At 46.6% G+C, this 71764-nt stretch overlaps 2 protein-coding genes across 2 annotated transcripts; one reads left to right on the top strand and one right to left on the bottom strand.

The window, feature by feature from the left end:
- The first annotated feature begins 29776 nt into the window (after nucleotides 1-29776).
- On the top strand, nucleotides 29777-37731 carry LOC144144561 (P2X purinoceptor 7-like). The gene is made up of 4 exons (XM_077676071.1): nucleotides 29777-30325; nucleotides 31028-31243; nucleotides 32524-32683; nucleotides 37413-37731. The coding sequence occupies exons 1-4, from the start codon at nucleotides 30096-30098 to the stop codon at nucleotides 37449-37451; spliced, it is 645 nt and encodes a 214-aa protein (XP_077532197.1). The 5' UTR covers nucleotides 29777-30095; the 3' UTR covers nucleotides 37452-37731.
- LOC144144560 (uncharacterized) lies at nucleotides 34150-47283 on the bottom strand. The gene is made up of 6 exons (XM_077676070.1): nucleotides 47092-47283; nucleotides 46727-46913; nucleotides 44876-45115; nucleotides 42805-42976; nucleotides 39869-40017; nucleotides 34150-34451 (listed from the first exon to the last, which is right to left on the bottom strand). Exons 2-6 carry the CDS (start codon nucleotides 46884-46886, stop codon nucleotides 34258-34260), a joined length of 915 nt encoding a protein of 304 aa, XP_077532196.1. The 5' UTR covers nucleotides 46887-46913; nucleotides 47092-47283; the 3' UTR covers nucleotides 34150-34257.
- Nucleotides 47284-71764: the final 24481 nt, after the last annotated feature.

Consider the following 71764-nt stretch of genomic DNA (forward strand, 5'->3'; position numbering starts at 1 on the left):
CCCTTACCCAACCCTCAATCACCCTTCCCACACCCTTTAACGAGCGATGGGAGACCTTGCTAACCAGCCCCGCCTTGGAAGACCAGCTCGTCCTGATCTCCAGGGGCCAGGCAGCCGCGGTAGCATATGGGTCCCGTGAAGAGGGAACCACCCCATCCGGCACGTAGTCGCCGCAATTTTGTGTGGCTAAATAAAGTTGTTCTCTCTCTCTCTCTCCACTCACTCAGACTCATTTGGACTCAAACTCACACGTGAGTTTGAGTTTGTGTGAGCGCGAGGCTAGTGTAGCATGGTGAGTTTGAGCTTGAGCGAGTTTGAGCCCGATTGAGTTTCAGTACGCCTGGCACCGAGTAAGTTCTGAGTCCCTTTAGAGTTTTGAGTACATTTAAGTTTGAGTACATTTTGAGTACTGAGTACATTTTGAGTACTGAATACATTTTGAGTACTGAGTACATTTTGAGTTTTGAGTACATTTTGAGTTTGAGTACATTTTGAGTTTTGAGTACATTTAGAGTTTGAGTACTTTTTGAGTACTGAGTACATTTTGAGTATTGAATACATTTTGAGTACTGAGTACATTTTGAGTTTTGAGTACATTTTGAGTTTTGAGTACATTTCGAGTTTGAGTACATTTTGAGTACTGATTACTAGCGGCTGGGCGTGTGAATAATAATCGACTGGGAAGGTCATAAAAAAGGGTTATCACACCTTTTCCTCTTGATGGATCCTCTGAAAAGGTGGGAGAGGGTGTTGGGAAAGCACACGGCGGCGCTTTCTTGGTGTTTGTTCGCATGCTTCTGTTAAGGGTTTGATTTGATAAGGTCAAAAAGGAAGAGGTGCGCACCTGGCGGAAGGGGCGGCGGCTGTCCCCTCCGCTGTTCCAAATGAGTTGTCAACTGAATTGACTGGACGACGTCCGTTTAGATAGAATAATTACCGCATTATAAAATAGATTGTGTAAAAATTCAAACAGATGTCGCTAAGGCGTGTAAGATATTAAGTTAAAGATCCCGATTAACGGAATCACGCTAGGTGAATTTAAAAAATGATTCCTGTGTATAGTGGTGGAATGGGTCAAAATTCAAAATGATGCCATGAGGGCGTGTGCGGAATCATATTCATGGTCTAGATAAGGGGAATCACGTGGGACAAAAATGCGTTATGGTTATATTATGACCTAGTCATGGCTAGTCATAGATTGGGTTGAAATTCAAATTCATAGCGGTAGGGCATGTGGCGTATGAAAATAAAGGTCTCGATGAGGGGAATTACGTCGCGCAAATTCAGAAAGGCTTCCTGATTATTATCATGTGACATAGTCATAATAGGTCATAAATTGGGTTACAATTCAGAATGGCCACAAGGGTGTGCGGGGCATCAAATTGTAGGTTGCGATGAGGGAAATTGCAGGAGACAAAAATGCGGTATGGCGATATCTTGAGATAACCATGGTTAGTTACTGTTTAGGTTAACATTCAAATTAATGCCACTGGGATGTGTTGGGTATCAAATTATTGGTCTCGATGAGGGTAATCACGTACGACAAATACAAAAATGATTCCTGGTTATAGTCATGAGATAGTCATGGCGAGTCTTATATTGGGTTGACATTCGAAGTGACCCCGCTCGGGCATGTAGGGTATCAAATTTGCGATCTTGATGAGAGGAATCACGTGGGACATATAAAAAAAAAAGGCTTCTTGTTTCTAACCATGAGATGGCCATGGTGGGTCATAGATTGCGTTCAAATTCAAGGGGAGGCCGCTAAAGCAAATGAGGTATCAAATTCAAGGTTTCACTTAGGGCAATCACGTTCGTTTTCCCCACTCTCTAAGCCGTATACATAGTTTTCGCTGCATTAGGGCAATGCTTTATTGGGAACAGGAGGTTTTTCTTGCCGGTTAGCGTTGAGAGAGTTTTTTTTTAAGACGATTGTCTTTCTTGGGCTACTTAAACCCAGAAATTTTGGCCTGTCTGTCTGTCTGTCCGCCTGTGACTCGATTCAGCCACCCAGCCAAAGTAAAACAAGGCCTACGCAATAGTCTTATATAGTCATAGCTAAATCTACCCGTCTAAGTCCAGTGTATTGTTCATACTTGTCAAAATTCTTGAAGAAGAACAAGACATTACGTAAATATAAGACAACAATTTAATACAGAAGTGATATTTGCAGTGTTTCTTTATAAAATTCATACACGCTTGATTTTTGCGAAATGAATACTTCATCAACTGCAGAAAATAATTCACTCCGCGGTCGTCTGCTTTCGCCCGCTCCACTATAGCTTCTGGCGCCCTTTTCAGAAATCAACCGGCAACAGTAACGAAAGGTTCCACTACATAGGTTCCACGTTCTGCTTGGAACGCACGTGGAGTAGGGCAACATGGTTCTATCAGCGTTGAAGTTGGGCGCCTCGATTCACGCGCGTTTCCGCCGTACGGAAGCGTTGGCATCGAGACACCCGGCCGGGAGCAGTGGAATGCGGAAAATTTAAAATGATTTAAGCAAACCTCTGGTGTATTTCCTTTGGGAGGAGCGCGACGCAAGAGGAACAACATGAGAGGTGAGCGGGAAAGCGAAGGGAGGAATTTACCTGGCAAACGTCGATAAAGACTATCGTCTTTTGTCGACATTTGCAACGAAAGGAGCAGATACGCGGCCAATTTCTTTAAATACGATCTTCGGGAAGTGATCAAGAGTTGTTTCGGGCGGCCGCTGGTGTGTAAAATTATTCTGTTTCCTGCTCAAGAGATCCTTGAGGTCGTTCTTCGAACAAGACGCCGCTAAACACAATTTTTGCAGCGTGCTTTGTGGTAATGCACCGGTTCGCCTAGTTTTTGTGCTTGCATCAATGAAGAAGCACAATCCAGGGAACTCAAAAGGCTCGCTATAATGACGACGATGTAAACGTTGTGAAAAAGCCAAGCGTACTGAAGAAGCATGGTGCACAAGACTTGCCGCATGAAGAGAGGCTTTCTGAAAAGGGGAAGCAAACGGGGTTAAACCATGCGGACACTTTTAACAATCGCTGGAAAATAAACGTTGCAGAGAATATTATTTAGCACAAATAAACGAAGAACTTTGGCAACGCCCCTCGACGTACCTCATTACGCTCGCTTGCGTCCACTGGGGATAGGAAGTGAGGATAGGAGGATAGGCGAGGATAGGAAGTTGGAAAAAACGCTGGCGCGTAAGAAAGTTGCAAAAGCCTTTTTTTACGCTCAAAGGGGGCCATGAAGACGAAACACAAGTTTGTTTTGTTCCAAAGATTTCTTCTTCTACTGGGCCCCCAGCGCTTTTCCGGAAGCAAACGATGCTTTTCTCACTGCGAAATTAATCAATTTAAGCTAAAATCTTGATTCTTGCGCCGAAACGTGTGTTTCAACGACGTTTGGAATGACATCATGAGAATAGGTCTTTCAGCTGAACTTGGTGGGAAGCGGTACGGCCGGGCTAGAGCGATGGGAGCAGAGACTTGCTTACTGTTATTCAACCCAGATAGCGCCACCACATTGCCACAAGCTGTTTTCTGCCGCTGGTTTGTTTGTGACCGTATTTAAACCTAGCTTGTTTTTGTTCAGGGAGAAAATAATCGTTTCGTGAAACAGGGTGCTCGCTCGAGAAATATGGTCACGTAAAACACCGGCGCTTGCACCAATCGGCCAGTGTCGTCTTAGACAACCCCAAAGCCCCGCAGTACTGTGCAATATAAATGAAGCATAGTGCGCACTGTACCAACCGCAGTACGCATCGGTAATTCTATGTTGACGTGTGCTTCCGTAAATTCCACTGTTTGTCCCACCATTATTCTTGATATAAAAAGAGTGTGCCCTAAATTTAAAGGGGCCCTGAAAGGCGTTTTGAGCACACTAAATTGACTAGCGCAATCGTTAGATTGGGTCTTCAACATCATCTGTGCCAAGTATTACTCTTTTACGCGCAGCGGAAAGCTCACACTTTTGTTGCAAAGTTTGTCGCTTTTTTCTCACCCTTTCCTTCGTGTTTTTGGACGCCGCCATCTTCACATGTCTACATCATCGATTCCCAGATGTTCGTCATGAGCTAGACATCCTGCTATTGGGCGGCTTTTTCACGCACTTCCGGCAAAGAGATGAGTCGTCTGCTCAGCGTCGACTCGCCGGCTGATCTGCCAGCGTAGTGCCGGAGTGCTTGGACATTTTATGACAAACGAAACAAGTGTAAACAAACGCTTAACCGTTCGTATTGAATGCAACACGGCCATAACACGACATGGATATTCTCTTACCGGAGTACGTTCCATAAAGAAAGCGTTGAAGCACCGTGGCACTTCTTTCGTGCAATCGCAGAGAACGCCCTGAGCCGAATGCCCGGGTTTGACGGATACATTTTTTTCCACTTCAAAACAATCCAGAGATGCGTTTCGAATGAAAACAACGTCACAACATGCGTTGCAAGTCTGAACCGCGATTGACAGACGATGGGTTGCCTCCTCCTGCCCGTCGTAAATTCGGCACTCACCTCGCGCGCGGTTTGCGGGGACGAACAGCAAGTCACTTAACTCTGGCGCGCAAGCCGAGATGGCTTTTAGCCACGCACACTGCACATACCCCATGCGAGGTTGAGTCGTACGTCGCTCGAGAAAGATAATCCAGACCATGGGAAGCACTATCCTCCCGCAGAAGCACAACGTCGCATTTCATCGCTAAACAAAGGCGTCCACAACACACACACCATCGCCTCCTGTAATGCCAAACGCATCTCGCACTTCCAAATGGGAGTGAGTAGTATGCCTGCAGTGCCCATATGCCGCCGAGGTGGGGCCCCAAGCTGAACCGAGATTACGCAACCGTAACTGACTTCTAGAGCGGTTTGTGCCTTGTTTCCAGGGCAACCGATGTTTGATATTGTCAAAGAAATGGTGCTCGCACCAGCGCTAGAAAGCTCAGAGCCGCGGAGGAGCATGTTTTGCCAACGTTGCCGCTCTCCACCACGCGTCCCCCCAAGCTGAACTGGCGTTTTGTGCACGGGTTCTGTATCGGTTTAAAATGTCTTTTTTGCATGCCGCCGCCAGGAATTACCACCGCCACAAAACAAGACCCGGCACCAGCGGGGCCACATCTGATACGGCGCTTTTTGGATAAACAGTGCGCTGTGCATCAAAGGGAGCGAGCGCAGGATCCTCCCCGTGCGGCTGTGAGTTCGCCGCCGATAAAGAGTCGCGTGCCGCCGATAGCAAAGTTCAGCAGCAACGTACACCGCGAAAGGGCAAGGCCAGGCCGCCGCACACATGCGGCCAGATTTTTCGTTCGCTTTTCCAGCCTTGAGCGGAGAGCGGGATTCATGGTGTCAACAAAGCTTGCCTGTAGCAGACGGCTGTGTGAGCAGCGCAATAGCGGAAGTACGTTACCGCCGAGGAGCGCAGCATCATGGGAGGGAAAGCTCGCTAGCCGTCAACAGCGGAGAGTAAGTTGAAAGGAGGAGGAAACGCGGCGCGACGATAATACGCGGTTTTTGATTTACGATTTCTCAGTTAATACTCATCGCTTCAACAAAATTCTTGCGGGAGGAGATTGCTAATACATTGCTTTATTTGGTTACATGTACATCCACGCATCGGCGGAAGGTATTTCAGGACCCCTTTAAGCGCAAATAGCTCGTTGGGTAAGCTTGTAAATTCTGCTTATTTTCGTTTTCTTTTTCAGGCCTTCAACAATCCCGGAGATGGTTGGTATGACATCATAGGTTATGTGGCGGGAAATTAGGTAGTGGGCGGCATGGCCATTCCCTTTTTTCCTAACTATACCGCTTATTTGAGCGAAGTTTAGGTTAAAAGTGGTCAGCATGATTTTAACGAGGCAATCTTTTGAATGAACCAAACTTGCATTTTGTCTTCATGGCCCCTTTAAGCAGGATGTCTACGTCGGCTAAACGATACAGCTTCTCTGTCCGTTTGAGGCGGCTTATGTGCCACACGGTCACTGCATGCGAAAAACCTGGTTAAAAAAGTGTTGACGGCATTCATACTTTGATATGACCCCCTTTTCTATCTAAAACATTTCCCTAGAAATACATGAGTTTATATATATCAAGTCGACTTTGAAAGAGATTGGTGTAGAGCATTTTATAAAGAGACATAGAAGTGATCCAATAAGGCCTTAGGGCCTTCATATCTATATAAAACTTTCTTACTGGCCCTAAGCAGTATTTCCGGTAATGCAATTATGTAATGTAGTGAAGTCTGGTTTAAATCAGCTCAATGCAGAGCTACTGACGCTTGTATCCGGCAGTTTCCGTTGTGAACACTGTGCTGCAAGCAATGTGACTCAAGAGAGAAATGAGTCCGTAAACAGAAGTCAAACAAATATTTCATGCATATTCCTGGAATGCTGACTTGCACAGAAGAGTGTAGTGGTGATCACAGCGCTTGAACCACTGACCTATGACCTATGAACGCTCCCACCCTGTTAATGCCATTTTTAGGTGATTGCACCAAGAAGATGCTTCCCATAGCTTGGCCAACCTTCGAGGAATGACTTCTATCTCGTCATTCATCTTCTTATTTGTCAGACGTTTTCTTTTCAGCAAGGTTTTTCTAAAATCTGCTTAGAGACTGCTGTAAAGCTGAGCCGAATCACCTTAAGTATATTGCGAGCATAACTACAGCATCGAAAGCATTCAGACACATTATTTGCGTGTGTCAATATCAAGAAGAGAGCAGGAACGCTGTGATTTTTTTTTTTTTCTGAATCGAACTACCAAAACCAACCTGAACCGCCCTTTCTCTTTTAATTGCGCATGTTATTCTCAGATATACACATTGTGTCAATATCAAGAAGAGAGCAGGAACGCTGTTACAGACGAATTTTTTTTCTGAATCGAACTACCAGAAACCAACCTGAGCGGCCCTTTAACTTTTAATTCCGCATACCATTCTCAAATATACACATTGGCATTCTATTTTTTTTTAATTAGTAGAATGGCTGGTGAACTACATATAGTAATGATTTTCGCGGCCTTGGTTATATTGCGGTTACTGTAAAGCAAATTGTTTGGCGCTAAAGTCCTCGATGCAGTTTTATAATTGCTCAACAGCTTCGAAATAAATAATTGAGAGAGGAAAAAAAGTGGAACAAAACACTTTTTTTTTTCAGAATTCCGCATCATGCCCAGGTTCTCCGCGTTAATTACTTCATCCGAAATTTCATTTCCGACGTACACGGTTACATCGAGTTCGCGTTGCGCGCGGTACAGCCAGATTTCAATCGTTAAGCCTCCTTCCTCCTAATTTTTAAAATATTCGCGTCTGCTTTAATATGCTGTCAGCTCGATGCTTATCATATTGCAATGCATTTACCAAATTTCGGGATAGTTCTGACATCCACCCCCCTCACCCCCGTCTCTCGAAAGAAATTTGCGAACTCGCTGTTTTTAGTGGGTATTAGCGAGATGCAATACCGTTTGAAATGTTCGTTTTCTCTCTCAACATATCTATAACTGGTTAATACTCGGGCATGGGGCATGGGTAGAAAAAAAAACCAACAATCCAGTGTGCTGTCCATGCCTCCATTCAATGTCGTGTTTTCTTCTTGCAGTTATTTATTTGCGGCGACAGCAACCGGTTAAAGTAACCGATGCATGAAGGCTGAATGCAGAGCATTTGTGTTTTGTCTGTTCTGTTCTGGATGTGTGTCGAGTAAGAAAACGGTGTTGAGGTTTCTTAATAAATCACTTTACATGGCCACAACGGAAACCAAACTGACTGCATACACCTAGTTTGTAAGACCACAAGTCGAATACGCGGCTATCATCTGGAACCCCCAACAAAACGTATCTTAGGAAATCCCTCGAAGCAGTCCAAAATCGCGCTATTCGCTACGTTTTCCGTAACTACACGCGCGGAACTATAAACCAACTCCGAACTAGCCTAAACTTAGAAACCTTGCAACAACGTCGCCATAACTTCCTTGTTCAGTATATATATATTTTTTTTTTTCAAAATTTACCATAGCGTATCCTCCTTCTGTAATTTCCGCATCCAGCCGGCATCGCACATCTCCCTCCATACCGATCACCTGTTAAAAGAATTCACCCCATTTGCACGCACTAATATGTACAAATATTCACCACTGTTATTAGCGATAAAACTACGGAACGACTTGCTTTGCCACATTGCCATCATCAGTAACTACGACGGATCCTGCAAAGCCCTGAAAAAGATGTAAACACTTTCCGCGACTGACACTGTTATGTTTGTCTGTTCCATTTAGTGTCAATCAGATTCGTTTTCTCTTCAATGTTGCATTCTTTTTGTTTATATAACGTTACTTTCGTTGATGTGCTTTCCCTGCGTATGTACAGTCACTGAGAATATTTTGTACCACTTTTACAGTGTGTTACAGTAGGTTTCTTACTTTTGTTTTGGTTTTTAAATTGTCCCCCCCCTCCCCCCCTCCTTATGTTATACCCTTTTCCGGGGCCCTTAAGGATACTTTTAATAATAATAAAATACAGTGTAGCTGTGATCGGCGAAGAATCGTCGCCCTCTCGGGCTTCGAATGGCCGGCAGCCGGTTGATTCCATTTACCTCAACACTTTGGACTTCCTTCTTCTATACTGCGGAACAAAAACAATATTCCCAGCGGAGAAGAATGGGCTGAACACAGTAAATGAGCACGGGCATTGTGCGCTTCTGGACGACCACGCACTTTGAAAAGAGCCAGTGATGGAACCCGCCTATTTGAAGCTGCTTTTGTAGAGCATCGGATCTATATCAACACTGGGCGTACTAAGCGATCAATTCCCCATGCGAGGTAATCCATCGAGCGCGTGGACCGGTTTGCAAGCAGAAGCTTATCTGTAGTCTCTTTGTCTTCTTTCGCGATTCCGTGTTGTGTATGTTTTTTTTTTCTCATTCTCCATGAACAAGTTTTCTTTCATTATCAAACAATGCTTAGTGGAAATCCAGAGATAAAATACTGCAGAATAAACAAAAAGTTGAACATGCAGGTAAGCTTTTCTTGCGTTTTTATTTATAACGGCCCACCTTCAGCGTCTTCTCATACTTTTTCCGTCCCGACTACAGAATTACTCTAGCGAAAAAGATCTGAGTTGGCTCGTTTTTTTTAACAGCGAAGCTGTTTATCAAATCGTAATTTTTTGTGTCCGCAGTTAAATATACCGAGAAATTGCCGAGAGCGCGCACGGGAGCGTGGGCATCGCGCCGACCACCCGGCAGTTAATAAAACCGAGAATATGCCTAGCACTAGTGTGTGCGTGCCTCGCGACGACGGCCAATCCTCCCCTGCGCACGTTTGTCAAGCCAAGTATACCCACTTAGGGAAATTTAAGAAGATTGGCAAAAAAACAAACAAACAAAAAAGCCCCAGCGTTCGCCGTAATCGCAGCAACACTTGCTCGGGACGACAAAGACTCCAGCGTTCACCGCAATCGTGGCAACATTTGCTCGGAACGAGAAAGACACGCCATGCCCCTCCGAGGTGATGTCCAATGATTATGCCTACTAAAAAAATTGAAGAAGCTCACAATTTAGCAACAATTATGGAGTAAAGGTTGTTGCGTCAGTGAAGAAGAAGAAAATCGGCTGCAATCAGGGAATTAAACCTCCGGTATGGTCGTGGAGGTTGCGTACAGCTTCGCTACCTTCAAGTCTTACGCGTTAGTGTGAGCGTCCTTCATTTTTTCCCGCTCACGACTGTTCAGCATTTATCTTGTTGAGAAAAAATTGTATAGTGCCCAATGAGTATCAATTAGTAGCGCTAGAGGTGAGGTTTGTGAGATTAGATGCCGTGCGGGAATGTCTCAGTGGCGAAGATGCGTATAGATGTGCCAACGCAGCGCTAAGAAGGCACAACGTCGGTCTAAAAGTCAGTCGTTGTGCGCATTCTTCAATGCACCGCATGAAAGTTTGGTCGCTTTCCGTTACGTGGAAAACACACTGATGTTCGCGAATTCAGATCATCACTGAAAGATAATACAAGTTATTCATGTAGCTCAAAATTCCATAAAATAAAACTAGATAATTTGAACAAAAGGTAGAAGTAATCAATGCAAAACACCGTTTACACGACATTTTGCACCCGCTATTCGAGAAAAACGTCTAGTAGGGCTTCCGTTGCGTTAGCCCTTAAGAAGCCTACAAGGCCAGCTGACCAACTCCATTACCATAGGGCAGGGCTCACATTTTGCCTTAACACAGAGAGAAGCTTCCCATCTGGGCTAACACCAGAAGTGTTTATTAGAACATTAGAAGTTCTTGTTTTTAGATGCGACGCATCTCTTGCTCTGAGGCATGTCCCTCCTGCGTCGGCGTCGGCGTCAGCGGCGTCCGCACGCCGCCTGCGCATGCGCGACTCTCCTCCGCTCTTCTTTCCGACAGCTGTGCGCAACACTCTCACTCCGTCTCATTATCATAAACAATAGCTGCGTGCGCGCGCTTCGCTCCGCTCCCGTCGCGCAAGTGCGCGCAAGTGCGCGCATGCGCGACTCTCCTCTGCTGTCTCCTCTCCTTCAGGCGCTGTGAATATAAAGTGGGTAGCTCGCTGCGGAGGTTCAGTCAGCGCTCGCTCTCGTTCGACTTCGCGTCACAACACGTTTCACCCGATTTAGACAATCAACCCGAAGAAAACACCAATTGAACCCCCCGATGCGTCGCATCACACCAGGGTTCCCTCGCGGGAAGATGGGCGTAATTTTGCTTTCCTAAATATTTTTTTCAGCAAGAACTGTTCCCTTTTCATTATGTTTCAATAATGAGAACCTGAAATTGAATATTAATACAAATCTCCGTTTTTTAAAAAAGGTTGTGTCCTTTAGGTATGACATTTTTGCATACTGATCCGAGTATCGCACAGTTAATCTCACATTATTTGCCGAAAAATATTGAAGGGGTAACCCCGTGTCCGTTCCATCCGCAATTTCGAATCTCCCGTGATAAACAGGAACCATGCACTGAAATAAAAATTAGAAAGTGCGGACAAGAATGCGGCTGAAAAAGCCAAAATTTAGGCGCCCCACACCCGCGGCCCAGCGCGGGGCAATGTATTCACCGTCGGCGACGGCTGTTCTCGCCAAGAACGCTGTTTCTGGGCGGTGCAGTGCCGCGAGGTCAGTCTGTCTATCCGGCACTCTCGCTCCGGGACGTCGGCGAGGTTGGCGGGAGGTGTCTGCCCCGCGGCGTGTGCTTGCACGTGGCCGTTTCTTTTGGCTGACGTGTACGAGTGGAGGAACAGCGGAGAAGGGATGCTTGTTCCTGCGGAGAAGAGCGATCCGACGCGCCTAGCCGACAGGGCCTCTAAGCAAACAGAAGGCCAGCGAGGCAGCCTCGCGGAGAGTGTTCTCTTCGCCGGTAGCTCTAGCGTGTAGCTTCTTCGGGGGAATGTGGGAAGTGGGAAGGACCAGGCAACGACAGCCACTCACTGGGAGCGAGTCGGTGTTGATTCGTAGCGCACACTCCCGTCGGCCGGAGTCCCAGAAGAAGCTGTTGGTTGCAGAGAGCGAAGTGTGCATCTCTCAATTTCAATCTTTTCCTACGGACGTATGTGGACCTTCGACAAAATTCAGGATCGGTTTCATGAAGTTTCGACGATTGCTCAGAAACTGCCGAGACCATTTGTCTTAGACACTGTTATTTTAAGCATTTGCGGATGGGAAGAAACTGAAGAGAAAACCTTTATTTCTTCGTCATATTTAGCCTTCGGAACACGCGAAATTTTGTCGTGCTGTCTTGCACGATGACCGAGGCAACCACCTGCGGTGGAAAGCATCGTAGGATTTTCTCTACAGAACCCCAGAGATTCTGTGCGGAATGCGTGCATAATCTCCCTTTGTGGCACGTTTCCCCCCTGGCATGCCTAACCCCTATGCGAGGCCTTCATTCACTGGCGTGTACTGCGAGCTCGCACTCCGAGACGCGACGGAGAGTCGCTGCAGGACAACCTAAGGGAGATCCGCGGGTGAAACCACAGCCATGGCTGCTTCACTACCTTCATGAAACCAGGCCCGCCGCCCGAAACCAGTGCGTTAAAGACTCCGGAGTACGTCCAACTTGCTGTTTACTGTCAGCTTACTGTAGTCGTCTACAAGGTACTTACCAAGGTAATCGCTAACCGAATCTCTGCAACCTTAGATTTCAGTCAACCTAAAGAACAAGCAGGGTTCCGTAAAGGTTATTCAACAATGGACCATATTCACACGATCAATCAGGTGATAGAAAAGTTCGCTGAATATACTGAACCCCTATATATAGCCTTCATAGATTATGAGAAAGCATTTGACTCGGTCGAAACCCTAGCAGTCATTCAGGCATTACGGAACCAGGGGGTAGATGAGCATTATGTAAGAATACTAGAGGATATCTACAATGGGTCCGCAGCTACCATCATCCTCCATAAGGAGAGCAGTAAAATACCTATAAGGAAGGGTGTCAGACAAGGAGACACAATCTCTCCAATGTTATTCACAGCATGTTTACAAGAACTATTCAGAACGTTGGATTGGGAACATGTGGGAGTAAGGGTTAAGAGAATACCTCAGCAACCTCAGATTTTCTGATGACATTGCCTTGCTAAGTAACTCGGGGGACGAATTGCAAAGCATGCTTTCCGCACTGGACGAACAGAGTAGAACCGTGGGCCTGAAAATTAATATGCAGAAAACTAAAGTAATGATCAATAACCTCGGGACAGCACAGTGGTTTGAGATAGGTGGCGAGGCAGTGGAAGTGGTAAGCGAATATATCTACTTAGGCCACGTTGTGACCCCAGATCCCAACCATGAGGCAGAGATAATTAGAAGGATCAGAATGGGGTGGGGTCCATATGGCAGGTATTCTCAGATAATGAATAGCAGCCTACCATTTTCGCTGAAGAAGAAAGTGTATGACAGCTGCATATTACCGGTACTCACGTACGGGGCAGAAACTTGGAGGCTCAAAAAGAGGGTTCAACTTAAATTGAGAACGACTCAGCGGGCAATTGAGCGTAAAATGATAGGTGTACCATTAAGGGACAAGAAGAGAGCGGAGTGGGTCAGAGAACAAACACGTGTTAAGGACATATTAGTAGAGATTAAGAAGAAGAAATGGACGTGGGCAGGGCATGTAATGCGAAGGCAAGATAACCGCTGGTCATTAAGGGTAACAGAGTGGATCCCTAGAGAAGGCAAGCGTTGCAGGGGGTGGCAGAAAGTTAGATGGGCAGATGAGATCAATAAGTTTGCGGGGATAAATTGGTCACAGTTGGCACAGGACCGAGGTAATTGGAGAATAATGGGAGACGCCTTTGCCCTGCAGTGGGCGTAGATAGGCTGATGATGATGATGATGATGATGATGATAGTGCAATTATCCGCAGTACGCGACGGTTGACAAGCTGCTCCTACACAATATATGGGCTTAAAAGACAAAGGTGTAAGATTTGTACCCTAACTGTCACATGTGTGCAAGAGAGAGGAATTTTATTGAAATGAAATAAACACAGAAAGGTCGGCCTGACGGTAGTATATCTGGCCAGCTATTCTGTGTGTGGGAAGGGAAAGTGGAGGAAAGGGTGTGGATAGAGGACGAGAGAGATGAAGATGGCGGAGAAATAAATGAAGGGCTATGTATAGAAGATGCCTATACCGATACGGTGTATGTGTTAAAGTTCAGCCGGACGGGCCTCAACTACAATATCTCTGAGAGGCCGCTGCTGCGCAGAAATGTCAGCACAGCTTTAAATGCACTGTAGGAACGCTTCGCGTCTGGCCAAGGTCCCAGCAGCACTTCCTCCGACACCACACGACAGTCCAAACGGGCCAATGTTCTCACTAATTGTTCTCGAGGTTGCGCATAGCGTGGACAGTGGCAGAGAACATGCGAAATAGTCTCTGGTACATGGCATGTCTCACAGTCGGGGTCACTCGTAAAACCAATGAGGTGCTTGTAGCGACGGGTAAAAGCTACGCCAAGCCGTAGTCGGTGAAACAGCGTGGCGTAGTTTCGCTGAATACCAGGAGGTAACCGAAACTTGCAGTCGGGGTCCAGGCGGTGTAATCTTCTATGACGATTGTCAGGGTGGGACCAGTGATTCTCCGAGGCGTGGCGGAGAATGGTAAACAGAAGGGCGGTCGTGTCCGTCCTTGCGAAGGGCAGACGTACAACATCTGCATTTGCAGAAACCTTCTTTGCCTCCTGGTCAGCCCAGTCGTTACCAGCTAGCCCGCAATGGCCTGGTACCCACTGAATGGTGAGGACATGTCCTTGTTGCAGTGTCAATGAGCATAATTCGAGTACTTCCGCAGCAAGGGCATAATAGGGTCCTTGCCTCATAACTCCGTTGAGGACCTGGAGTGCTGGCTTGGAATCACAAAACAGGGTCCAAGCTTGAGGTGATTCACGGGAGACTAAACGAATCGCCTCCCGTATGGCAACCAACTCAGTGGCAGTAGAAGTTGTCTTGTGGTCTAGTGTGAATCCTCGGGTAACGCATAAGCTTGGAATTACCACAGCCGCGGTGGACCGGGATGCAGTCACAGAGCCATCAGTATATACATGTACAGTTCCGGCGTACTTGTCTGTCAAGAACGCTAGAGTCAACTGTTTGAGGGCTATTGATGGCAAAGAGGACTTCTTCCCAATTCCCGGGATGGAAAGGTAAATTGATGGTTTTGATAGTACCCACAGAGGATTCTGGGAAACCACCATTGGGGCGAAACCTGATGGGATCTTATGTTGGTGTTGCAAAATGGCTGCCGCAAAACTACTTCTCGAACACGTAGTAGGAAGAGCCGATAATGGATGGTGTTCATGCCTTGTGAAGCATCTAAGGTAGACTCGAAGGGGTTCGCCCAAAAGAAGTGCATCCATTGGAAAAACACGTGCCTCGGCAATTGTGCCCACAGTAGAGGTACATCGTGGTAGCCCCAAGCATATTCTGAGGGCTTGTGCTTGCAAACCCTCCAATGTGCGCCGGGAAGAAGTTCGCAGGTTTGAAATGGCTGGCAGGCTGTAACGAAGATGCCCCAAAAACAGGCTCCGGTACAACTGGAGAAGAGCGCTCTCAGATGGACCCCATCTCATCCCCGCCACGAAGCGAAGAACATGTACTAGGCTTGCAAGTTTAGTCTTCAACGAGGCTATGTGTTTCGTCCACGACAGACCGCGGTCTACAGTCACTCCCAAAAATCTGTGGTGCGTGACGTAAGGTATCAGTGTCCCCTCAATAATGATAGGATACCGGAGCATCGACTTTCTGGTGAATGCAAGAACGGCGCATTTTTCTGGCGCTAAACTCAGGCCTTGACGGCACAAGTACCGAGACGTCGTTGTTGCGGCTCGCTGTAAACGGGCTCGCAGCTGCGGTCGAGTTACACCAGAAGTCCAGATGCAGATATCGTCAGCGTACATAGTGACTCTGACGACTTCAGGCATTTCGTCCACGAGACCGATTAGGGCAATATTAAAGAGGGTGGGGCTCAGTACTCCTCCTTGTGGAACACCACGATTAACCTGGTGGAGTCCTGTGTCACCAGCAGACGTGGACATGAAGATTGTCCGGCCAGTAAGGTAACTGGAAATCCACTCATAGAGTCGGCCGCCTACTCCCACAATCTCTAGAGCATCCATAATCGCACTGTGGAGCACGTTGTCATAGGCGCCTTTGATGTCGAAAAACAATGCGCCCGCGATTCGGCGACGGTATCTTTCTTGCTCCACTGAAGACACCAGATCGATGACACTGTCTATAGAGGATCGTCCTCTTCGGAATCCTGTCATGACATCCGGGTAAATGTTGTTTTTCTCAAGAAACCATTCGAGTCGGGCCAGCACCATTCTCTCCATAACCTTTCCGATGCAGCTTGCCAATGCGATGGGTCTGTATGAGGACAGATCCAAGGGGGATTTTCCTGGCTTCAGTAGAGCAACCACACGACTGCATTTCCAGTGGTTGGGGACAGAGCTGGAGATCCACGTTGCATTGAACCATGATAAAAGAGCTTTCCGACCTTCGCTGCCAAGGTTTCGCAGTACGCAGTACCGTACACCATCAGGTCCTGGAGCAGATGAACGGCAGGAGGCTGAAAGAGCAGCATCCAGTTCTTGCATCGAGAATGGAACGTTGAGGCGGTCGTCTGTGGTCTGCGGTGTACGCCTTTGTGTACGGGGAAGCGGGGCGTGGGATCCATCAACAAGCATTTTGCAATATGATTCAGCTACCTCTACTTCGCTTTTTCCTGTGCTTAGAGCCAAAGCACGAAAAGGGTACAGTTGCTTCGGGTGGTACTGGAGACTTCGCACCACTTGCCAAATTCTTGAAAGGGGCTTGCGCGGATCTAATGAAGAGCAAAATCGCCTCCACTGCTCTCTTCCAAGCTTTTCTAAATGGCGTCGTATTTTCCGTTGCACGCGGCGACATTCTGTTAGATCTGCTGCAGCCTGGGTTCTTCTATACCTCCTCTCTGCGCGGCGTCTTATGGCACGGAGTTCTTCGTACACGGCATCTATGGGTGTTCGATGTTTGGGAGTGCTAACGTACTTCGTGGTGCACTCCATAGCAGACAGTATGGCGCTTTCTACATCGGACTCCGACGTAATAGTTGCGCATGACTCCTCAACCATCAACGTAAACTTTCGCCAATCAGTACAACGGATCCTAGGGACGTCAGACGTGTGGAACCAGCGCAGTTGTACGTAGGTCGGAATGTGATCACTCCCATGTGACTCAACATCACAACACCAAGTTGCAGATGTTGACAGAGTCTTTGATACGATTGCAAGGTCCAAGCAACTACTGTACGAGAGCCCACGAAGAAAGGTAGGGGAACCGTCGTTAATAACCACAAAGCTTTCGTCGTGAATGAAGTCTGCAAGGTCATTTCCTTTCTTGTTAGTAGCCGCACTGCCCCACAGGGGGTGGTGGGCATTAAAATCACCGACGATGATGTGTGGACCGGAACAAGCGTGCACCACAGAGCTCAGGTACGTGAAGTCAAGGTCCGCGCGTGGAGGTATGTAAGCCCCGATGACCGAAATGACTCGATGCTTGTGCGTTAACGTCACGCAAATATATTCATTTGAAGCATGAGCAGAAAGCGCATGTCTGACGTAAGGTATGTCCTTGCGTACGCATAATAATACCTTGCTGGGTATTCCTTCCTTCTGTGACAACAGGAGAACGTAACCGGAGAGACGAAACGGGGCAGATATGTTTGGCTCACATATAACCACGACTGGGAACTTGTATTTAAACATGCGCTGCCGAAAATCTGACATCCGCCCTCGCAGTCCTCTTGCGTTCCATTGCATCACGAAAGAATTGTGAAGTCTCTCTTCCAGTAAAGTTATGCCGGTTTTTTGCGCCATAATAAATCACTGGAGTGCCTCAATGAGCGGCTCCAACGCATCTAGAACCTGCACCACAGTTTTCGCAGATTGACTTTTCAGACCTGCGATGAGTTTTCGCATAGTGTTTAGCAGCTGTGTAAGCATGCGTAACACCTTCTCATCGGCGATCCTCTCTTCATTGCTGTGCTTTTCATGTGGGCCTTTCACTACAATGGCAGACTTGTTAGCAGCAGAAACCGTTTGCGACAAGAGAGGCCAGTCGTCGGCGGATACAGTTCCAGACGCAATATTTGCTCGACGAGGAGGAACCGGAGGAGGTCGTGGTTCTTCCTATGTCAACACCTGTGGGAGTGGCGCCAACGGTGGCGCCGCTGTGGTTTGCAAATCCCTTGGGCGAGATATACTGCGTGACTGTCGACGTCTGCGACGGGAGCTTCGACGACGTCTCCGAACGGACGCTGCAGCCTCTCTGTGCGTAGAGTTATCTCTGACCATCGTGCGCAGAACTCGACGCTCATGCATCATTTTTGGGCATTCATTAGAGGTTGCCTCGTGAGGACCCGAACAATTTAAACATTTCATCGTGCCTTTGCAGTTAGCATGGTCATGAGCATCACCACACCGCTTGCATGCTACGGCATTCTTACAAGCAGCACTGACATGACCTAGCTTCTGACACTTATAGCATTGAAGGGGCCGTGGCACAAACGGACGCACACGATGTCGCACGTAGCCTACTTTCACAGACGCTGGAAGCGAATCGCACTGAAATACTACCTTCACGCACCGCGAGCGACCGATGCGATGAATGTCCAGGATGCGGACCGTTGACGAAAGGAGCTGCACTAGGTCACTGTCGTTGATCTCCGGGTCTACATCAGAGATGACACCAGTCGTTGTTTCCTTTCCGTGAGCCAAGAACGAACGCACCTGGATGTTTCCTAACCCTGTGATGGCCTTCAAAGTGTCTATGATGCCGTCGGTGGTCACATCAACCATTAGCACGTTCAATCGGGCATTGATCCGGATTTCCTTGACCTGGTTAACCGCAACCCGGCGAAAGTACTCTGTCAGTTTCTGACGGTTCAACGTATTTAGGTTATCGGTCTTCTTGACGGGCACATAACCAACCGTGAAGACCTTCGGACCAGTGGGCATTCCGGCCATCGTCTCACTTGTCGTTGAGGTGCGGCGGAGTTTCCTCTTCAAACGACGCCCTGTGACGACGGTGAATTCGCTGTCCGAGTCCATTTCCTCAGTCATGGAGCCTTCCGAGGATTCGTGGCAGCCAGGGGAATCCAAGTTGTCGGCTCCCGGCAGCGGAGACGACGCCGACCGCTGTGCAGGGTCGGGGGGAGGAGGGGGTTCATTATCCCCCATCCTTGAATATATCGTGTCGAGAAAGCAGTTTTTAGAGAGGAAAACTTGCGAAAAAACAAGAGAGCTCAAGGAACAGAACCTTCCTTCTGCTTCTTCTTCTTCTTCCAACCACATGTGTGCAAAACAAAAAGAGATTCTTGTATGACAAAGAGGCGATAAAATTAAAAGTCTACCCGCAAGTTGTTTGTTTCGTGCTTTTGGCGTTTATAATTTCCGTTCCGTTTCTTGTTAGTTTTAGTTTAATTAGCTCTTACTTCCATGTTTCTTGCTTCTATGTTTGTGAGGTAGATATGTTTATATTTGTTCTACATTTCCATATTTCTCTAAGTGCTATTAATTCTTATGTATACAAAACAGAAAATTGCAAGCGGTGATAGCAAGTCTGCCACAATTCTCGGAATATATGAGAAGAAAAGTTTTTACGAAATACTTTATTTTTCTTGTTCTTGACAGGTATTAGTTGACAGGTAATAAGTTGTGTATGTTCAATTAATAGTTAATATTATTAGTTATAGTTATGTATATTATCAGTTAATAGTTATGTATATATTATACATTTTTAATACCTTAAAAATTACATCTAGGAGCTTGAGGTGCAGTCTCAGCGGCCCTGGCTCGGAAAATGAAAAATAACAGACACGGTGAAAGTGGAGACAAACGCGGAGGTGAAAGCGGAACACAAACAAAACAATTGAGAAAGAAAGAAAGGGGGGCGTAAACACCGGCGATTGTATTATCACGCATCTCGCATCACGAATCTCGATGGGCTATTGGACCACGACGTCCTTACTGGTATTCTTCATATTTCTCCTATCAAGCGCAAAACTACCAAGAAACAAATATCATGTTACAATAGGGTTGTCTACACAAGCATTAACAATGAACTGCTGTCATTCGCAGATAATTTCTTTGAAGAACACGGATCGCGTTCAGTTTAAGATAATTGGGCCATTTTTAAAAACGCACTTATAAATTAATCGACAGGTTCATTCCAACCATCACCAGAAAAACAGAAAACACCACTCTTTGGTATAACCAGCGATTTCGACGCCTCATTAACGAAAAGAAACGTCTTTATCGCCGCGCCAATAAAAAAGACCACTTTTCCGATAACTGGCTGCGTTACAAAAGATTCGATAAAGAATATCAGTCGCTGCTTGCATCAACTCGCCGTCATTTTTTCAAACATGACTTATCATCTATGTTAAAAAATAATCCTCGGAAATTTTGGCGTGTGATCAATCCTCTTAGCCATCCCGAAATCGACCTCACTGACAGTAATAATGATGCCATTCCCATGTCTCAGTGTGCGCATGTTCTAAACGACGCATTCATATTAGTAATCACGTGTGAAAACACCACATCATGCCCTAAAGTTAACTCCATTCCAGACATCAGCATGCAAGAAATAATATTTAGTGAAGCGGGAATATTTTAATTGCTCAATCGACTCAAAATTTCTACTGCTTCGGATCAAGTAGGCTTCAATAAAAAATACTCAAACATTTATCAGCTAGCATTTGTCCCATGATGTGTGCTCTTTTTTCCCAATCCTTATCATCAGGTTGCATCCCCCATGACTGGCGAATTGCAAAACTAATTCCAATCTTCAAATCTGGTGAACGCTCTTCACCCCTAAACTATCGTCCTATCTCGTTAACAAGTAACATTTGTAAACTCCTCGAACATATAATACACATATAATAAATTAATAACATATAATATTATTGTGAGGAAGTAGCCGTAACTTCGCGTCTTTGAAGACCATTTCATCAGAGAAGATGGCCAATCCCTATGGTGGGGCTATGTGCCACGAAGAGGAAGAGGAGGTGCGAGAGGATCCCGACGAAGGGGACGGTGTGTTCCGGATTGCTCGGCGGTGATCGTGAGCGAGAGGGCAGCCTTCGGACCGGACGCCGCTGTTCCAGTACCGGGTGCGCGACCATGGTTCCCCTGCGACGGCCTAGAAGGCGACGGCCAGGGAACGACAGCACGGACCAGCGCCCCACGACCTGCCCACGTTCGAGGAAGTTCCGCCGGCGCGCCAAAGACGCTCCAGCCAATCTGCACACTCCCGAACAGCTCATCCAACACGTGAGACTGTTGCAGTTGGCCAACTTGACTTCCGTTCAAACGGACTCGTGCTTCTTTGTAGTTAGCAGCCCTAGTTAGTTTTTTTCCCGTCGCTTCTTACTCCGCGCGTTTCTGCTACTACCCAACCCCATAAAGCGTGCCATCTTCTGTTCTTCTCCATGTTCCGGTGCCCTGTCTCGTTATTATCCTGTCCGTAACGCTGGCGATCGTTAGAAGAGCCTGTATTCCATCACAATTATATAATGTTATTATATAATAATAACATATAATAGCATATAAATCGAACATATATTAAATTAATCATACGCCCTATCCGACTAGACTGTCTGAACGTTGGAAAGTTCCTCGCCCACGTACAAACTACACTTTGCAGATGATTGGGTATACCCTTCCGAAGTTGTTGAATGGACTTGCATTTATTGACTTTGATATTGACTCATGTACAAAATCTATGCTGTTTAACTTGTTTGTTCGGAAAGACTATGATGTTTGGGAATAGTTCCTTGCTGTGTTTGTGCGGTTTGTTGCGTATATTTTTTTATCACTATTGCCTTCACGTCCTTATATCCACTTATTGATGCGCTATCTATTGTAGTTTTGAACATATTGTATTTTCCGTGCTAGTTTTGTTTGTCACCCACAAGTGCTGTCTATGTATCGCTTTTTTTGTTTGTTTTCCCCGCCGCTGTTGTTTCTGTTGTTTCTGTTGACCATGAAGGATGTAGGGCTCCGTGAAGTTGCTGAGTGCAGCTTTTTACCCTTTTTTCCGCCATAACGGTGTACGTTTATGGAAATAAACTTCAACTTCAACTTCAAGTTCAACACACAGATTATCAACTACCTGGAGGATCATAACATTATACAGAAGTACCAACACGGATTTCGCAAAGGATTTTCTTGTGACACACAGCTCGCAGGTTTCAGTCATGACTTTCATTCATCTCTCGACGATGGATCCCAAGTTGACACCATTTTTCCTGACTTTTCAAGAGCTATCGACCGTGTTCCTCATCACAGGCTTCTCACAAAACTTTTTAGGCTTAACATTCACTCTAAAATTTTAGCATGGGTAAAAGATTTTCTTTCATCACGCCTACAGTTCACGTCTGCTAACACTAGCACCTCTTCCACGCCTCTTCTTTCAAGCCTGTTACTTCCGGAGTCCCCCAGGGCACTGTACTGGGACCGCTACTCTTCTTAATCTATATTAATGACTTACCACAGAGTCCTGTGTCTCTTCCCGAATAAGAATTTTTGCTGATGACTGTGGCATTTACCGAATATTTTTTTGCTATAATGACCGAGTAGCTTTGCAAACTGATCATCTTGGCTAATGACTAAGTATATGTCCTTCACTAATCGCGCCCCCCGCTTTCCGACCTCCTACGTGCTCAATAACCATGCCATTGACCTCGTCTCCACTTATAAATATTTGGGAATTCACCTACAACCAGATCTGTTATGGCATAATCACGTAAAACACACACTGGCTTCCACTAATCGCTCTTACCGTTTCTTAAGAGTAACATTAAACATGCTCCTTCTGACATTCGCAAACTTGCCTTTACTACACTACTACGTCCTAAAATTGAATATGCACAAGCCATTTGGGATCCCCATCAGGCACACATCGTGATTGATATTGAATCTCTGCGAAACCGGGCTCCAGGCTCCATGTATTCAGACTACACACCTCGTTCTAGCGTCACAGCACTAAAACGTCGCGCCAAACTACCTGATCTAGCACATCGCTGTCAACTTTCCCGCCTATCACTGTTCCATAAGCTATATATATCACCACGCGTCACTTTACGATGATTTCTTCGATCCACCTCCTGTCATTTTCCCTCACCGAGACCACTCCTACAAAGTTAAACGCATAAATTGCCACTTATCTGCTTTTTCCCGGTCTTTTATTCCACGTACCATAGTGGAATGGAATAATCTACCATCTCATATCGCTTCTCAAAAAGACAGCACGAAATTCCAGGAACTAATTCAAGAGCTAACGTAACAGTTTTCTCTCCTTTTTCGGGTTTTCTTTTCCGCCCTTCAAAACGTGCAGTGAACATTTTTGTTTTTGCTCTGTGTTTCCTTTTTTGTTATTGTTGTGCTGATAGGATGTCTATCGTGTCGTGCTTGAATTTCAACCATCTGTATTATATTCCTCTCTTTTTTGTTGCTGTGATGTTTTGATTATTGCGTTATAACTTTTTTCAAGTTGGGTATTTATTTGCGTTTACAGTTTGAACACTGCTGCTCTTTTTTTAATGTTCTTTTTATTTTACTGCGCTAATACAAATAGTGTACTATGTAACCCCTCTATGTAATACCCCCTCACGGGGGCCTTTAGGGGTATTGTGAATAAATAAATAAATAAATAAATAAATAAATAAATAAATAAATAAATAAATAAATAAATAAATAAATAAATAAATAACCGCCCAAGGAACAGCGCAGTGAATTTGATTTCGGCCCCCAGGCACGTTTTCCGCATCAGACTTTCGAGGCTTGGATATTGTTACCGAATGGGCGGGTCGCAACTGAAGGGGTGTAAGAAGGCCGAAGGAAGGGGACAAGGAGGTTTAGAAGACGCACAACGGTGGGTGAGGGGCGGCGCAAAAACAAACAGAATGGGCATTTCTCCGCACCCGTTGCGTACGTGCATTCAAGCTCCGGCGGCTGTGTTCGTGGCGCCCCTGCCAGGGTCACGGCATTCCGACGCCTTCAGGCAGACTGATCGCCCGAGGGGAAAACCGGGGTCTCTGGGAAAATGAAACCCGGGGCCCTCCTGCGGGTCTCCTTCGAAGGCTATCGATCCATCCATCCACGTGCCGCGCGATTTTAAACTTCCTTGTTACACCAGCCTCCCCTGTCTACCTCTTAACCTTCTCGAAGAGCCGCGGCTTCAGCTTTCTTGTTATCTTTTGCATTGAGCCGTGCTCAGATGATTGCGTGTCCTCGAAACAAGCTGAATCGGCTTAGTTAAGGCTCAAGAGAACAAGGGGGGACAAGGCGAGTTTTTCGGCCTGTTTAAAATGATGACAAGGAAATCCGACTAATCGGGGCTTTTTTCGGTAAGTTCATTCATACCTTACTCGCCGCAGCAACATGATTGTGGCGTCTGTGTTAACATAACCCTCACTAGGTATTAGCACTGGAGACCCGCAACAGTGTTTTGCTTCAGCGTCCCCAACTTAGGAGCTCGTAGCACAGCATTGGTGGCACAAGCGACCAAGCTCGCATGCATAATTAGGGGGTTATAGAGCGTAGAAAGCCAAGGAATTAAGTACTCCCGTTTGAATGAAAATACCTCGACGTTGTTTTCATTCCTGTTATAGGCAGCTTATCACAGTAAGCCTCATATAACCGCGCGAACAAGGAGTAAGTACGTCGTGTTTCTGAACTTTGAAGGTCTGAAGTTAAGCAATACAAAATCAATGTTGATGAGGTGGTCTGGAATTCATACCGTCCGAAAGATCCTTCAATGTCGACTACATTGCTGTACACAAATGCGTTGCTGGGGAAACATTTGTTCTGGGGCAACATAGGCGGAAGAGTATAAAAAAAATTGAAGCAGTTCCCCTCAACGTGGAAGATCTTAAAGGGACACTAAAGTGATTAGTAAACATTGCGGGATTACGAGCGCAAACTGTAGTCTTGAGTCTGTAGGCCATGTTTCGACCGCTCTCGCTGCGTTAACGAGACTTTATTTACCAGAAAAATCCATTGAAAATGCTGTTCTCCTCTCTGCATCCTCGCCCATTTTCGGTGGCGTTTTGTATAACGTAAGAAAAAAAAAAAAAGGCTTGGCTTGACTGCACTACTGCACGGCTCGCCAACAAAGTCAGTCGGCCCAGCGTTTAGTCCGGTGGCCGACGATGGGTCGGCGCACATCGTTCCCTCAGTTGAAACTAAGCCACGACACTTTTGTGAACGTAATAATGCGCCTTTCTTTAGTTTGTTAGTTTGTACACTGTGTCAAGCTCCAAGTCCAGGCTGCTACACACAAGCGCTGCACAAGCGCACATGCGACGCTTCGCTGACTGGTACGCTAGTAGGAAAATCTAAGGCCAGTTGCAGGCGGGAGAAGAGTTTGCGAAGTTAATATATGTACTAGGGAAATAAAATCAACCAAAACTTTAACCGTTCAGCGTAAAACTAGGTGGCAGGAAGCACGTTTTGCGCTGGGTGAACAAGCACAGCGGTCGGCAGCACGACCACATATCTGCGAACGCTTTTCCGTCTATAAAATGCAATTACTAGGCATGGCATATTGCGGAAATTTAAGGGACGCTTACTGCACGAGCGCTATACAACAAACGGTCACCTGAGGTGCTTGATATGCTCAACTGAATAAAGATGTAAACTGGTTATACAGTCTATACTATATATTTCCAAAACCGGCAGCGCTGGCTCGTGCGGAGTTTCTTTTTTTTTTTTTTTTCTTAGTGGTATGGAGCGCTAGGTGCGTTATTTTGCAAGTCGCAAGTTCCAATCCCCGAGATATCATCCTTTTTTTGTTAATTTCTTCATTTTCGGCCTATGTTATCTGCACTGAATTCACCATTTTTGCTCTGGAACGTTCATTGCTCCACGAGCGACTTCGCAGAAAGCTCGCAGATTGACACTAACGCGCTAGCAAGTTCTCGTCGGTGTGCTGCTGCCATGAGCACGGACTGCTTGCGGGCAGTAGGCACAGGTGAGAATCAACAGACCCTTGGAGTGGTGAGAACACGCTTTTTACGATACAGGTATGAGTGAAGCAAGCGACAAAGATGGCGGGAAAGCGCATGGCATTTGAGCGTCTGCAGTGACGTGGAGGGCGTCCCTCCACTGCGTAGGGCTGGCTAGTGATTGTTACGATTCCAAGCCGTCCTGGTATAGCTTATCTGACGCATTTTACAGCCGACAACATGGCAGAAGCGCGGTATGGCGATTACTGAGATATCTAAAATGCCCGTGCAATGATGACGTCGGATGCCAAGCATGTTGTTTCACACAACCAAAACCGAAACCTGTTTGAATGCAAATCTTGGACATCGTTCGATCACGTAGCACCTTTACCTGACGTCACGTCGGTTAGTTGGTGAGGCCGCCGCAAACCCCGCATGATATTTTTTCTTCTTTCAGGCTTTATAAAATATATACGCGTTATCGCCCGGATAAACGTTCATTTGTGTGTTCATTTGAGCCAATCTACCCAGTGCAAGCAAAAACGGATGCAAGCAAAAACGGGATCAAAAATTTTTTTTTTATCATCAGCTCAAAAACGGTATTGCGCAAACAAGCTGAGTAGCGCAAAAACAATGCCTTGTCGGTCCAGGTGAATCAGCGAGAATGCCAGCCAAAAGTATTAAAGGGATAAATGACGCATCAGCCTCTGTGGACACTGGCTAGGCTACATGGGCCATCGAATTTTCGCCTGACTCTCCTGAAACGTTTTCCTTGTCATATCAGCGCTTTTCAGATGCGAAGCATCTCATGCTCGGGGCTGTGTCCCTCCCTCCCTCGTCGTTGTCCGCCTTCCGCATCCTCACTGTGCATGCCTGCCCAGGCACCGCTGATGATGATTGTGGCAGGATGCCCCTAGGGATTGGCCAACCAAACAATCCATCACGAGATAGCTTCGCGTTCAACCACCGTCGTCATTTTCCCGTAGGGGAACCCTGAGTAGTATGCGAGGCATTCCTCCTCTCCTCTCCGACGCTCCTCTCCTCTCCGGCATTCTTCCTCTCCTCACCGAAGCTCATCCCCTCTCCGCGATTGCGTGACGAATGGCAACACCTGCGGCTTTGCGCGAGATAATGCGAAGCAGCTTAGGGTTAGAGACTCGACGGTAGCCGCTGCATACTCCGCTGGGGGTGCCACTGTAGCTCCCGGGTATAAATGACGCGCGCGCGCGCGCGCCCCGCTCCCCCCATTCTCCTCCCGCAATACCGCGATAGAACTGAAAACTAATGAGAACTTGAGTCGACCCCATGGCTGCTTCGCATACTACTCAGGGTTCCCCTAGATGGTGAAATTTTTTTCCTTCGTTGTTGCTTGGATGAACGCGTAAGCCGTAGGAGGCATAAAAGCCTATATTCATCTTCGTGCGAGTTGTAGACACAATCGAAAAAAAAGATGGGTCAGGTTTAAGGCTTGAAAATTTAGTTATCGCGAGCGAAATGTGTCTTTGGCTTGCTTTTGCAAAGACGAGGTAGGCCACCTCCTCGTCGTGGCGCGCCTGCTCCAGCATAGGAACGACGTCCTCCAGTGAGTCAGCAGTGGAGCGGTGCCGCCTTAAGCCACTCTGCTGCTCCGGGAAGACGTCACGCTGGTCAGCTATCCAGTGCAGGCGGACCAGGACGGGGCTTTCTATGAGCTTGCCGGTCGCCGACGTGAGAGACACTGGCCGGTAGGATGCTGGCTCCATGGGTGGCTTACCCACCTCCTGCTATTATGACATACATACATACATACATACATACATACATACATACATACATACATACATACATACATACATACATACATACATACCAAAAGACAGACAGACAGACCCGCAGGCCAAAAAGACTGTCGTCCTAAAAGAATTATAGCGATGCTTCACTCCGTACGGAGTCATTCGCGCCTCGGAGGTGTTGCTGCGCTGATTGCTTTTCTTAATTTCACAAACAGTGTTGGGGTAAGTTATCCGCAACAGTTGATTACGGCCGTACATGCGGGCCAGAGCACGGAGCTGCGGAAGCAGCGCATGGAGCATGAAAGGGGGCGTTTCGCGCGTCGAGCGTCTACCGCCGGCAGCCTGGTTAGCCGCCGTGAGTAATTGCGTTTCCGAAAGGCACCACGCGTGCTTCGCACGCTTTAATTGCACCTAGACTTGACCGACCACGCGGGCCTGCCTCTTCCACCAGAGGTGGTGAGGGCGGCCGGAACCGCTCCGCGTTTGCGCAGAGTCGGCTTCCGTCGCGTTTACACCGGCTCTTTCGGCGTCCACTAGGTTGGCGAGCGCTGTTCACGGATGCGCGCATTTTCGTTCAACTCGCGAGGCGAAGTTCGAATAGAGCGCTGCCTGAATATCATTTATTCTCGCACGCACGGCACTCACCCGTTCACATGCGCGCGCTCCCAGCAACGAACGGGTTCAGCATTAACGGATGCTGAATGGGGCTGTAAACGTCTGTCGCTCACTTTTCGCGAGAAAGATGTGTTTTGAAGAGCGGAGTTTCAATTTCGCCGTTCTTCCCAGGCAGTTTGGTGATGTCGTCTTTCGCGGCCATCGGGAGGGCTCTCCTAGAGGAATTTTACAGAATGCGCAGGTTCCAGCTTTTAAAGCGAAGCTTTCTATGCCTCACTGATGGGGTTCGATGTCCGAGTGCACTGCACAAAAGTGCACTCGGACTGCACTCGGACTGCACTCGGACTCCGAGTGCTCTGCATAAAATTCACTGCATAAAAGCCAGCTTTACACGGGGTTTCACAAAACATTGATGATGGTGAGCGAAGCCGCATCGAGCGCCTCAAGAAAAAAAAAAGCGCTTTTCGTGTTCGGAATCGAAACTTGGTCCCTTACGTTGTAAAGCCGACGCCTATCTGATTGCGCCATTCCGACGCCATCGAGGGAGTCTGGATTTTGGACTTTGACTTTCACTCAATCGCTGGGGGGGAAAGCTTCGTGTTTTAAAAATCTTTCTCTTGGCAAAGATGCTTTTCATATTTTCGTTCAACTGTTTTTTTTTTATTTGTATTTCAACTTTTCACGGTAATTCTATAATGGCGACGACACCTGTTGTGCCACTTTTGGTCGGCCCTTCTAACCCTTTCGACAGTTTCTGGATACCTGTTGGCTTAACTGTGGCCTTGTGGAGCCGTGAGTTGACTAAGGGTGTTCCAACCGCCATCGGGAGTTGCTCTGGGCACCACTGTGCTGACCCAAAATGTTCCACCACGAATTCGTTCGAGGCGATGTTGATCCCCCCTCCCCCCCAGCATACTGGCACGCCCGCAAGTGGGACCGTTTGTGCGGGCCTTCAAATGTTAACATTAGGTCCTCACGAATACGGTGTCGCTATACAATAACGTTATAATGGCCACCGGAAATGTTTTGGGTAATATTCAGAGCATAACGTATTATAAAAATGCGATGCGAACGGAGGTGGCTTCCCTCACGTCATTAAAACAGCTCGATGGCAGCTGAAAAAACTTTCAAATTTTCTAATCATACTAAAACTTTATATTGCCCCAAAAAGTCAAACAAAAATTACGATAGCTGAACGTAAGTGCAAAACCCCTAACTGGCAAGCTTAGGGTATTTGCGGCGATTAATTAGGACTATGTGCTGCCCATTTTGTTCATTTTGCGTGCAATACATTCATAGCATCTAGAAGTCCTATAAAAAACGTCGACGTGCCTACACAGTGGCATTCACAACCTGAAAATGCGGTGAGCTGGCGGACAGAGATACTATTGCACTTCCTATGACCTACAACGCTCATTAGTATTCACCGCTTCATACAGCCTTTGCCTGGTACACGAGGTTTAATACCAAGTACACATTAGGAGCACAACGTCCCAATGAATCAAGCCTTATACTAACGTATATGCCCATAGTCATTTTTTTGACGATATATTCGCCTGAATACTGGTGAGTGTTGTAGGTCGTAGTGAGCGCGATAGTACGTAAGAACGATACCACGTTACAAAGAACAAGCCTTTTTTTGTTATATCAAGCAAGAATTTTTCTTCCAAGACCTTATGGCAGTTCAATACTGAAGAACACAAAAAAAAAAACGCACCCCAAAAGCCATTCTTATCTAATGGCTTCCCAAAGCATCGTCGGATCCTATCATTACCTTTACAACGGTACACATAGCGTACAGTATAATAAGGAAGGAAGGAAAGAAGGATAATACAGTGTATGAAAGGCAGGGAGGTTAATCAGGTTACAGTCCGGTTGGATAACCTACACATGGGAAGTGGGGAAGGAGGGTTTTAAAGGAGCCATGAAGAGAAAACAAAAGTTTGTTTTATTCGAAAGATTAGGTGTTTCATAGTACCCCAAGCGCTTTCCCGGAATCGAATGATGCTTTATTCACTGAGAAATAAGGCAATTTAAGCCAAAATTTTAAATCTCCCGCTAAAATTGCACATTTGGTCACGTGAGCATTTGGCGTCACACGGGCCGGTCCATGAAACAGATACTCAGTATGTCGACTCCATATAGCACCCACACGCGGGGATCAAACAGGAACCGGAAACCGAGACGGCGGCCATTTTAAAAATACTAGTAACACCTAGTGCACACACAGCTCTAGTCATGGAATCGCCTCCACCGGACAACGAAGCTCTCGCCGAGGAGCTCGGGCTTCCATTCAACGACCTGACACCGCTTGAACGCTCAATGCTTTTAAGTGCACGAGCGGCAGGAGTCGTCGGATATATGGATGGGCCGGAAAGTGACCATTCCGCGACACCCTCAACGGGTGAACGGCCAGCCGTCGGCACCGCTGCCTCGCCACCCCCGTCGCGACGGACGAATACAGACTGGTACGTATGTGCCGTATTTTTATTCAGTAGCGGTATCGCTTATGCCAGTTGGCTGGTGTCGTGTATGGAAAGCCGTTCGCGCGAGCTCTCTGCTCCGATCAGAAAGATACGAGCGTCAATGCGCGGTGTGTACGGTATTTTTTTTCCAAGCTCAGAGCGCCTTGAACGTAGCAATGGCAGCCTTTTGTTTCTGCATTTTCTTTTGGGAACTGAATTAGTTCGGCCGTGATATGTCGCTAGTGCGTAAGGAGTGCAGCCTGCCAATTTAAGTGTACAACACTGCAGTGCAGCGATGTAAGACATGCAAGCGCCTTCTGACTGTCGTACATCGGGGAAGGCCAGCTGCGGCAGCGCAACCCCTGTCAAAGCGCGCTCCTGCGTGCGCGATAAGAATATCTCGAGCCCTCCCCCCTCCCCCTCGATTCTCGCTTTGACCCAAAACTCAGGCGTTTCCCACTCCTCCCTCCTTCTCACTTCTAAATGTCATATTTTCTCGATTTATCTCACCTACTCCAATTAATATCTCCCTCCTGTATTGAAAATGGAGTACAAAAATTCGAAAAAAATGGCGAATATGGGCTTCAAATCTGTGTACCCTTCTAGGCAGGACAGGTGCAGTTCCAAAAATTAAGAAAATACTACACTTTGGGCACCCCTGATGCTCCTGTCATGCTTAGAATGTTTTCTTGCAATTTCTTTCAGGTGTGACTGCAAACACTGCGAGGTTCTTGCGAATTTCACCGAGATCGAATGCCTGTGCTGCACGGAGCTTGGAGAAGAGGCCCAAGCATTGCATTTTGAAGAATGCATCACGGAGCACCCAGATTTTTCTATTCTTTGTTTAAATATGGCTGTACTCCGTGTTGCATACTTTGAACTGCGTGCTAGAGGAGATCACATGGACAACGACATTCACAAGTGACGTGTTTTTTTGGTATTGCATGGAGTCAAATGCAGCAACCATGGAGGGTTTGGAAAGGCGCACAAAGCAGTCCACAATTCATTGGTGTAGCCTAGTGCACATGAAAATGCCTTGTAGCTTTTCTTTAGTGCGAGAGCACGAGATGCACCCTGCCTGAAAAAGGTATGATTCGGAAGCTGCCTGAGCAAAACAGTGCAAGGCCACAAGAAAGAGGACTTTCTCCATCAGTAGGCAATGCCAAGCAGGGTGGGCATGCGCCCGGTGGTTTGTCTGGCACCAACCCTTCTCTTTCTTCTCTCCTCTCCTCTTTCTTCCCCCTTGTCCAGCTCTAGCTGTGACATGCATTGGCTTGGCACATGTTCCTTCTAGCTCTTGCACAACAGCTCTGCTTTTTGGCAGTGGTATATCACTTGCTCTGTGCACTTCTATTTTTTCCCCTTACCCTGGGTGAACTGCTATGTACATGGCAACATAATGAAATGGTTTAAACGAGTTGCACAAGATGCATAGCCTGGGGTCCCCGTCTTGTCATTTTACATCCCAAAACCCACCCTGCGATGCATGTCGATGTTCTGATGTAGTTGCCAAGTAACTGTCTTTGAGTGTTGTCCATCCTTTTAGAGAAATCAGTATGCTCAAATGGCTTTATGAATATTTCATTTGGGTATTGCTGGCAAAAGAAAGTGGGTTTATATGAAAAGCCGACCAGAGTGGTTATCATGCTGTGATTGGAGAAACTTGAGGGTAACGCCATGCTTTCCTTATCTCATTTGCGTTTCGGGTGTTCATGCAACACACAAATAAATACCTCTTTCTTGGGAAGGCCTACAGAAGACGCAGAAGTAAAACAAAATAATGAATGCAGAGACCAGCACAGAGGAAAAGGAGGTGTTACTTGTTCAAAACAGATCGTTGCACATCAGTCCATAATGCGTGGAAAAAATATATTGCAGCGTGGGTGTAACAAGGTTTTGCCCATCACTACCACCCAGTTATTCCAGTAGTAATTGCATACACTTAAAAAGAGACCCGTGTGCGAATATAATATCTTAATAAGCAAGGTCCCTTCACGAAAGCATCTCCACAAGAAAAAGACATCCCGTAACTTAAAGAGCAGCAGTTGCCTCTTTGTTTCTTGCGCAAGGTTCAAAAGCCATATTTTGTCTACTGCCATCCGAGAACATCCGAGATGCTGTTTTGCGAATGTAGCATTGGCTTATTTTGCACAGGCTGTTTGATGAGTTTTATTTCATGTTATGTATATTTCTTTCCCTAGGAGGTATCGCTATACTGCATACCGGCAGTTTGTGCGTTGGGTGTGGGGGCGGCTGCCAGGAGGTGTCCGTTTCGTGATCCCGTCCTGTGTGGTGACGAAGATAAGGGCTTCGTTCCCAACAGAAACACCAACAGGATTCAAGTACCCTAGGTACCCCACGGCAAGTATTGACGTTTATTTACCGTCACTGATTAAAACAATGATATCATGGATTAAATTACGTTCATTAACACCAGGTAAATTAAACAAACTATCAGAACATAAAAAGTCATGGCACACCTAAAAACAAGCACAACTCGGTAATGTATGAACCCTCACATGTGGTATGTCATTTGGATAAATAATAAACTTTCACAACTGACAGGTTGCAGTGCTGCATGTAAAAAATAATGAACATTTTCATAGACACAGTAGATAAATTGCAAACTTCCATACAGCAGAGATGACACTCCTAATAAAAGTCGCAGTAACATGTCATGTTTCTGCCATCACAGGTACAATCTCACTTTATGAATGAACTTCTGCAGCAGAGGCATAATGCTGCACTTTAAAACCATGGTGTAAATTGAAAAAACTAGTCTTTGGTCACTTACTTAAGGCTACTTCAGTGTCCGAAAGATGTCTTCAGACAAAACGGATGAGAAATATTGGGCAGCTTTCAAGTTTCATGCTACACAATGACAGCAGTGGTGCAAAAGAGGAAAGAAAAAGTTAATACTTTGTGAACTCCACATTAGCATTCAAGTGGTGAGGCCAGACAAAACTGCAGGCACCACTGCAGTTGCGCAGTTGTTTCTTCGAGTGTGACTTCAGTCGGTCACATGATAAGGAATTGATAAGAATAAGGACCTGTGACCTGATAAGAAACCAACGAGAAGACGGCTGATGGTAATTGTGTTAAAATGGCCATCGTTTTACTGGGAGAAAGCAGCCCACAGAAATTGTTTTTGGTCTTCATGGCCTCTACAAGCCAGTGACCATTATCACAACAAAAGACTTTCATAAAGAAGTAAGATGGCACCCCTAAAACAAAGAAACACAAACTTGCAGTTTTTTCGGCCATCACGTCTGCATTCACACGTGGAGACAACATGCTTCGAAAATAAAAGAGTAATGCTGCACTTAAACAACAATAAACAGTTTCTCAGGAGCACTGGATTAACAGTAAACATTTGTGACTGAAATATTGTTGAGCATAGAAAAAATGAAGTCCCAAAAACATGTAATCATTGAACTGTCAGGTTCATGAAATCGAGGGTTGGACGGAAGGCCGTCTGGGGGCCGAAACGCCTTTTTTGGATTGTAAACATTCCTGGTCGGTGCCAGTTTTTATTGTCGTGTCAGGTTGATTCATGCCTGGATAACCATGTCACAACAGTTGTGATGCTGCACTTAAAAGAAAAGTCCCATTCATTTTTCCTGGACAGAAAAAGTGAAGCCACACCTCTAAAAAATTAACGGTTACTTTTGTACCTAAGTGAAGAACTTGGACATTCGAACGGTGATGGTGGGATTTAAAAACACACAAAAAAGAACTTCATCACAGAAACGCGAATAAGTTACAAACTTTCATAGAATGAGCATGGCAGTACACTTTAAGAAATGCAGTAAATGGACCTTGAATTATTGAAACAGTGAGGAGTTAGCAGCCAGGAATAAAGTCGAAACTTGAGGAAACGGATCTTGCAGTTTTACGAGAAATCTGTGGAACACAATTCGAGAGGTGTTGCCGCATCACTCGGGATGCAATGTCGGCTTCTTGAACCGCTTCCTGCGTTCTACTGCTGCGTGAGCTGCGCTTCCTCCTTTCTGGGCAGACTTAGAGAAAGCCGGTGGGGCTTTGGCTGGAATGCTTTTTTTGGCTTCTTCAAATGTTTGCCTTGAAGAGCATAGCTGAATGACAGCATTGTGAAGGTCTCGCACGTAACCTAAAAAGAGAAACACACATGTTCTATGAAGGGTCCATGAAAAAAAATACAAGTGTGGTTCATCAAAAAGACCCCTTTGTCCCAATAACAATGATACCAGTTTTATCTAAAACTTCGAAAGAATACCAGAAATGTTGAAGAAGACATGTTTGAGGGTCCCGTTACAGTCCGCGGACTCTGGGACCCTCTTCTGTATATTAATATGCTTGTATACCTGTACTCAAAAATAAATTTGATTTTGATTTGAAAAAAAAAAGGCAGTGGGGACTCTCTAGCCACTTTCCAGGAAATTTTTATGATGCCACAAAATCTTGTTGGTGCAATTGGTGGCTGCTGAACCAACCCATCACTAAGATACGTGACTGGACGATTGTAGTGGGGCCTTTAGTACCATGTGATCGCATCACTTGGATGCTAACGTGTGGTTAACACCCTGATAACTGTCTTTAGTGCTGGCCCATATGACGTCACTCGCGCCCATAGCGTGTCACTGTAGCACAAAGATGTTCGTTGTACGTGAGATTTTATGCCATTGAAATAACGTATATTTTGACGGTCACGCATGTTTTGTCCGTTATAAGCGAAAGTTCGTTTTAAGTGGGGCCATTATATGTGGGCTCGACTTTTTAAATCTGGTTGCTTAGGGGGACACTGATGTGAAATAATTGGTTATTAAAATCTTATTTGGGGCTGGACTGTGCAGTTCAGCCCCTATTAGGCATTATTTTATTATTTAGCCTCATGTATATTGGTGATGGGCGGCAGAACACCGAACAAACCCTCTGCAATTTGCAGCCACCGTGGCAACTATCATAATGATGTTTTTTTATGTCAAACTGTTATCCGTCTTCATGCGATGGCAGTTTTAAAAATGTTGATCTTCACTCACTCTATGGTTGTCCATTTGAGTTTCATAACAATGTTTCCTTTTGGTTTGTTTACGCACAAGCTGCACATGCTTAACGTGCTCGTGATTTGCTGAACTTAGCCCTACATATTTGTGAGTGTGCCATCACAGCCTCCACCAAATCAGCAGAAAGTGTAGTGCGAGGGAAATGAAACCTTAGAACGCACGTTTTCTTCTTCTTGAAATTGTTTATTTTCATGCTTCTTTTGTTCCTGGCAGTAGTACATATACTAGCAGTGAAAATAGCTAGGTGTTTTAACTCTTTCGCTACCGCCGGAAAATTGACTAATTTTAGGGGTCCAAGAAAACATTTTTTTTTCCTGCTAAAAAATTGGTAAGGCAGTAATTGCAGGAACACAAAATGCAGATTATTTAACGGCCTTTCCAATAACAGCAGTTTTTCAAAGGTTTTTATATATCATAGTTGTAAAAAAAATATCAAAATCAAAATTTCTGTCAAGTTGTCGAAAAAAATGACAAAAAAGGAGTTGTGTTTATCAAACCACCGGTAGTAGAAAAAAATTAGAATATATATTTTGTAGGGAAACATTTCAAAAGCACGCCCTAGAAAAAATGTCGACTTTCGCGGAACAGTTTGTCAGATATAAAAAAAATATGTTAGCATGCACGGTGGTAGTGTCATGCGGTGAAGCCCAACCTCCAATTCAAAATGTGCAATTTCGGGTGGTTTCCTGGAATAAACCTGGTGGTTTGTCATTATCAGAGGCATCAATTTGCCCCCACATAACGTAAAAACATCATGTCAATGGCTGACTTTTCATTTACAGCGAGCACAATATTTGGGACTAGCACGCGATGCGGAAAAAAAACATGCATGAAGTTGAAAACGGCACGCCGTCGCTGATGCTTGTTGTCGTTCACGGTCAGTTATCTCTCAAAACATAAAGCTGAGCTTTATTATCATCTTCTTACTCGCAATTGTAGCCTTGCTCGCAAAAATGAGGTACGATGAGCTAGAATCGTGCCCTCCGATCTTTGGCCGAGTAGCAGTTGCGCGATGAAAAAGATCAGCACAACGAGCCTCCTCTATTGCAGCGCCACCTAACATTTTTCAAATGAAACAGTACAAAAACTTCTCGGAGACTCCGTCCGAATAGACAGTTCAACTAAGTAGCAACATTAGACACCCGGATATACCCTCGCATGGAAACGAAACTGGAAGTCGAACAGCTGGCAGTGTAAGGCCAGTTTGAAGCGCTGTCCTCGGCGGAACAGATATCTGGCGACTGGGTGTGATCTTTTGACTTGCATCTGAAGTTCTTATCGCAGAAATCGGGTTAGGGTTCGGTGAAATCAGGAGCAGCATGCTTTGCTCGAGGATCAGTCGCGGACGCTCAAGGTGCAATGGCAGGTAGCCTTGAAGTTGGGTAACTGCGTAGTAGCGCTAAATATGAATTTCGCGATGCAGAAACGAAACCGAAACTGTTGTAAACTGTTTGCGAATGGTCCTGGGGTAAGTAGAACTACCACAGTACTTAGAACAACGTGCGCAAAGGCAATAAAACTGCCTAAAATCATAAAGTAGCTTTGCAACCAGGCACTGCTTGACATTTTCAGACGACTTCTAGAATTATTACTGTCAGAGCGTGAACCGGATGATTGAAAATCGTTTGCTAGTTCCCCATTCACGCCCTGATAGCAAAAAACAAGCGCTGGTGCAGAGTAATTACGAGTTGCACGCATTCTTCGTTGGTAGCCGTGACGCGCGATGACCACGCCCCTTTTCCACACCCAGGTGGTTCAAAAGCGTGTCAGAAATTCTGTTTCCGTAGCAAAAATGAAAACAAAACTGATTTTGAAAGGCCATTTTCTGATCTAACTCCGAACAGCTTTACTTGTTCGAGAAACGCGTGGAACGCTATGATAAGGTGCTCCCAAAAGTATCGATCAAATTGATCGATTTTAATAGGCGCGGTAGTGAAAGAGTTAAGTAGGTTTTCTCGTGCTACACAAGGCTTTAGTGTGCGACAAACAGGTGCACCTAGCACAAGGGTAGGCTGTCGTTTTAACTGCTTTTCACCTTGCTTCCCCAGGATCGCCGAAAGCATCGCTCCCAGCAGCCCTCGCCTTAGAATTACCCCTGCTGTATCCTCGCCCTCTATACAGCATCACTGGCTTCAGGAGGACCTTCAGTTTTGCCCACCTCAAGTGCCTGTGCGTAGCAGGACGTCACGTACGTGTTCTGTGTGACAAGAATAGTTCACTGCCATCCTGCTGCTGCATGATCAAAGTCCTGACAAATCCTACTGCATATCACACATACCGAGCAAAGAGTTGAATAAAACACTTCAGGTTCTCCACTCAAGCGAATGCTTGAAAAACTGGCACTTTAGATGAATTGGTAAGGGTGTACTGGGCCAGTGGATTTTTACACATAGCAAATATGTTACCACCATTACCATTAGCCTAATTGTGTCCTTTGCAAGGTAAAGGCATCTTTCGACAGATTTCCAGCAACTTCTATCACGAGCCTGGCGATCCCATTCTTTGACCCCGAAATTTCACAGTCATCCCTAATATCTATCTGTAACATCTGTACATGAGTAGCCTGTTTGTGTGGAATCAACTCATCTGCACGTCCATTCTCGGGCTTCCGGCACCATCTGAAATGGTGATGGTGGTAGTGGTGGTGTCTTTGGTAACACAGCTTCGTTGCAAATACCTAAAGTGTTTGATTGAGCCAGTGCATTCGCCAGTAGAGCAGAGGAGGCAGGAGTACATATAATTGGAATTGGATTGACAGGCTGCAAATTCTCCAATCTCTCCCTTGAGTCAGCGAACTAGAAACAGGTACTTCCTATCGCAGGCTATCCGGCCCTTTTCTTGTATTTCAGGCCATGGGTATGAGATCGGGAGAGGTGACGAGTAAACTTTTCCCTGCCTATAATATTTAAAGGTTTTAATAAAGGGGCCACGAAGACAATACAAGTTTGCTTAAATCAAAAGATTTAGTGTCTTATAGTGCCCCCAGAACTTGTCTTGCAGCAAACGATGCTCTATTCACTGAGACTTTAAAAAATTCAAAACAAAATGTTGGTTCTCCCATTGGATCATGTGATTCATGACCTCAACAATGGCTTATCCGGGGCAGGTACTTATGTGAACCTTAGTAGGCTGACTAGGGCTGCAGCGTATGGGAAAACGCCTTGTTACCATCAGTATGCCTACATGGTGCTCGGGACCACTGTCCGCACTTACTTTGTTTTTGCCCGTATTACAACTGGCTTATTTTTGTTGCGGTTGATATTAATTGTTTCATAAACCATTGCGTATGCTCGACAAACAGGGTCACATAAGACCATGTTGCTTGCGCCAGTTGGCCAGTGTCGTGTCAGACAACCTCAAAGTGCCGGACAGCTGTGTAGCTATAACAAGCATAGTGCACTGGTTGCTTGTATGTTTTTGTGTACTTGCATAGCTTCCATAAAAAGAACATGATTTAAATTTAAGCTCAAACAGCTCGTTCCTGCCTAACTTACATTTGCATTTGACAGCCTCAGCCAATCGCACAACTGTGCATAACAAGTCTTAGGTTCTTGAGGGGAAATGAGCTAGGGTGTCACATGGGCATTCTCTGTTTTCCTAATCATACAGCTTACTTGAGTTAAGTTAACAGTTAAAAGTCATGTCTGTGTTATTTTCACGAGGCAATCTTTTGAAGAAACCAAACTTGCATTTCGTCTTCATGGCCCTTTTAATTAAGGGGGCACATGGGTCTTTGGGACCAAAAAATTGCCCAAAAAAAGCATTTTCTTAGGAATAACTTTTCTTTCGATTTGCACAGTTTTTCCTCCACAAATTCCCTATGTGGAACAGTGCCACATACTTATAAAAGTCACATAGGCCCGATTTCACCAAGCAAATAATTATTTTCCTATAATTGTCCACTTTTTTGCCTTGAGTGGTATCGCAGTGACACAAAATTCTCGAGAGGCCCATCCCAGCATGTAGTGCAGCTAGGAACATCATTTCTTTTGCACTGTGAAGCTGAATGTCTAAACCATGCGATATGGGAAGCAGATTTTGCATTTTGTGTTTCAGTAGCTGTTTAATTACCATTATTTTTAATTGGTTAGCAGGAGTAGTTAAAATCCAGAAGTTAGAATTGATGTAAACTTCTATGTGATTGCAAAGCAAAAAAACTGCTTCCCATGTTTCATTTCCCACAACTTCTGCTATCTATTCATGTCTTGTTGACAATCTTTTGTTGAATAGTTTTTTCCTACTCTTCTAAAAAAAGTCAAGGAATTTTTTTAATTAACACAGAGGCTAGTTACCTCACATCAAAACTAATGACATATTTTAAATCAGCTGAAAAACTGACCAAGCCTATGAAGTTTCATCAGAATTGGTTGGAAAACAAAAGAACGTTTCTAAGACCAGTGTGCTTCCTTAAGATTGCTGCTGCATGATTAACAGCTATAGTAAACAAATAGAAAAATTTGCCACAATACTGAGATATCACCTGTGCCAAATAAAATGAATTTACCAAAGGTTGCAGGCGTTTTGCGTTCACTGGCCGTCACTGTCCCAGGTGTGGCCCTTGATGGTCTCACACGCCACATCGGGTCACCACTGGCTGTCTCAGCTTGCTTTCGGCTGGTGTTCTCGTTGAAGTGAAGAGCTGCTATGAGGGTCCTAGAAAAATAACCAATGTGATGTATATATATATTCATGGCATACGGGCAGTGCTTATAACTTTTTCATAAGTTTGCAATATCTGTAACTTTAATCTCGGAACAGTCTCTTTTTTTCTTAGCGTTCACTGATGTCCAATGCAGGAAGTGGCTGGTGAGGCACCAAGGCCACAACAGAAACTTCTTCAAGGGGTATGGTTCTCCAACCCCCTGGAGTTTTAAAAGAAAAAAAAATAATTTTCCCACTTTTTTTTTTTAGCAGGGAAGGCTGGGAATTGGGGACTTTTGACGTAAAACTGACTGTTGAGATATGGCTCTGCTCTAGCCAAAGATTGGATTTGAAGACTGGGAATTGCAAAAGCGAGAGATATTTAAGGCCCCAAAATCTAGCCAAATTCTCTCTAGTTTGAAGCATTTCACCCCTGATTAATTATTTAAACTTGCAGAATTACACTGAAAACCTAAACCTTGGTTACGAGGAAGTTTGTAGTGGCAAGCTAGGAACCTATTCAAGCCACTTTGGAAATTGGCAAACGTCCACCACTTAGGGTTGTTTCTGTTTTTGCTTTGTCCAAAAGGATGCTTTTATTTGTTCTACACGTGTTTTAGAGATGTAGATGTTTGATTATGTTGCTCTTTCTATGAAAGAAAGCCTTACTTTGACTGTAATGTGAACCCAAAATGGTGCACCACATTGGAAGGTGTTTTCGACTGCTTTGTTATATGGAAAGTTTGCAGTTGCAAAAGCAAAGTGTTAATTGAGGATGGATACAAAAGCCACTGCTGCCGACACTGTGCTCCGAGCAGGAGGTATAAAATCTTTCTCACAAAATGGCTTGGCCCCTCAAAGCTGCTTGTACTGCGTTTTATCTGCAGACTGACTCCTGTTGATTTCAACCTGACAGGGGAAGCTAGTTGTGACAAAAAAAAACCAGCAACGTACTTGAGGCAGCCAAGAACAGGCAGTTTGTATACCGATTCAGTGCATTGTGATGATGCAAGAATTCTGTAATACTTGACCTAGCATAGTAAGATGTAGCAGGACGTTCCACAGTACAATAACCCCACGTTTTCTAACAATGTAGCCTTAAACATAGTTCTTGCTTGAGGCAATGAAAGCCCCTAGAATTGTACTTGAGCTCATTTGAACCTTCACGCCAGGTAAGCAAGAAATGGGTGTGATGTATTTAGTAATTCTCGAGACTTCAACGTTCGTACTGATTTCTTCTGCATTATTTCACTGGGGCCACTTTTTTCTTGAGGTATTGGTACGAGATACTTTTTTAAAGCAAAGCTTTCTACCTCTACCAGCCAACGGTTCTTTCGTGGTAAGCAGGACAAGAAAATTCCAACGTGGCTGGGGAGGCGGAGGGCGCTTTCCACTCACGGATCACAGTGTAGATGGTGTGGCGGAAGGGCGCTATTGACCAGCGTTCCCCGTGCTCACCCCGGGGGGAACGTCAGCGGGACCCTTCCATCGGCTTTTTCGTCTGCTTTAGCGACGGTTGCTTTGAGCCTGATTTGGCGCAGCTTTGCGTCCATTGCGCGCTTACTTCGCACGGCTTGATTAACTTGTTCGACATCACCTCCTGGATAACCCGGACCCAACAGAATAAAGTGGTCGTACGGCAAAGAACGTTAAGGATTGGTTTGAAGGGCGGGAAAACAAAATGTAGAGACCACATACAGACATCTGGCCGCTAGAGAAACAAAAACCTTTTGCACACAGCTTGCCACGCATGGGACTGCATTTTTTAAATTGCTGAATACAAATTCGGTTGTGTTTTAACAGGTATTACAAAAGACTAATGGAGCAACTGGTTCTGATAAATAGCGAATGTGAAAGTTCCCTCAGCTTTCTCGCAATTCTCAAACTTACTAAACTATATTTAGTTTAATGGTATAAATGGGAATCGCTAAGCTCACATGCCAGATTGTTTCGGTGTCTGCGTTTGTGTCGCGTGGTGGTGTAGCCCCGGGCTAGCATATCGGGATGGCTAGGTTCTGCTGTCTCACCCTTCGAAAGACGCTCCTCTCCGTTTGCTTTCTCCCGACTCACGGCCGGGTTACAGCAGCGGCGTCCGCCACTCTAGTCCAGCCGTGGCTGACGCTGCTGCGTTCGGGATGGCGTCCCCGCGAATTCCAGTTAAAGGCTGGAGGAATCTCTGGTTTCACTCTTTCTAGAACCACGTGTGTGAATTTGAGTGACGTCGCATGGAGAATTGTTGTAGGTATCGTTTAAAGCTTTGCTTTCTGACCACCTTCACAGCGTAGATTGGAGCCAATTTTTATTTTTAATCAAGACTTCAAGATATTATAAGTTCCAGCTGAAATTCCGCATAACTATTTGAATGGGCATTTAGATTAGTCGATATCAGCCAGTCACATTAGTTAGACGTTACATGTCTTAAGCCAAAGTGCGGGAAAGTAGCTGGTGAGTCCTTACCCTTGCTTATGATTTCTTCAGTGTTTGACAAGTTTGTGGTACTTCTATGAAGCACTCTTTTGATTAGAGCAACGTTGTGTGTTGTCTTCATGTTCTCTTTAAATTAAATTGGAACCAGTGTTACTTTTATCAAGTAGTATCACCAACTCCATTTTCTGCTGATAGTTTTTCAAGTGAAGATGTCGCGGATTTCTGTCACATTTCATGTTTGTAAAGAAATGTGCATGTGCCACTTTGGAGCATGAAAAAATGTGCTACCTAGTTTATCTCTACCCACAATGAACATCTAGCCAGCTGCTGGTAAAATTTTTTTGGGGCTCAAGCTCCATGATGTCAACTCACCGAGCCTTCATTCCCTCGTATGTGAAAGCGGTTGACTTTGGTGCAAAATTATTTAGCACACTATGGAAAGATTCCAGTGCGTAGGTTTGAACATCCGGTGAGAGTTGACGTATGTCTTTCACGAGGAGTGGCGCCGTAACAATGCTCTTAATTTGCTTGTAAGCAGCAGAGTCTGAGGGAGAAAAAGCGATGCAAATTATGTGTACGCACATGCCATCACATGGGAGTGTGCAGTCATACACTCTGGCAAAGCTGCCTGTTCAGGTTATGGCAGGGAAGAAATGGTGGTGGATCGAAGCGAAGTTTTATATTTTTAACTTATAATTTACAACGTAAGACAATTTGCATTTGTCATTTGCTTCCAAGGTAAAACCCTACAGCATCAGCACATTGCAGGATCCTTTACAGGTATTGGATATCTAAAAGATAAAAGCTTGGACATTTGATATTCTGCTGTGACATTTTTTATTACATTGCTGCACCTTATGCAAGGGAGAGGAGATGGAGGCACCACAGCCACCTTCCAGTAAACAGGGTGACCCAGAGCTACAACACCCAGCACCATCTTTTGCAGATATGAAAAACAGTGAGACGGCTGCCGCATGCCACGGCATTCTGGTCTCAACTTGCGCTCCTCTCTTATAGCGCAGGGTGAGATGTACGAGTAGTTTATTTTTAGGTATAAAATGAGGTATAACATTTAGGTATTTTTAGGTATAAGTATAACATGCTCAGTAATACTGCCACACCAAGCAGGTGAACAAAGGCAGATTTACTCATCTTCGCTTTAGGGAAGGCAGCTCAATTCAACCTTACGTCACACCTGCAAGAAAAATGCACGTACAACACCTCGCGTATGTCTTCTCACATGCCCACATGACTTTCCCATAAAACCTCACATTTTGGTTCCTAAAAAATAATTGACCCTTCCCTAGTCCCAAAAAGAAACCGTTCTCACAACACACTGGGCTGCAAAAGTCCTGCATTACTCCATCTCAGTACACTTCTTGAAAACACTCTTTACAGCAGAACTACTTACTAGAGAGTGGCTCTGGTCTGTGCTAGTTGGTACATCTTCGATGGGAATCGGCTTGAATAAAACGAACACACTTGGGTTTCACATACGGGGTCAAAATATGGTGCTTTAAATGTGTAAATGGTTTCAACTTCATATTTATTTGTAGATACTGTAATTGCTGATGTCAGTAAATGGAGCGAGCATGAATACTTGAGAGTTGGACACCGATTGTTGGTTTGCAATTCATAACTTGGATTATACCATTGCTAAAAATATTCCTGGCGTGTCACCTGCACCACGTTGTTTGCTCTTCACAATTAATAGTTTGCCCCAGGACGGCCACTGTGAGACAATTACTATCCAACCTTTCCAGTCTGCGAATGAGGAGAATTGCTAGCTTTGTGATAATGCATCCCCTTATGAATAAACTTGAAGTTTTCGAGGTGCATCCCAATACACCACAAAGAAAAAGAAAAGAGTATGAAGAAAAATCCCAACAAGAAGGCCATCAGTGAAGAACTTTCAGTTGGAGGGAGGAGAGGGAGATTACATTTAATGAGCATATTGATGCAGGTCGTCTACTAGTATTAATTTCACGTCAATTAAATAGCTTGACTGCAGTGCAAATATTTCCTCCTGTGCATGTATAGACCTTTCATGAATTGCTGCCAATCATTAATTTTTTTAGTATAAGAGTCAAATGATTAAATTGTCTTTTTCGGACGTTGCAGAAGTTTAAAACTTTCTCTTAATGGCTGGCTTGGCCTGCCATTATCGCAGATGATTATGAGATGTAAAATGTTGATGTGAAAATCCTGCAAAAAATAGCAAAAGAAAATAAGCTTCATTTAGCTTTTCCACTGCTGTGCATGTGTTGTTACCTACCCTACAATTATAGACGGTTTTATCATCGTTTCCACAACACTTTTCATGTTTTCACATGTATTACACGCTGATCCTGTCACAAACCTAATGCCCAGTGTCGGTTTTCTTTCTGGTACTTCGCTGTAAAAAACTCCATAGCTTAAAGCAGTTGAAATGAATTCTACTCACCAGCAGTGAGCCATTCCAGGTGCAAAGGCCTGTGAAGGCACCTTTGGTAGAGGTCACTGTGCCCCTCATGTATCCCTAGTAGGTGATTCAGCATGCTCTGCCACGCTGCAGCAACCACGGCGCCATTTCCTTTGCTAGCAGATGCGCACCAGTATAGGTGATTGACAATGGCTGGCGTCCATTTGCTGATCATCATGCAGCCAGCTCTTTTTGAGGCCGCATTGAGTTTCTTCCGCAGTCCTACAAATTAACAGCAGTAAAAACTTATTACCTTCCAGAAAGGTGGGACACGAGGCACTGTAAAGGCGGGATTTGCAAGATTGTTGCCCCACAAGCAACATCAATTGATCATGAGCAAATTTCTTTCACCACGAGTTTACACCTGGTTATCTCTTTGAACAGGCAGCAAATGTAGGTCAGTTGTCGAATTTTCCTCCCTAAGAACAGCCTGAGCAAAACAACGGAATAAGCAAGAACGACAGAGGAAGTAGTGACTAACAACAAATTCGTTTGTTAGTGGTAACTCACTCAGCTATATTACTACGACTAGGAATGTTTTTCCAACTTGAGAACGAAAAAAGGTAAACTTTCAAATTTCATGCTAAAGTGACGCAATGTGGCCATGAGCGACATATTATGGGCCAGCACTAATGACACTTATTATAGTGGTAACTGTACATAAGCATTCAAGTGATACTGTAAACTAGAACTGTGGGCCCCACTAGAACAGCTGAGTCATGCTTCTTGACAACCAAGAATCTGTGGCGTAAAGAAATTATCAGAAAGTGGCTGGGAAGTCGACACTGCTTCATTTCTTCTCAGTTTTGTGTAGCGATATGAAAATTGACATATCATATATATTCCCATATATATATCGCAATGCTTTACTTTCGCTCCCCCTTTTTTATTTCATTCCTTTAATTTCACCATTTTCACCCTAGCATGCCTCACCGTTAGTGGGGCTAACGTTTTCACATTTCGTTCAAGTTTCTCTCTCTCTCTCTCTCTCTCTCTCTCTCTCTCTCTCTCTATTAGTAATAGTGTCATTCTTATCAGAACACAGCAGTACTTTGTAATGAAACAAACTTGTAATTTGTCTTTATGGCCTCTTGAAGCAAGATCTAAGTTTTCTGAAATTTTCAGCAGTGAAACAGTAAATAAACAAAGGTCAGTTTAAAATGGTACAGTAGTACAGTTGAACATCGTTATATAACAACAAACACTGATATCGTGAATTATCAACCATAGCGAACTAAATACGAACTTTGGTTGGCCAGGCTTTATTTGTGGCACTTATTCCATTTATAACGAAACCAAAACCTCAAAGGCCTCGCGATATCGGCTGTAATGAAGAAATACTTGATCAGCATGAGGCTCAAAACTGCAGAGCTAGCATAAAAAGCAAAATAAAAAGTTGAAAAACAATAATTATTCTTAATCGTTTGAAACGGTTGCCGAAATTTCGGTCGATTGGCACAACAGCACATTTTACTGCTCCGAAATAAGAACGCAGGCCTTATAAGAACACAGGCCTTATAGAACACAGGTCCGAAATAAGAACACAGGCCTACAGAACAGAACTTTGTTCTGTTGTAATGTCATGTTTGTATGTTTCCGGTCTAGTCCCTTGAAATGCCACAAAGAGACAGGTAAGGATTACCTTGTTTAAGTGGGTTCGAAGCCTAGAATAATGCGTTTTTGTTCTAGGATTTTTGCACGAGCCAGGCTGCTGATTTGTTAGAGCCGATTATTACTTGTACTGTTACAACGAATATTGCATATAAGAAACTAATTTGCTGCCCCAATATTACTTCGTTATAATGAGGTTCGACTTTATGAACATTACAGTACCTTTTGATACGTGCCAAACATCAAAGTAGTGCAGGATTTCAGGTTCCTTTTCTCTCATGTGTTTTTTGATCCCCGAGTGCCTATCAGTGGTGAGAGATTTCACCGCTATGCCTGAAGACTGGAGAAACTGAAGACCTCTGATCAAGCCTTTTTTTTCCATGTTTGAGCTGGCTTTTACATCTTCACTCTGGAAAAAAAATATAGATAGTTGCATAATATATATGCCATATACAGCAGATCAAATGGCAATGATGAACTTTGTCATAAGTCATAGGTTGACATCATGTAAAAAAAATAAGCCCAAGAATAGTGGTAATAAGAATAACTCTTTTGCTGATCGAACATAAAGCCTTCCTTGAAATTACCTCTCCCACTTGGATTTGCTCCGAGTGCAGAATTTTTCCCAGGCTTGCACAGAGGAACGAATATGTCAAGTATTTGGCACTGTGCCCCGGTGAATCGCATCGTCCATCACCACAGATATCCACGCTGCCACTCTTCAGCTGGGACAGCAATTCTGTCTGGTGCTGATGCCACACCTGCCAGGAATGAAGAAATAAAACCGCGTTTAGCCATGCAGTCGCATGTTAACACGGTTAGTACTTATAAGCAATTTAGTTGTCATTTTAGATTTCATTATTCCTCAAATGGCTACTACATTGCATGGTGGTTTAGCATCCATTGCAAAATAGTACACATAGGCATGTAATCTTGGCAAGCATTTTCCGTACAACAAGCATAGTGAAATAGTTTTACTGGTACAGCCTTTGTGTTACACAAAGCTTGTGTAAGAGAAAATGTTTTTGGAAAATGGTTTATGTCTCTTGTCACAAACCAGGCATTTGACTGCCACATAAAGGAGATACCAATTAGCTCTAATGCAGTACATATAGCAATCACCAAAAATGTCAGTCATTGAGTTCCCTGCACAAGGAGCCATGAAGACAAAATACAAGTTGGGTTTATCAGAAAGACTGCTTAGTCCCGATAACAATGATACCAATATCATCGCAATCTCCGAACAAATAACCGAGGTATTAAAGAAAACGTGTGAAGCAGTCGCGACCCCCTAGCCAATTTCCCGCAACTTCTCTATGACGTCACGGAACCTTGTTTGTGCGATTGGCGGCCGCCTAACTGACCTGTAGCGACGACACATGACTGGACGTCTGTAATTGGGCCTCTAGTTCCATTTGACCGCATCACATGAATGCTAACGTGCCGTTAACACGCTGAAAATTCTGTTTTTAGTGCTGGCTCATATGATGTCACTCTTCTCATAAGGCGTCACTGTGGCGCGAAATTTGAACGTTTTTCAATACTTCTTGCATTTTTTTCGTTAAAAAACATCTTTTGCGGCTGGAATGAAGCTGAGTTAGATACGGAATCTTAGTTCTTTCAAATTTTCTCTTCATGGCTGTTGTAGTCTTCTTCTGTTGTCTGCAGATTTTTGTTTTCCACATAATAATGGCAAATAGCATTTTTTATCAGTGCTAAGCGTGCAGTTATGCTTCATGCAAAGAAGACAAGGGTATACTAGCCATTGTGACCGCAGGGAGAAGGTATGCTGCTTGATATTCATAAAAAGCACGGTCTACAAATGTGTGCACTTCCATTATTTCAAGCAGCCTCAGTGTTGCGGTCGGACTTGCACCTGTGAAAAGAATGGCAGCTGCCAAGTCAACATTGCCCTTTGGTTTGCGGCCAACCGTTGGCTGGCTTGTCCAAATTTGCTGCTCCCGCTTGGAGCATGCATTGTTCCGACATGTGGTTGTTGCCGTAACACTGGTGCCGTTCAAACTTAGGGTCACTTCACAGGAGCGAGAAAGGCATGTCAAGCAGACTTTCAGAAGTGCCATTAAGCAGGTGTGGAAGACAAGGTAGTAGCCTGAGCTCGGGTTCTTGCTTGGTCCTTCTTCCAAGCTACTTCTGTAACATAAATAAAAAATGCATACTTTAACATTTACAGCATGATGATTGTTTTGCATGTTCTTTCTCGCTGCACCTCAATGGGCAAATATTGTGTTATATTGCACGGTCAACTGCACCTGAATAGGCAAATAAGCCTCTGCCCTATAAGCACAGCTAACCTAAACCAAACAACGGAGTTACTGAGGAATACAGAAGTTACCAGTGGCAACTCCCCAGCCACTTTCCAGCGATTTCTCTATGATGTCAGAAAATCCTCATTATGAAATTGGCAGCCACCGGTGACCTAAGCCACCACCAAGAAACATAACAGGATAATTTTAGTGACGGTCCTAGTTCTGCTTGATGGTATCACTTGAATGTGTACTTAGGTGCAGTGAACACGTGACGACAATGTTTTCAGTGCTGGCCAATATTATGTCACTCCTGCTCAAATTGCACCACTGTAGTACAAAATTATAAAGTTGATCAATATTCAGCGTGCTTTTTGATTGAAAAACATTCCAGGCACGAACAGAGCTCAGAAGGTTACCAAAGACTAGTTCTTTCAAACTCGACAAACGTGTACATTGCCTTCATGGCCAGTTAAAAATTCGCTTGTAACAGCTGCCTGCCTATTTACTGAAATGTGGAGCTTCGAAGCTATAGCGGCTCAGCATGACGTGGGGTCTCACTGGATTGCACCATTACATCCGTATTCAGGTAGTAGCACGAGGAGGGATATTTTCCTTTTTAAATTTCAACTTGTTTTCTCCTTTCAACTTTCAGTGCAGTGCACTATTTCTAAGAAAAAGCAAGGAAATCAAACTAACTTTTCTGCTTTCTGAGACAAGGTCAAGAACACCTTCCACAGTTGTTGCACCGTGTTAGCTATGTAGAAAACAAAATTACTCGCAACGATAGCTTTTAACATGCTTGAGTCGCAGTCCTGCGGACTGCAATTATCTTGGAATGCACCCAATATTTAATTGAAATCAGTGAGTGTGCATGCTTGTCTAAACACTTTTTTATAGTGAATTTTTGCCTCCTCTCTTTAAAAATTTTCCTTCCCCTTTTGTTCAGTCATTGCCAAAGACTGTTTCACTCTAACATTTCCTCAATTTTTGTCTTTTTGGGTTCTCCTTGGTACAACAATGCTACAGGCTTTGTCTTTACCATAAAAATAACGTCTTCATGAGACCCAAATAAGTAAAATGTTTTGGAGAAAACATTTCCACGTACTGTTCACCAAGAGTGCTTTCCGAGGCCAGTGTCGCGTCGCCTGGTTCATACACTGTGTCTGAGGCATTGTCTTTGCCCTGTACTGGTGAGACATCAGGTGAAGGTAGGTGAGTTTCAGGGTGTCGACGTTTGACTGGTGTTGATGTAGTATGTCGAACGTCCCGGCTTTCAACTTGTGTTGCTTTGTCACAGGTTTCCTTCACCATGATGTTAACCTGAACACCTGCCCCAAAACCATCAAACAAGGAAAGATGCATTAGTACCAGACGTCCACTTGAAACATCTTCACAATTTATCTGCATAATTCTCGCCAACATGCATTTTCCAACCACAACAAATATATTTATGCATGAGATCCAGCGGAGAGCGAGACAAGTTTTCTGTCTATAGGAGTGAAGTTTCAGAGGAAAGAACAGTGATTCACTTATAAAATCAATGCAAAAGGTATGCACATGCATATCCATTTCCCTAACAGCCTCACAGCATCCCTCGGTCTTCACCCTTCACACATAACTGGTTGACCTAACCAACCGCAGCGTTTGATTGGTACTTTCATGAAAAATAAATTAAAGATGGTCGCGCATTGTAATGACTTTGCACCAAGTGTAAATGAGGGGGAATTATTCACCAAGACTTTATCTGGAAATTCAAAAGATGTCCCGTAACAGCTAAACTGTGGGTGTCGCAAGAAAACTGATAAACCAGACGGAAGACCAGTTTGAGAGCCCAATAATTGTTTTAGATCAAGAATGCCTTCATCAATCAGCAAGTGTTCCACCTCTTGGGTTGTAGCAACATTGGTGGTATGTTGTGCATCTTAGAGATGCAGATTAACAAATCTATTCAGTTGATGCTGAAGCACGTATACAAACTGACGGATACAAACTGATCAAGGGCACTGGTGCATCCACATAATTTTTAACGTTCGGTAATAGCACACTTTATATATACAAAAAAGCTGGAAAATTGTTGGCTACATTGATATGCTGGTATCTCGTGAATATTTCCATAAACATGTCATGCCAGCCTGGTTAACAGAAACATTGTAAAAACAAAATGGAAAACCGTAATGTGTATGCAAGTCTGTACACGGATTTTTGGACTCACTCTTGTTTCTCCCAGGGATAAAAGCTTGCACTGCTTTGTCGTGGCCCACATCTTTGCTCGTTTGGGTACCCACACAGAAGCTTCCTTGCCAGTCAGTTTTCTCCGGCAAGTCCGGGCTTGGAACACCAGAAGAAGTGACCTGGAAGTGTAAAGGAGAATTAAATTACTTGACATGCGTGGTTTATTTTGTACAAGGTAAAATTCTGTTTGAAATTTTTGAGAATTGCAGCAATATGAATTTGTCATATTTGTTTTTCTTAAAAAACGCGCCCGTTAGAATTTAAAAGACATTTTTGTATTACTTTGTACCAGCACTGAAGTTAAGAGCACCAATACTTTATCCGCATCTGTAGGGGGTTCGCAAAAAAAATAATAATAGTAAGCGCCGCCCATGCGTGCCACAGGGAAATGTGCGGTCTCAATTGTAACTCATGCTCGGAGCTTTCTGGGTCGTAGAAAGTAGTCGGGGCCTCAGAGGACTGCAAAGGGATCGTAATAGACGTGACGTTTTCGTCCAGCGCCGCAAACTAGAGGTGGTACCAGCCGACGCGCGCGCGCATGCGCTACGTTGTTCCCAGATTTTGGCGGTTTAGCTGCAACAGAATAATGTACGCGATCAACGAATACCTGTTCTAAAGGCACTAAGCAAAAAATGACGCATGCACGAAATCTCGAAAACTCAAACAATAATTGATAGTGGCTGGACGAACGATATATTCTGCCCTATCACATCGGTTTAAACACCGAAACTAGTATTCGTTGTACTTACCAAGTGACTGTCGCTTCGCTCCGAATACTCGGGTTGACCATGGAGCACCACAGATGGGACGGCAGTGTACATAAGTCGGCGACGAGTGGCGGCATGTCCCAGGAGTGAGCTAACATAAGGGTCCCTGGCGTAATCACTTCGTCGGAAATGAAGCGAGCACACTCGTACTTCCTTTAGCTCCCTTTCTCCTCCGTTTGCAAAGTTCACAAAGCGTAGCCACTTGCTTCGCCGAGGTTCGTCGTTGGGCAGCGCATGATAGGAGATCTCTTCACCGGCGGGGATGCCGCACTCCCTCGACGGTTTGCCCGTACTACAGGGGCATTTCAGGACGCAGCAACGAAATTTCATTCTGAAGTACTCGAACAAACTGAAGTTTTCAGTGGTTGTAAACTGAAAACGAGCACGTAACGAAAGCAAGCCGACACGACCACCATTCCGAAACTTCTGCGATAAGTGGCACTGTCTCGTCGCTGCTTGCCGTTCCTTACTCCCCTCACTTCTATTTTTACCTTTGCTGGTTGGCGATATGACAGATGTGACGCCAACTTCCTGTAAAGGGATTAAGATACCAAGCAAGGTCGCGGCTGTGCGTGCTGGGACGGTTCGTTGGCCCCTAAGAGCCTCGAACCCGAAAATTCGTCTGCGCGACGGCGAGATGTCGAGCTCGGCCGGCGGTATAGTTTCGTACGCATTGGTGCACACGCTTGCGTATTCGTTCGGAACTTCAACCGTTTACTCCACCGTTCTTAGTGTCATAAAAGGAATGTGCAGTATGTTTCATGGGGATATAGCTCACTATGCAAACTGTAAGCCCTGCCTAACATGCGTTTGCTTCTGCCAGCCTCCGCCAATCGCAGAGCTTAGCCCATGTGACGGCATAGGTTCTGTTGCGGGAAATGAGCTGGTGGGTCGCATGACCATTCCCGTTTTTCCTAATTATGTAGCTTATTTGAGCGAAGTTTGCGTTATAAGTGGTGTCGTTATGGTTCTAACGAGGCAATCTTTCGAATGAACCAAACTTGTGTTTTCTCTTCATGGCTCCTTTAAAGAGAAAGAAAGAGTATTGAAAAGACAGGAATAGAGCTTGAGAAGCGAGAAAAAAAAAATTAAAGATAACTACAAAAACAAAAGAATAGGCGCTAATAAATACTAAACTGAAACGGTAAACTAACCAAATAACAAGTGAACAATGGTGCACAGTGTCTCTACAATCGTTCCGACAGGCCTGTGTCCTTTAAGAACCGAAGTAGTGCTTTAGTGGCCTTATCGGATTGTGATGGGCTACGTCTGTGACACAGAACAGTTTGCGCAGTTAATGGCTGGTTGTCGAGTTTCCGAAAAGCGGTTGACAAGTGCAGTCTCTGCGTTGCAAACCGGACACAGTGACACAAGAGGTGTTCTATTGTCTCATCCGTGGCGCACACGTCACATGCAGGGCTGTCAGTCATGCCGATAGTGAATGAGTAAGCTTTAGTGAAAGCAACTCCAATCCACAGTCGGCACAGTAGGGTGGCATATGAACGTGGCATGTTAGTGGGTAAGTGGCGCTGCAGGTCAGGATCGAGCGAGTACAGGCGGGGGTTTGAAAACTGCGGCGTATTCCAAACGGTCAGCGTGATTTCGCGGGCGATGGAGCGCAGTGACCTTGCTGCATCATGGCGTGACAACGGGATGTCGGCCAATTGGGCACTTCCATGGGCATGATGAGCCGCTTTGTCTGCACATTCATTCCCATAAATGCCGCAGTGGCTAGGGAGCCATTGAAAAATAATATTGTGCCCATGCCTTGTTAGAAAGTCATACGCTTGACGAATCTCGGCCACAAGCTGTTCGTACAGGTCGCGGCGAAGAGCAGAGTGCAGACTCTGGAGAGCTGGCCTGGAGTCGCAAAGCAGAGCCCATTTTTGTGGTAATTCTTGCTTTAGGTATAGAAGAGCCTCGCGAATAGCTGTGAGTTCGGGTGCAGTTGAGGTTGTTAAATTGGACAGCTTGAATTGAATGTCTACCGATCTGGCCGGCACAATTACAGCTACCGCAGAACCGGAGTTCGTTACCGAGCCATCGGTGTATATATGAATCCGGTCTCTGTAGGCTTCATGTAAAAGGTGCATAGAGAGCTGTTGGAGACCTTGTGGTGGAACGTCCGATTTCTTGGTTATTCCTGGGAAGGTTAGGTGCACTTCTGGCTTCGAGAAGCACCAAAGGGGCGAGGATGGTCGTGCCGCAGGTGTGTATCCTGAGGGGAGGCTCTCGCAGTGAGCGGCGACTATCTTAGAAAAGGATGCCTGTGGTCTAGTTGACGGCAAGGATGCAAGGTGGTGATGAGGCAGCCGAGCGAGATGTCTAATGTGAGCCCGGAGTGCATCCACTGCCACGTAGGTCGTTATCGGATGGTCTCTTGCGGTGCATATGGTTGCCACTGTAGAGGCGCAACGCGGTAGACCAAGACACGTTCGGAGACCTCGGGCTTGCATCGCCTGAATTGCACGCAAGTTGGTTTTGCTTGTATTGGACAGAACGGGCAGGCTGTAACGTAGAACACCGAGAAATAGTGCATTGTAAAGATGTAGCATTGAGCGAATAGAAACGCCCCACGTCTTTCCAGCCAGGAATGTGAAAATTTGGATACTTCCAGTAAGCCTTTTTTTCAGAGATGAGATTTGTGCTGTCCATGATAAGTCCCGATCGATCACGATTCCAAGAAAGCGGTGACTCTTCACGTAAGAAATGGGGCGTCCATTTAAATAGATGCCATACTGCGACATTGTTTTACGAGTAAATGCCACCACTGCACACTTATCTGGTGCTGTTTCAAGTCCTTGTAAACGCAAGAATGCGCATGTGTGGGTCGCGGCTTTTTGAAGGCGTGCCCGAACCTGAGGACGTGAAACTCCTGATGCCCAAATGCATATATCATCAGCATACATGGAGAGATGTACAGTGGTTGGTATGGCTTTTTGAAGCCCGATCAACGTGAGATTGAACAATGTCGGGCTAAGAACACTGCCTTGTGGGACCCCCCGGAAAACGTAGTGTTGGGAGGTTGTGCCATCGGGGGTGTCAACAAAAAATGATCGTCCAGATAGAAAGCTTTGAATCCATCTGTACGTTCGGCCACCCACTCCCGCATCCTCCAGGCTATTTAAAACGGCGTCATGTAGTACGTTGTCGTAGGCCCCTTTAATATCGAGAAACAGCGCTGCAGATAGACGTTTGTGCGATTTCTCGTGCTGCACCGATGTCACAAGGTCAATAACATTGTCGATGGAAGAACGGCCTCGCCGGAATCCAGCCATAGCGTTTGGGTAAATATTATGGTGCTCAAGATACCACTCCAGACGGAGCAAAGCAATAAGGACGAGAGCGCACGGATACAAGGATGGAAGCCATCCGTTTGTCGCGATCAGTGAGTCGCGATCAGCTCCATCAGGCTCGACATGACGCTATCGTACTGTTCCTGCTCCAACGATTACCGGGAGCTCTGCCAGTGGCGCCTAATGAGGCAGGCGGGTGACCGGTGCAAATAGGCGACACGGCACGGCCAATTACGTTCTCGGCCCTCTAATTGGCACCTCACCTTCTCCCTTTCAATGGTCACTGGCGGATGCCAATGGCAAGCCGTAGGCGGTGTGAGGGGGGACCCTGGGAGCCGGGGACCTCTCAACGGCTATGTCTCCACAACGAAGTCACCGACGACTAAACAATTAGGAGTGGGCGACTGAACAAGCGTGTGTGGGTGTGGGTGTGGGCGCGCCTGCGTGCGTGCGTGCGTGTGTGCGTGTCTTCCTGCGTGCGCGCGTGCGTGCGTGCGTGTGTGTGTGTGTGTATGTGTGTGTGTGTGTGTGTTTGTGTGCGCGTTCGTGCTACCGTAAAAACATCGTTACTGTATAGTTAGGCATTACCGTTAAAACATAGTGTACATGTTAAGAAACATAAGGAACAACTTCCCCAAGGTCGTATAACTAAGATTATTGTGAATAAAACCCTACGAAAACATGGCACGGAGCTATCGTATGTTTTGGTGTGGCGTTTGTTTGTTTTATGAATGTATTTGCTTTATTTATTCTGTAAGGAGGATTTATTCCAAGGCCAAAGGACTTGTCAGCTCAAAGTCAGCTCTAGGAGTCAGGAGCACGAAGTCCGCTCTGCAGTGTTGGCCGAGAGCAAAAGCGAGAGGCAGCTTCTTCTTCCTTCCAAGCGTTCGCGATGCGGCTGCCGTCTATTGTTGTTACTTGACTGCGATGATGATGCTCTGTTTCGGCACGTACCCTCTCATGGCGAGTGGACAGTGCTTCCTATACTCGCGTTGCTCCTTCGTGAATTGCGCTGGCGACGGGCATCCTTACAATTGCCCCCGGGGAAAAAGAGCCATCCGGGCGATCAGGGAGTCGAAATGGTGAGGGGCTCAACGTAAGGCTTAAGGCGCTGGACATGTACTATATCACGGCCGCGGCGTCGGTGGTCGGGTGATGGGGCAACAGGCTCGACAATGTAATTGACAGGGGAGGTGCGTTTGACGACACGGTAGGGACCATCGTATCGCGAAATGAGCTTACTGCTCAATCCAGGAGCAGTCGTTGGCACCCACAGCCAAACAAGTGATCCGGGTAAGAAGCTTGGTGCAGAGGTCTTTTCGTCATGCTGTGTCTTCTGTCGTTGTTGGTCTTCCTTGGCTAGTATTGTGTCCAGCGTACAAGAGGGCTCGCGTCCATACAAAAGGAAAAACGGAGAGAAGCCAGTCGTGGCTTGCTTGGCGGTGTTATACGCATATGTAACAAATGGAAGGATGGTGTCCCAATTAGAATGATCAGATGCCACGTACATTGCGAGCATATCCCCTAGCGTCCGGTTGAAACGTTCGGTGAGACCATTGGTCTGTGGGTGGTACGCTGTTGTGGTGCGATGGATGGTTCGGCAGGCTGTGAGGAGGGCTTCTATAACTTCAGACAGAAAAACCCTTCCTCTGTCACTGAGTAGTTCTCTAGGCGCTCCATGTCGTAGAATGAAGTGCCGAAGGAGGAAAGAGGCAACTTCAGGCGCAGTTGCAGCCGGCAGTGCTGCCGTCTCTGCATATCGGGTCAGGTGGTCAACAGCCACAACAACCCACCTGTTTCCAGCTGCCGTGCAAGGGAGAGGCCCATAGATGTCGATGCCGACGCGGTCGAAGGGTCGTTCTGGACATGGTAAAGGTTGTCGAGGTCCAATTCCTTGGCGAGGTGGAGATTTGCGGCGTTGGCAGTGAACACAGGAACGAACGAACTGACGAACAAAACGGTACATGCCGCGCCAGTAGTACCGCAGGCGCAAACGTTGGTAGGTTTTGGGTACACCAGCATGGGCGCAGTGCGGCTCGTCGTGAAAATATGCGCATATTTGTGCACGTAGGTGGCGTGGAATTACTAGGAGCCACTTGCGACCTTCGGGTTGGTAGTTGCGTCGAAACAGCAGACCGTCACGAATGGCAAAGTGCGACGCTTGCCGGCGTAGATTTCGAGATGCACCTTTCGCCGATGAGCCTGACAGGAGTTTGAAGATGGAGGAAATCCAGGCGTCTTTCTTTTGCTCGGATGACATGGACTGTATCTCCAGTGGTGAGAGGTAACAATCGGTAGTCGAGAGTCGCTCACTTTCATGCGGCAATGGGGAGCGAGAAAGGGCATCAGCGTCATGGTGATTCCGGCCTGACCTATAGGTAACGCGAATATCATATTCCTGGAGTCGCAAAGCCCAGCGTGCTAGGCGACCGGACGGATCTTTTAGTGAGGACAGCCAGCAAAGCGAGTGGTGGTCCGTAACAACCTCGACAGGGCGGCCGTAGAGATACGGGCGGAACTTTGCAAGCGCCCAAACAACAGCTAAGCATTCTCGCTCTGTCACAGAATAGTTGGTCTCGGCTTTTGTTAGCGTACGACTTGCGTAGGAGACCACATACTCGTCATAACCTGCCTTCCGTTGTGCGAGAACTGCCCCCAAACCGACTCCGCTCGCATCGGTGTGAATCTCGGTAGGGGCGTCAGGATCGAAATGGCGCAGGATTGGCGGAGATGTGAGGAGATGACGCAGTTTAGCAAAAGCGTCGTCGCAAGCCGTTGACCACTCAGAGATACTGCCTTCCTTGCTGAGGAGCTGTGTCAGTGGCGCGATGAGGGATGCAAAGTTCCGTACGAAGCGGCGAAAATACGAACACAGCCCAATGAAGCTGCGAAGGGCCTTCACTGATGTCGGCTTCGGGAACTCTGCCCCAGCACGCAACTTGGAAGGATCCGGCAGCACCCCCGCTTTAGAGACAACGTGGCCGAGGATGGTCAGCTGTCGGGCAGCAAAACGGCACTTCTTGAGGTTTAGCTGCAGTCCTGCGGTAGTTAAGCACGTCAAAATTTGCTCAAGTCGGATGAGATGTGTTGAAAAATCTGGAGAAAAGACCACAATATCATCCAGGTAACAAAGGCATGTCTGCCATTTGAGTCCACGGAGAATGTTGTCCATCATTCGCTCGAAGGTTGCAGGCGCATTGCAGAGGCCAAACGGCATGACGTTAAACTCATAGAGGCCATCTGGAGTAACAAAGGCCGTTTTAGCACGATCAGCCTCCGCCATGGGGACCTGCCAATATCCTGAGCGTAAGTCAATTGAAGAAAAAAACTCTGCGCCTTGAAGACAATCGAGGGCGTCATCGATTCTTGGCAAAGGATATACGTCTTTGCGGGTTATCTTGTTAAGCCGTCGGTAATCGACGCAAAACCGAATAGAACCGTCCTTCTTCTTGACAACACTACCGGTGACGCCCATGGACTCGTGGATGGTCGAATCACACCACGTTGGAGCATGTCCTCGACTTGTTCGTCAATTACGCGGCGTTCAGTAGGAGAAACACGGTAGGGACGTTGTCGTAAGGGTGCGTGACTCCCAGTGTCGATGGTGTGTTCAACAGTGGTGGTACGCCCCAGGCCAGTCTGGACAGAATCAAAAGACGTCCGAAATCGGTGCAGCAATGCAAGAAGTTGGTCTCGTTCGGACGACGAAAGCTTGTCATCAACGGCGCGAAGAAAGATATCTGCAGACGGTTGGGGTGTCGCTGCTCCAGGAGCGCAGAGTCCACTGACGTCAAGGGTTGTTAAATCATCTGGAAAATCCACAGCCACAACAGAAGCTACGGTCTCGACGTGGCCGACGCACTCTCCGCGTTGCAAGGTGCAGGGACATGAGCCGTAGTTAGAAAGGAGAAGTGTAGCTTCGCTGTTGCGGATTGGAAGCAGGGAGAAAGGAAGCGGAAGATTTCGGCGCTGGTAGAACAGGGTAGAAGGCGTAAAGAGTACTGTCGCATTGGACAGAGAGGGGCACGATAAAGAAGCAAGGACTGCGGAATGAGGAGGAATGCTAACTTCTTCCGCGAGGAGCAGTTTTACGGCAGAACAAGCGGGCGGGTCATCAGCGGTAGGATTTATGGACGGGAAGAGCTCTACTTCGGCACGGCCACAGTCGATTACAGCTCCATGTTGGGAAAGGAAGTCCCACCCCAGTATTACATCGTGGGAGCACGAAGGCAGGACAACGAACTCGATAACGTATAGGACGTCTCGAATAACGGCACGGGCAGTGCACACGCCGAGTGGATCTATGGGATGAGCCGTAGCAGTCCGCAATAAGAACCCGAGGTGCGGCGTCGTGACCTTCTTTAAGCGGCGGCAGAGTTTGGCGTCCATGACAGAAACGGCGGCTCCAGTGTCGACAAGGGCTAAGATTTCGGCGCCATCTATGACAATACTAATGATGTTTGCGGGAGAGGGAGGAGGTCTTGGGCAGATCGACGACGACGCAGTTCTTGCCTCCGGAACTGCGGCGCCTAGTTTTCCGCTTGCGTTGGGGTAGGACGACGACGCATGGGCGACAGCGAGCGTCGTCGCGGAGACGAAGATCGGCGGCCGGCGAAGTCACGGCTTTCGGAGGGCATAGATGTCACCGGCGAATACGCGGCGCCCTCCTGAATGAGTTGCGATGGGGCGTAGGAATAAGCCGTGGCAGGGTTGCGTCCAGTTGTCATACTGCGGCGGCAATAGCGGGCCACATGGCCAGGAGCCCTGCATGCAAAGCAAATTGGACGATTGTCCAGCGTCCTCCAAGGGTTAGTGAGTTGCGGACCAGAGCATACCGGGGGGCGTACAGGTACGCGGGGCTGCAGAAAGACGGGGCTTTGATGTATGTACCTGGCTGCGACTTCAGCATAAGGTCGCCGTGGGACAGAGTCAAGAAAGGTCGGTGGAGCGGCCATCGGCATGGAGGGTATAGAATCGGCATAAGCCAGAGTTGTGGTGACTGTGGCTGTCGGCGTAGCGTCGGAATAGGGCACGGGGGCGACAACAACAGGAGTTGACTGCAGTGCAGTTGGAAGGGACTGAGCAACTTGTTGTTGGACAATGGTCCGGAGGTCAGGGCTGAGGGAAGATTTACGCTCCGGAACGTTTGGCATTAGGGACAATTGACGAGCCACTTCCTCGCGCACAAACTGCTGGATTCGCTGAAATAATGTACCATCACTGTCGTTAGCAGCCAAGCTGGACATAAACTGATCTTGTACGACGGGTCGCCGAGTGAGAGCCCGCTGCCTACGCAGCTCGTCGAAACTCTGGCAAATGGTAACGACCTCTGCCACAGTTTGGGGGTTTTTCGCGAGGAGCATTTGGAAGGCATCGTCTTCGATCCCTTTCAGGATGTGCTTGATCTTGTCCGTTTCGGGCATGGCGCTGTCGATCCTCCTGCACAGATCTACGACGTGCTCGATGTACGAAATGAAGTTTCCACCACTTTTCTGTGCACGCTCGCGCAAACGCTGCTCCGACCGTAATTTTCGTACAGCGGGGCGTCCAAATACTGCTTGGAAGTCGGCTTTAAATTCTGGCCACGTTTCAAGACGGGCTGCATTGTTCAGGAACCATTTCTCCGCGAGCCCAGTCAAAGAATATTCCACGTTATTGAGCTTGAGGCGGTTGTCCCAATTGTTACGAGTGCTCACCCGTTCAAACGCGGCAAGCCAGTCGTCGACGTCCTGCTCATCGGTGCCGTTGTACTTGGGAGGGTCCCGCTCACGGATCGCACCAGAGCAGACGATGGGTGTTGGCGTAGGCGCCGGGTTATCGTCGCGAGGCATTGTAGGAGTTTGAAGTGTCCGATTGCGGAGCTCCAGGGTAAGAAAACGACTGCCGACGCGGGTCACGCCCTCTCGACGATTGTGCGAAGGCCGATGAGGTGGGAAGCTGGGGCCAGGACGGGGAGGAACCCGCACACTCCACCAAAATTGTAAGGAGGATTTATTCCAAGGCCAAAGGACTTGTCAGCTCAAAGTCAGCTCTAGGAGTCAGGAGCACGAAGTCCGCTCTGCAGTGTTGGCCGAGAGCAAAAGCGAGAGGCAGCTTCTTCTTCCTTCCAAGCGTTCGCGATGCGGCTGCCGTCTATTGCTGTTACTTGACTGCGATGATGATGCTCTGTTTCGGCACGTACCCTCTCATGGCGAGTGGACAGTGCTTCCTATACTCGCGTTGCTCCTTCGTGAATTGCGCTGGCGACGGGCATCCTTACAATTCTTATAATTTCTTTTATTTATTATTAATTTATAAATTTACTCAATAGGCATCGCCTCCCGTTTTTCAATGTAAAGCCTCCTCCGCACCACCGGGGCGTTACACGATATAACGGGACCCCACCACACTACGGTATTGAATTTACAACATTGCTCTACGTGCGTTCCGAAACCAACATCGGTTCGTATACGCATGTACGTGCTCACTCTAACCATTTTTGAGGTGATTCTTTAGTTATCCGCTCACACATTTTTGACTCCGATATGTGCCAAGACATGCTGTGGTGACAGGGTTGTTCTCTTTTCGCGTAATTTTCGACGTGTCGTGGAAGCGTAAAAGTCACACTTCATTCCTTCCATCAGCTTTTCCAGCTGTGAGCGGAGTGCGGGATGCATCACGCAAAATGATAAAAAAACGGCCTAAACGGAACGCATTAAGTCAGACGGCCCCGTCCGAGCGTCGCAGAATATTGCAGTAGCCGACGACGCCCGCAACTGGATGTTCTTGCAGACGTAACCGACAAGCGAGGTCTCATAGCCAGTTACGCTTGAAAGGTGCGAGGAGGTGGACGAATGGAGGGAGAGTCACGGCGCGGGCGAAAATGAGATGTTTTGATTTGCAATAACTCCACTAATACTCGTTGCTTTAACAAAATTCTTGGAGAAGGTGATGACTAGGACATTTATTTGCCTGAAATGCCAATACTCAGATATCGGCAAAACCTCCTTTAGGGCCCCTTTAAGGCAAGAACCTTAGATGCCTCATCAAACGCGAGAAGTGACCGTATCCATCGTCGTTGCTGCGCGTCAATAGCAATGACACCAAAATGGCCGCCCCTGCAAAGAGAAAAGAAGGCACTCTAGGGTTAGTTTGGGATTTGAACCCGGGATCCAAGAACGGGAGGCTAATGTGCTAACCACAGCCTTAACCAGGAACCCTGGCAGAGGAACAAACACTGGCCTGAAGCGTTCCGTATGAAAGGTACACGCGACGGCCAATGAAGAAGAGGTGCACGTGGAAGAGAGCTGCGACTGTGGAGAAGCTAGCACATGAATTGCCGCCAGTCTGCTAGTGGACGTAATTTGCGTGAGAAAATGGCGAAACCTAAGCGAAGAAAGAGACGAAGACACGATGTAGTTCACGTGCGTCCGCGCCTCAAGCGAGCGCAAGACAGCTCACGCTAGACCCCGAGTTCGCGAAGCCAGTAGCCGCCGGTTCTAGCGCGTGGTGACACGTTCCATTTTATTTATCCCATCCGTTGTGACCGCACTCACTCCGGACCTGTGAGGGGTGGTTTCAGTCGAGGACTCCCTGGTTGTAGCCGGCCTTCCGTGCCCTTTTCACCAGCCGAAGCTGGGAGCAGGGTGTTACGTATGGGCCCGCCGACGGGCTTTCTTTCAGCACTCCTCGGCTGTGCGGCGAAGCCACTACGTGTGCCTTTCAGACAGGCCCCACCGTGTCTGTGAATCATACTTTCACGTCTCGACAAAGCCCAGGTCAGACGCTTCGCTTTCGGCGCGTTTCGAACTTCGACGGTTGCCGGCCCGGCGAGACACGTCGAGACCCGCCCAAGTACACAGAGGCCCCGCCATCGCTGCGGAGTACTCCTCTCTCCCCTCTCTCGGACTCAATACCGACTTCTCACGAGCTCTGGAAAGAGCGTTGTGTGTGTCTGTGACGTTCGTAGCATGTGCACATTCTAGAGGGAACGCTGTTTTGACCCCTGCCGCTTTTGGGTATAAATAGACCCAGCCTAAGCGCTATATATCCATTCCTGTTTGAGCAGTGAATCATTGCCGCCACTCTGCTCTAGTCCTGTACTGTTACCTCGCCCGTCGGGGCATTGTTGTTTGGCTTCGGCTCACCTCTCGCTATGAAGTAAACAGTTACGTCAGCCTACGGCTTCTGGACTTCTTCACGGCTGCAGCAGCGGCTGGCCGCTCTTAACACCACGCTACCACACGTATGTCGGGGCGACGGAGCTCGGCTCGGGTCGGCCCACCGGGTCGCAACAAGGCGTCGGAGCTGGTCAGTGTCGCCGACCACCCTGAAGGTGGAGGGTTGGGATTGGGGGGGAAGTCTGGGGTGTTCGGTCATGCCCACACTATGTGGTATAGTGTTCCTGATGTGGGGCAGAAGATGCACTGAGGGGAGTATTGGGGGGGAATATGTTATGCCAGGGCGTGTAGTGGGGGAAGGTGTTTGTTTTTTGTAGCTGGCGAAGCATGACTGCTTCCTGTGAGGTGAGTTACTTATGTGGGTTAGGAAACTGTTGGCGGGATGGCCAGTCGGAGAAATATGAAAGCCTTCGGACAAAAATTACACCATCTTCCCGTAGGGGAACCCTGAGTAGTATGCAAAGCAGCCATGGGGTCGATTCAAGTGCCCATTAGTTTTCAGTTTGTCGTTTCCATTAGGTTGAGGTACGTAGCTACTGTTATATTTACAGTTTGGTTTCCATGGTAACTACCACACTTCTCACTTACCGGAACTACGAAATGGGAAATTGCGTTGAGCCCATGGCTGTTTCGCATACTACTCAGGGTTCCCCTACGGGAAGATGGTGTAATTTAATTAGAAGCGACGGGGCTATGTCCCTCCCTTGTCGTTGTTGCGCCGTCCACACCCCCACTGCGCATGCTCGGCTTGCTGAACGCCCGGTGGTGTCTTACCCTTTAATGGCTCCTGAGCGACAGTGTTACCGGTGTCTTCCTGGGCCGGCCCGAGATGAGCCGAGCATGCGCAGTGGGGGTGTGGACGGCGCCACAACAAGGGAGGGACATAGCCCCAACCATGAGATGCTGGAGCGACAGTGTTGCCGGTGTTTTCCTGGGCCGGCACGAAACGAGCACGCTTCCCCTTAAAGGGCTCCTGGAGTGGCATTGTTGCCGGTGTCTTCCTGGGCCTGTGGATAGACGGACGACGGACGATAGATGATGAAGCCGAGAGCAAGAGATGCTTTGCATCTAAAATGATCCGGGCCCTCCAGTCATGCGTGAGGAAGACGGCGATATCAATGGATATGATGATGACTACTACTACAACAGTGTGAAGTGACGACGGAACATTTAAATAAACAATTTGTAACCTAATGCAATCCGTGGTGGTGTGCTCTTCCGTGCTTTTCATAAAAATAAATCATCCATCTTCGCAATGATTTAAGCCTTGCTCGACTTAATGCACGCTTCGCGATTTCTTTTTTTTTTTTTTTCAGACAACACGCAAGCTGGCCGTGCTAAAAAAACCGAGTTTTCGTGACCACCGTCGTTTGACCACGTAGGCAGCGAATTCGCGCAGCATCGTCGAAATGGGCGCGCTGCGGCTGTCGTTGCCCTCGCGACAGCGGGCTGCAGCTACTAAGGCGGGAGCATCTCGGGCTCGGCCTCCTGCGGAGCCGCAGCCCTTCTAATTAGAACCCAGGGCCGCTTCGTGCGCAGGAAGCGACGAGAAGGATTAATTAGGAACGAGTGCGTTGGCCTTCTTTTCCTCCTTCCCGGTCGCCATCGCGCCTGCCGTGTTTGAACGGTGGCCACTTGGCACGTAGTTCGTTACGACGGTTACTGTGATCGAACTGGAACTAACTCACCTGACCGCGAGCGCTCCGCTTGTACTGACTCCGGCAGCTCGCTCGTCATTTGGCAGTCGGCAGCCGCGCTGAGACCACGGACCGGGACACTCGGTATGGAGCGGTATGGTTAAGCATACTTTTGACCTATACCGCGGGATTCGAAAATAGAAAATACGAAAACTGTGCATGCGTAAGCGTGGTCCAGGAAGAAAGGTTGGATGACAACTTGGTTTTCGCTTTGCACGGTGCTAGTAGTAGTCATCGTCATATGCATCCAAATCGGCGTGTTCCTCATGCCAAGCATTACATGCGCGGTAGTGCTTGACGATAGCTGGGGCGCAGCGGCGTGGCGTACGTGCGCGACGCATGCCCGGTGTTCCTGGAGTCGCGTCGAGGTTCCGTAAAGCAGGTGTTGCGATAGCTGTGGCGTTGTTCGTTGCTAGGCAGCGCGATATGCGCTCCTCGAGGTTTTCGCCAGTTTATTTTTTTTTTTTTTTTTTTTTGCAAAAGCCACTGTGCGTGCCAGGGTCGCTACACGGTCGCCGCTTGGCACGCGCTCACGAACGCTCAGCCTTTTCTTGGTATTTTTAAAACCTTACGCACATTTTATTACGGGCAGGTAATACAGCTCTGCTGTTAAAAAAAGTACATTATGTAGAAAACCCAGGACGCAAATTGTCAGGTTGTGCGTAACCGTCATATCACCGGTCTCATCTCAGCACATACACCTTTATGTACTATTCTGGCCTTAGAGGCCTTAGCTTTAGTGCCTAAGGCCTCTTATTAAACAACGGCCTTCTTATTAAGCAATGCATATGGCCCATACATAGCGATGTAGAACATCTTTTACGCGTTACGGCTCTGCGGAGATGGCATTCTAAGGCAGAATAATTCGCAATGTTTTCTAGATTTCCTGCGAACGTTGTAGTTTCCGTATTTATAAAACACGTTGTTTGCAGAACTAATTACGTCGATCAGGGGTGAAGCTTTTAGTACATTTTCCTTCCGTTACCCAGTGTTCAAGTGTTTCCTTTTCTTCTCCGCAAAGTCAACACGCCTTATCCAGGAGAAAGTATTTGCTCACATAGGTGATTGTGCTCAATCCCGGGCATCAAAAATCAAGCCAGCTCGGCCTCCCTCCCTCCATGTCTTTATCTCCTTCTCTATATCTCACTCACTCACTCACTCACTCACTCACTCACTCACTCACTCACTCACTCACTCAATCAATCAATCAATCAATCAATCAATCAATCAATCAATCAATCAATCAATCAATCAATCAATCAATCAATCAATCAAATCTTACTCACTCGAGGCCATGCCTCCTCAGCGTAAATCTGGATTTGTTTAATTCCAAATGAACGTTAGCGAAAGACAAAAAAAAAACACACACCAAAAGGCAACTCCATCTGTACCACGCCGCCAGCAGCCGATCGCGGAGGCCGTGTCTGTACTCTCGAATTTCCGTGATTCACCACCTAGGGGGCACTGCCGTGTCACCGTTTCATATCTGATTCCGTTGTTCCCCAGAAAATATGTTTTCTACTCTCCTTTTTTTTATTCCATTCAATGGTTTCTGTCTCCCCAAACGTCTAAAAAAAAAAAGAAACTTTCGTAGAATCTAGCTCTGTGTGTTCTTCTGCGAAGCACGGCGAAACCAGCGCCGTGAAGAAAGTTCGTCTTCCGATTGCCCAATTCTTTCTCGCCCTCCTCACTCCCTTTTGCAGCCGTATGCCGCGTTATATGCGAGGCATATAACGAGCGCAGCGATTTGCAACTGATCTGCATAATCGTGTTTAGCCAGCCCCGTTTCTGTCGGAGGCACGTGCGCCTACAACTAGGCTGGGCTGTGGCCTAAATTATATGTTGAACTTCGCGCCCGTCACGAAGCTCGAACTCAGCGCTTCACGCAAAAAGAAAAGAGGGTGGGGGGGGGGGATGTTTGAATTTGCACATTGAAGTTTCCGGACCTAATTTGAAGATAAAAGAAATTGGAGCCACCTTCGTAGCGCAACAGGAAATTTGAGACGAAAGGCACTTTCAACGTTTAAATTAAAGCGAAATTCAGATAATGAAACAGTGTCTACGCAACCACCGTAACAAGGAGCATACGTGGGCGCACCAGTCAGGAGAAAGCCCTTATTGCGTCAGTCATTCTCCCATTCATCATTTGTTTCGCCCGTAATTGGGGAAGCAATTACGTAATCATACAAAGGGGCATTGCGAATTTTCGTTGCGTTGCACTTTAATTTAGGCTGTAATATTATTTATAGCGTTACATCAGGGTCGGTGAAAAAAGAATACCTAACCAAAACTCAGTAACTGTTACGAAATTCCTTATTGTAATAATTATATACTTTTCAGTATATTTGTCTTTAGGTAGGAGTAGTAGGAAAGACTTCTAATTCGACCAAATCTACAGGCCAAGCAGTCTCTAAACTTTGAATTGTGGGTTTCACAACACATGTTTCAAATAAAGGAAAGTAATCTCTTTCCCATTGCAACAATGTCGAATCTTGCTTGTGGTTAGCGGTAATTAAAGATATATCTGCATTCCAGCTATTGGCCACCATTTACCTTAGCGTTAAACACCATATTGCAAGCCTACCGCCAGTTGTAAAATTTGATTGAGAGAACCACTGTACGACATTATTAACTTTGGGGGTGCATATAACCACCTAATATGGACATGCCCTGGAACTAAGGACATTCAAAGGAAATGTTTTATGGCAGCAGGCCTAAATTTGCGGCAAGACACGCATTACCATCGGTGGTTCCATGGTCCTGCCTACCGTTCCTTACTAGATTATATCCGAGAGGCCAACCTAGTTTCCTGGATATACATCGGACCCGCTTAGTGTCCACTAAGCCTTGAGGCAATCAAATAAACGAAAAAACAACAACAATATCTCTAAACACAAGCCAGTTGTGGAGAGCTTTTAAAAAGAAGTAGTTTCGGTTCTTAGTTTCCTCCAATCTCTTCGGGCACTAGCAATTTTTGAAACTATGGACGCCTTCCACCGGGCGGATTTTCTAATAACAGAACCTCGACTACGCTCAATAAAATTTATTCATCATCGTCATTCAGTAGTCAATGCAGTTTGTAACAGGACCCCCGACTTGCACTGCGCCCATTGGGTGAACTGTGACCTTCCCTTCCTCTCCCCCCTCCCCTCTTCATCCTTACTTTCCCCAGGGCGTTATCGCCTCTTGTTTTTATAAAGTGTTTCCCTCACTCTCTCATCGGAAAGTTACGTTTTCTGCGGCAAACAATGCCTGCGTAGCTCCTGAACATCCGTGAAAAAATGGCATTTTAATCATTGCCACAGCTTCGTTTTAAAATTGGCGGTGGGTTGTGGTGGTGGTGGTGATGATGCTTATTAACGGGTGGATCTAGCCTTGCGTGATATGCCGGCAATTGCTCGGCCGATCAACACCTTCTTGCCGCTATGCGCGGGAGGCGTGTGATGGGAGGCGTGTGTGTGGGAGGGAGTCACTGAGGCGTGTGACACTTAAAAACCCGAGGATCAGGGCAAAATGTCTCTCTTGGCGATCCAATGTCCTATAGGAAAAAATATATCATCCATAGAGTCTTGCGGAGCCGCTAGAGCTCTTTGGAAGTTCCGTAAAGAAAACTAACCTCTCCGGCGCATGTTCTCGGCAGTCCATAAGAAACTGTCCGATATCACCTGCTACACAACACGTTGCGCACAGAGGTGAGGAGACAAGGTTCGGCCTATGAAGCCACGCCGGTGTCCCCGCTGAGTTTGTCCGGATGCGGAACAGAAAGAATGCCTATGTCCTCTTCATTCCTTTGGTAGCACAAGGTTGGTGTTGTGGTCGCCAAAGAGATCTGAAGTGTTCTGTAATGATGGTTTTTACAAGTCGCCGTTCGTCTGGCGCCACTTTCAGAAAACGAGTACAAGATGTCGCTTTAAGGGCCAACTTGTCCGCGGGTTCTTTTCCAAGCACTCCGACATGGGAAGCAACCCACTGGTCTATAGCGAACGCTAAAAAATCGTCCTGTGGAAATAATCAATTATCCCGCATACTCAAAACACAGCGCTAGGTCATTTACACTCCCAGCACGTTACGTCCAAAGAAGGTCACCCTAGTGCACGGCCAGGAGATCAGAGTGATCGGGCACGATGCCCGCCCGCCAGCCAATTCAAACGCCGAGAGCCTTCCGCGAACCCGCTAAAGCTACCACGGCCCATACGCGCAAAAGAAAGAACATTCGAGGAGGAGGAGGAGGAGGAAAAACTTAATTGTGAGCCTGGTGATGTGGGAGTGGCTCCTCAGTCTAGGAGACCATGGGACGACCTTGCTGTCTCAGCCCTGGACACCAGGAGTTGCTGTGCATCCAAGCCGGCGCTGGTCGTATGCAAGTTTCCCTTTCGCGGGCACAGAAACGGCTAAGGGCGATTTCGTAACAAATGACCGGCGCATCACCATCAGCGGTAATGCCCCGAGAGCGGAGTTCAAAGGATACGCGGTATAAGCAGAAGAGTACACCGGGAGAGAATAACCGGACGCCCTGTACGAACCACGTGGCTCGGAAGGGGGAACGTGTAGCCGGGCGCGCATCTGCTGCAACATCAGAAGAGGCGGAGCATATTGGAAGCCCTTTTCCGCCCTCGAGCTGCCGTGAGCCTGCAGGCCTTTGTGGACCACGTGAGGCGGCAAAATAAAGACCGCGCCCACTGCCGTCCGGGAAAATAATCCGCCACGAGTCGCGTCGGTGACACCCCCGCCGCACTATTTCCTCCGAGGACCCTTCAGTTTGCTCAATGGAGACCTTGGAGGGATTCAAATGAGCGCGGGAAAGCTTGAAAAGGCTGGGACGTCGCGGATGCTGTTTATGTGATTCCACTTGGGTTTGGTGTCATGAAGGCCCTAGTGGAAAGACGGGTGACAAGTGATAAAGGAGAGGCGTGGCTTCATTGGATACGGTTGAATTGTTTTCCACCATAGAAATAAAGGAGCGTGCTGTAAGGACCGCGCGCTGAGTGGTCCGTGATCATCACCTCTGTCGTGAGAAAGTATCACCGGTAAGAAGTACATTCCATGCCAATGCGATTCTGCCGAACTAAGATAAGGGTTCTCCTTTGTTCTTACATACAAAAAAGAATCTCGTAATATTTTCTGCCTGTTTGTTAATGTTGATTTTGCGTGGTTCTCTTCCGTGTGAACGGCAGCCTGAATTAAAATCGATGTTTTCCAGGCCTGAAAAAGTATGCTGCTGAAATATATGTCATTAGAGCCCGTAGTGGGGCGTTGTGCTGTTTTGTGCTAAGTACCAAAAACATGAAAAAAGACAAGTTCTACTCTGCGAGAAAGCGTCAGTGTGCGGTGGAAAAGTTTATATCCTCCTAAAATGCGGCCAGACGGCTGCAAAAGGAGCAACAGCTTTCTTTCACACACGTCTCGTCGTCCTTCATGTGGATGTTAACTTTTCTCTTGCAAAAACTACACTGCACCAGGAGGATTCTCCAAAAACTGGGGTGATAAATATGCGGTTGCCTACTGTCGTCGACTAAACAAGAAGCCAACTTTCATTCAAGCTTTTTCTTCTCTCTCTCTCTCTCTCTCTCTCTCTCTCTCTCTCTCTCTCTCTCTCTCTCTCTCTCTCTCTCTCTCTCTCTCTCTCTCTCTCTCTCTCTCTCTCTCTCTCTCTCTCTCTCTCTCTCTCTCTCTCTCTCTCTCTCTCACTCACTCTCACTCTCTCTCTAAACAAGAAGCCAGAAAAATGCCGCAGGACAGCACGTGAACTCCCCTCTAACCATTTTGATGTCTTCTCTTTCCTTCCCTCTCTTCCTCTCCGCTCCCTTATTACGCCCCACGTTACCATGATTGCGTTTCTACTCCCCACATGGCACGCATTCCCATTGCCTTGCAGCCTCTGACTTTCTTTGACTTGCAGCCTCCGACAAGCGTTGTAGCCACTGAGCCGAAATGACCAGAAAGTAAACTGTAGGTATTCGGCCGCCACGCTCCAATACCGGTGTAATCTTCCCTTGTACGGCAGATGGCACTGCTCATCTATAAGGTAACCAAGAATGGCGAGTCTATAGTGTCTTGTAACAGTGCCTTAAGAAACCTGCTCCCTACTCGCACACACATCAGGAAACAGGACGCGCTCGAAATGCTCGTGCCACGTGCTAAAAAAAGATTCTTTTATTTTTGTTTTCTTACACAGCCCAGCTGGAAAGTTCACCTCCCCATTTTACGCGCTTGAAGACTTCTTCTGGGACGGTAAGGTGACATTTTTTCAGCCTATTCTACATCAAAGAAGGTGAAATCCTACTGCGCCTTTTTAACGAAGCAACTGGCGGAACCTCGCATAGTGAAAGCTTTTTTCCTCCCTGATGTAGGCCTTTACATGTAGTACTTGCATTATCATCAAAAACACCTCCAGTGCGGGTGTCGTTGAACTGAAGTTAACGAATTCATGAAATTCATGGATCGACGCAGCCAGCTGGGGCCAGAGTTATCGCTACCTTAGGTCCTGAATAGAGAGTTTTAGTATAGCGTTTTAGCTGCGGCGTTAACGTTTGCGCGCCGCAACCGCAAACGGATAGCGCCTCGCAACACGACGGTTGTCATGCCCGCTAACGGTATGGGCGCGCTAAAGTGGTGCTTTTTGCTATACTAAAATCCTCTATTATTACTATGGAATTGTGCTCAGAATGTTGAAAAAGGACAAACGATGCTCAAATTACACTACGGCATGCCGCAGGCAAGCAGGCTATACCAAGCTGTGCCGGAGACGTATACACCATTAAAAGAAAAAAAAAACTTTTTAAAACGAAGTTTCCTACCTCTACCATCAACGGTTCTTTCGTGGCGTTCGGGACAACAAACTC

The sequence above is a fragment of the Haemaphysalis longicornis genome, unplaced genomic scaffold, assembly GCF_048455015.1.
Source record: "Haemaphysalis longicornis isolate Haplotype H1 unplaced genomic scaffold, Haemaphysalis longicornis Haplotype H1 scaffold_7, whole genome shotgun sequence".
NCBI classification, from domain to species: Eukaryota; Metazoa; Arthropoda; class Arachnida; order Ixodida; family Ixodidae; genus Haemaphysalis; species Haemaphysalis longicornis.

Bases quoted from the DNA above. Each gene is read 5' to 3' on its own strand.
- LOC144144561 (XM_077676071.1), top strand. From the start codon at position 30,096: ATGGAATCGCCTCCACCGGACAACGAAGCTCTCGCCGAGGAGCTCGGG. The intron at 30,326-31,027 runs GTACGTATGTGC...AATTTCTTTCAG, and splicing joins CGACGGACGAATACAGACTG to GTGTGACTGCAAACACTGCG. The intron at 31,244-32,523 runs GTGACGTGTTTT...TTCTTTCCCTAG, and splicing joins ATGGACAACGACATTCACAA to GAGGTATCGCTATACTGCAT.
- LOC144144560 (XM_077676070.1), bottom strand. From the start codon at position 46,886: ATGGAAAAAAAAGGCTTGATCAGAGGTCTTCAGTTTCTCCAGTCTTCA. The intron at 45,116-46,726 runs GTACTGTAATGT...GTTAATTTGTAG, and splicing joins TGTTTGGCACGTATCAAAAG to GACTGCGGAAGAAACTCAAT. The intron at 34,452-39,868 runs GTAAATTCATTT...TTCTCTTTTTAG, and splicing joins CAAAACGCCTGCAACCTTTG to GTTACGTGCGAGACCTTCAC.